This window comes from Salvia hispanica, chromosome 1, assembly GCF_029641045.1.
Source record: "Salvia hispanica isolate PSC_SH4W2 chromosome 1, Shi_PSC_v1, whole genome shotgun sequence".
Classification (NCBI taxonomy): Eukaryota; Viridiplantae; Streptophyta; class Magnoliopsida; order Lamiales; family Lamiaceae; genus Salvia; species Salvia hispanica.
The window spans coordinates 47,908,268-47,971,490 of record NC_142692.1 but is presented as its reverse complement, the minus strand read 5'-3'; the positions used below and the strand labels follow the sequence as shown (position 1 = coordinate 47,971,490).

The 63,223-nt window shown below is 37.4% G+C and overlaps 7 protein-coding genes and 2 long non-coding RNA genes across 12 annotated transcripts; 3 read left to right on the top strand and 6 right to left on the bottom strand.

Moving 5' to 3' along the window:
- Positions 1-2,591: 2,591 nt before the first annotated feature.
- On the top strand, positions 2,592-4,267 carry LOC148934016 (uncharacterized). Its single transcript, XM_089062131.1, has 2 exons — positions 2,592-3,514; positions 4,201-4,267. Exons 1-2 carry the CDS (start codon positions 2,592-2,594, stop codon positions 4,265-4,267), a joined length of 990 nt encoding a protein of 329 aa, XP_088918257.1.
- A 6,632-nt stretch (positions 4,268-10,899) lies between these two features.
- On the bottom strand, positions 10,900-15,772 carry LOC125220493 (zinc finger CCCH domain-containing protein 44-like). Its single transcript, XM_089062780.1, has 6 exons — positions 15,633-15,772; positions 14,507-14,607; positions 13,814-13,893; positions 13,142-13,335; positions 11,605-12,445; positions 10,900-11,375 (listed from the first exon to the last, which is right to left on the bottom strand). Exons 1-6 carry the CDS (start codon positions 15,684-15,686, stop codon positions 11,101-11,103), a joined length of 1,545 nt encoding a protein of 514 aa, XP_088918906.1. The 5' UTR covers positions 15,687-15,772; the 3' UTR covers positions 10,900-11,100.
- On the bottom strand, positions 15,403-23,505 carry LOC148934015 (zinc finger CCCH domain-containing protein 19-like). Its single transcript, XM_089062779.1, has 11 exons — positions 23,404-23,505; positions 23,215-23,318; positions 22,549-22,628; positions 21,761-21,954; positions 20,224-21,064; positions 19,091-19,206; positions 18,418-18,477; positions 17,886-17,936; positions 17,392-17,462; positions 16,554-16,765; positions 15,403-15,941 (listed from the first exon to the last, which is right to left on the bottom strand). The coding sequence occupies exons 1-11, from the start codon at positions 23,404-23,406 to the stop codon at positions 15,664-15,666; spliced, it is 2,010 nt and encodes a 669-aa protein (XP_088918905.1). The 5' UTR covers positions 23,407-23,505; the 3' UTR covers positions 15,403-15,663.
- Positions 23,506-24,580: 1,075 nt separating this feature from the next.
- On the top strand, positions 24,581-25,997 carry LOC125217845 (mitogen-activated protein kinase kinase kinase 17-like). The gene has a single exon (XM_048119403.2). It carries the CDS (start codon positions 24,697-24,699, stop codon positions 25,708-25,710), a length of 1,014 nt encoding a protein of 337 aa, XP_047975360.1. The 5' UTR covers positions 24,581-24,696; the 3' UTR covers positions 25,711-25,997.
- Positions 25,998-26,493: 496 nt separating this feature from the next.
- LOC125224160 (Beta-glucosidase, GBA2 type family protein) lies at positions 26,494-34,013 on the bottom strand. Of its 2 annotated transcripts, none has more exons than XM_048127519.2 (20): positions 33,934-34,013; positions 33,525-33,586; positions 32,954-33,064; positions 32,710-32,766; positions 32,554-32,624; positions 31,880-31,979; positions 30,744-30,814; positions 30,480-30,580; positions 30,298-30,401; positions 30,123-30,176; positions 29,917-29,972; positions 29,802-29,840; positions 29,542-29,686; positions 29,076-29,257; positions 28,915-28,982; positions 28,699-28,771; positions 28,552-28,613; positions 27,545-28,472; positions 27,149-27,439; positions 26,494-26,945 (listed from the first exon to the last, which is right to left on the bottom strand). In XM_048127519.2, the coding sequence occupies exons 2-20, from the start codon at positions 33,579-33,581 to the stop codon at positions 26,666-26,668; spliced, it is 2,850 nt and encodes a 949-aa protein (XP_047983476.1). In that variant the 5' UTR covers positions 33,582-33,586; positions 33,934-34,013; the 3' UTR covers positions 26,494-26,665. The 2 variants fall into 2 exon arrangements, with proteins under 2 accessions (XP_047983476.1, XP_047983477.1); XM_048127520.2 differs by lacking the exon at positions 33,934-34,013 and adding an exon at positions 33,786-33,909.
- Positions 34,014-36,530: 2,517 nt separating this feature from the next.
- LOC125217630 (cytochrome c) lies at positions 36,531-37,522 on the bottom strand. The gene is made up of 3 exons (XM_048119152.1): positions 37,366-37,522; positions 36,892-37,025; positions 36,531-36,769 (listed from the first exon to the last, which is right to left on the bottom strand). The coding sequence occupies exons 1-3, from the start codon at positions 37,475-37,477 to the stop codon at positions 36,677-36,679; spliced, it is 339 nt and encodes a 112-aa protein (XP_047975109.1). The 5' UTR covers positions 37,478-37,522; the 3' UTR covers positions 36,531-36,676.
- Positions 37,523-38,136: 614 nt separating this feature from the next.
- LOC125222737 (uncharacterized) lies at positions 38,137-41,714 on the bottom strand. Its single transcript, XM_048125511.2, has 2 exons — positions 41,555-41,714; positions 38,137-39,885 (listed from the first exon to the last, which is right to left on the bottom strand). The coding sequence occupies exon 2, from the start codon at positions 39,565-39,567 to the stop codon at positions 38,392-38,394; it is 1,176 nt and encodes a 391-aa protein (XP_047981468.1). The 5' UTR covers positions 39,568-39,885; positions 41,555-41,714; the 3' UTR covers positions 38,137-38,391.
- Positions 41,715-52,237: 10,523 nt separating this feature from the next.
- On the top strand, positions 52,238-57,747 carry LOC125219010 (uncharacterized). 3 transcript variants are annotated; one of them, XR_007176055.2, is made up of 5 exons: positions 52,238-52,515; positions 55,668-55,775; positions 55,853-55,923; positions 56,985-57,047; positions 57,505-57,747. It is a non-coding gene; the product is annotated as an uncharacterized LOC125219010 (long non-coding RNA). The 3 variants fall into 3 exon arrangements; XR_016134545.1 differs by having other exon boundaries at positions 55,570-55,775; XR_016134544.1 differs by having other exon boundaries at positions 52,730-55,775.
- On the bottom strand, positions 52,565-52,846 carry LOC148934014 (uncharacterized). The gene is made up of 2 exons (XR_016134546.1): positions 52,743-52,846; positions 52,565-52,658 (listed from the first exon to the last, which is right to left on the bottom strand). It is a non-coding gene; the product is annotated as an uncharacterized LOC148934014 (long non-coding RNA).
- Positions 57,748-63,223: the final 5,476 nt, after the last annotated feature.

Genomic DNA, 63,223 nt, shown 5'->3' with positions numbered 1-63,223 from the left:
TACAAGAAGGGAACAGTGAGGATGTGAGAGATCGATTCCCGGAAGAGCATTTGTGTGAAGTGATTTTCTCCGCAAGGAAGATCGACTGGGAAGAAGTAATGAGGCTTACTGGGCAGGACGCAACAACCAAGGGCAAGGAGAAAGTAGGACAGGAACCCTGGTATGCGGACTTGGCCAACTACCTAGTGACGGGAGAGCTACCAATGGTACCAAACGTGACAAAGGCTCAGAGGATGAAGATCAAGAGTGAAGCAAAGTATTATTTCTGGGACGACCCATACTTGTGGAAGGCAGGAACCGACCAAGTTATAAGGAGATGTGTTCCTGACTGGGAGCAACGGGATGTACTAACACACTGTCACTCCTTGGCATGTGGAGGACATTTCGGGCCAAGGAAGACTGCAAGAAAGGTGCTGGATAGCGGATTCTACTGGCCGACTCTGAACAGAGATGCATATGAGTTCTGCAAGGGCTGTGACCGTTGCCAACTGACCGGTGGGATCTCCGCAAGGGATGAAATGCCGCAAGTTCCAGTGATTGTTTGCAAAGTGTTCGACCTGGGGCATGGACTTCATGGGTCCTTTTCCTTCGTCTTATGGGAATTCCTACATCCTGGTGGCAGTTGACTATGTATCAAAGTGGATAGAAGCCAAGGCCACAAGCACTTGCGAATCTAAAGAAGTGGCCAAGTTCCTCAAGAGTCATATATTCAGCCGATTTGGGATACCAAGGGCAATCATCTCCGATCAAGGGACTCACTTCTGCAACCGAACGGTTGAAGCATTGATGAAGAAGTACGGGGTTCATCATCGCCTATCTAGTCCTTACCACCCTCAAGCCAACGGGCAAGCGGAGATCTCAAACAGAGAAATAAAGAGCATCTTAGAGAAGACAGTCAACCCCTCCAGAAAAGATTGGAGCACAAGGTTGGAGGATGCTCTATGGGCATATCGGACAGCCTACAAAACTCCTATCGGGATGTCCCCATATCGCATCGTCTTTGGGAAGATGTGCCACTTGCCAGTAGGAATTGAGCACCGAGCGTACTAGGCAGTTCAGCAGGTTAACGTGGATGCTAAGGCCTGTGAAGAGGAAAGGAAGTTGCAGCTACAAGAGCTGGAAGAGCTCAGATTGGAGTCGTTTGATTCAGCCATCTGGTACAAAGAGAAAACAAAGATGTGGCACGACAAAAATCTGAGAACCAAGAATCTCCAAGTGTGTCAGAAAGTACTACTCTTCTAGTCGAGATTGAAGCTAATGCCTGGGAAACTCAAGTAAAAATGGGCAGGACCTTACATTATCACAGCACTACGTGCCAATGGAACGGTCGAGATTTCAGGGAGTATGCCTAACTCTGAACCTTTTGTCGTTAATGAGCATAGATTAAAAATATATAGGGAAAATGTAGAGATGTGTGTAGTGGAAGAAATTCCACTACACTTTAATAGCGTCTAATTGACCAGTAGAAAAGGGGTTTTGGAGTTCCACCTGGTCAACGTAATATGATTCGTGCTTATTGACCAGGTAAAACTTCAAATACCCTTAGTAATGATGTAAATATTGTGAATATTTAGTAATTTAACTTAAGTTCAGTAGGAAAAAAATACCAAAAAGATTTTCGGATCTTAAATATTAATTTGGAGTCCGTATTGACCACGAAGATACCACTTGGGTGAAACTCTGAATTATATTTAAGAGCCATTTATTTGCTTTATTTCTATTTTTAGCTAGTTGAGAGGGAGGTATAGAGTGAAATTTGAATTTTGGTGCGTGTTGCAGCTTTGCAGGCGAGTGCAGAGACTAGGAGGGCGCGTGGAGCAGAGACATTACAGGGGACGTCCAATCAGCTGCGAGAACGCCCAACCGCCTCCCACCCGAAGCGTCGCAACCTGGCAACCGCTTACAACCGGTCAAAACCCTCAACTTCCCACCCCACTATAAATACCCCACCGCCTACTCCCCTTCACTTTACAAACCCTTACCTGCATTCTCTCACCCACAACCACCACCCCACTCCGAAAACTACCACCCCACTACGAAAACCACCGTGAATCACTACCGAAAAAAGAGAACCACCACCGATACAGACCATGGCGAAGAGTAAAGCAACCAAAAACCCAGCACCCAACACCGGCGAAGACCTCCCAGAAGCCCGAGCGACAGCCGAATCGCGGCCATCGAGTCCACAACGATCACAGCCAACGCCGACGACACAAATTCCGGCAATGGTTCCTTTAGATGCACTGGCAGCGTATCTAAGGCAACAAGACCCGAACAAAGATTGGACAGCGACCCTGGCCGGATTTAGCCTGACCGGAGGAATGCCGACGACACCAAACCCTACCCCAACTGCAACCACAGTAAACCCACCCACCACCACCCCAAAAACCTCAAATCCGACATCCGAAAAGACCTCCCCAACAGTAACTGCACAATCAGAATCCTCTCACCTTTCTCCCATACACCAACAAACAGAGCCGCTCGACGTTAACCCTCTTTCCGCCTATCAAGATCCCAACTGGGGAGAAACAGAGGAAAAGGAAAGCGGAGGGGGAGTAAGTGAAGGCGAGAAGGACGAAGCGGAGGAGATAATGGCCACTGAAGCCACAGCCGATGAAGCAGAGAATGAGGAGATAGACCTGAACGAAATGGCCAAGAAACAAGGGTTAATGACGGATGAGGAGTTCCAATCGGTTTTACACAAGGGAGATATGATCGTGGTAAATACTAAAGGGGTGGCTAAGGTACTGGACCTCGCATCCCAGGCAGTAGGGAGAGGGGAAACAACCATGGAAGCAGATGAATCAGAGGGGGTAGTCCACCAATCCGTGGAGAAAATGACAGAAGAACAACCGAGTAAGGCTGACAAACTTGAGGAGGAGAGGCAAGAACCAGAAACACATCATGAGGAAGCCTCAGTGGTGACTAAACCAAAGCCAGTAAAGAGGAGGCTAGTGTTGAAGAACGACCCCAAGGTAGAAAGGCAGAAACCCCAAAGAGTGTCACAAAGATGCTTAGGAAAGTGGAAGTCCAACAAGGCAGGAGCAAACACAGCAGCAGATGCAGTGGAGGTCTCTAGCGATGACGAGAAGACTACTCCTACAAAACCTGGGGAGAAGCCCTCGACAACTAGCCAGGAGGACACACAGAAGGCAACATGGACAGTTTCATCAACGCCGACTATCCAGAAGGGAGAAGCTGACAAGGTGGCTGAGGGTCTGGACCTCGCATCAGAGTCAGTAGGTCGGGAGGAGGCGGCAGGAAGTGATACTAGTACCCGTGCGGTGACCGAGCCTACCACCCAGGAGGACGTTTCAACACAAGCAGACGAAGAAGCAGAGGCAATGGAAATCGAAGAAGCCAAGTACATCCAAGAAAGAAAGAGAAAGGGGAAAGCCCCTGCCAAGAAGAAACAAGCCGTAAAGAAACAGCGCACTGTCAATGCCAACATAGTGATCAAAGAGCCGGAAAAGAGAGGGAGATTAAGCGACAACGACTACACTTCCAGCGAGGAGTCTGACTCGGAGAGTGATATCTCTCTAGAAGAGGAAGAATACCATGAGCAGCACTCCCCGACGGTGGAGGGTAGAGCTCACTGATGAGCTTATGGAGGACATGAAGCACTACGACACCAAAAAGCTTCAAGACGCATTTGACGACAAGGAAGATAGCAGCAAGCAGGTCAAATGCGGAAAGGTACCCCACATACCCTCTTTGGATAAGTTATCCGTTCGTGATTCCTTCCTGGCCAGTATGGAAGCATTGGGTTTTGAGTGGCTGTTAGAGAATAGGGACCCGGAGATATCTGTGAGATTAGCGAAGGAGTTCTTCACCACATTTAGGTTCCAAGTCATTACGGACCTAGACGAGATGTCAATTTCCTTTAGAATATTCGGTGGAGAACTGTCCATGAGTCTGATCGAGTGGACTGTGCGACTGGTTATGTGTAGCCTGGAGGAGGCTATAGGACCAGAATGGAGAAGCCGTGAGAGGGGGGTACCAAGGAGACACATAGACTTTGAGCTCTAGGAAGCCTGGGAGGAGCTAACCCACCCCGATGCTGGTCAATTCGCCTCCACTACATCCAGATCCACCCACTTCAACAATTCCATGCTCAGATTGGTGCAGCTCTACTTAGGCTATAACTTACTGGGACAGAGTAATTCAGCTGCCAGAACGTCCATGACTGAATTGTACAAGGTATGGTGCGCTAATCGTGGAAGGAGGCTGCATTTGGAATTTTGGACAGCCTACCAATGCCACCTGATAGCCACCCACCCAGCTAGGAACTTGTGCCTCTGCAACATACTGGGAGCCTTCGTGCGCAACAACATCATCATAACAGAGGCAGAAGACCTATCTCCGATGTACATGGTCGGTGCTTGATAAGGCTAATTCCATGCATCGGTAATGTGCGAAAAATGTTATAATTTGCTGGGTCTAACACGCTTCCTAAGCCAGGTGTGTGAAGAAAATCGCTAGATCAAGGAAGTAATGAAGGAGATGGTCTAGCGAGAGAAAGGAACGGAATGAGTAGGATTTCCAAGGAAAATTGGCGTGACAGAGGAGTTTACAGCTGAGGGCAACAAAGTCATTATCTATACCTTGCTGGGCCCACTCAAACGCCTATATATAGAGAAGAGCATGCAACGCAAAAAGGAGCCGGCTACATAGTTTTTCACTCTTCTTAGCTCACACACTTTACACGCACACTTGGGAATGGATCTGGGGTAATCGTGATCGGGAGGGTACTTTCTAGAAGAATTCGTGTTTGGCAACACCGTCCTAGTGAGGGCAAAGATACAATCACCTTTAATTTCAGTTGTTTTTGCTAGTTTTCACTGTTGAACTTCACTTTTGGGAGTCGACCTTGATGTTGGTGATGTTTAATTGTTTATCGTTCGTGGATTTGCGTTTAGCTGTTTAATTTCAAGTCATTTTGCATAGATCTCTCTGTTAGTTTATTCCTTCAATTGCTATGTCGATCTCTGTTTATTTTGATGTTGAGGTGTTTGATGTGGAATTTGGTGACAGATCTGTGGTTGTTTGAGTATTCGGAATTCTTACCTTTAAAATCTGACGTGATGGAGAGTTTCTTATGTTTGGAGTTCATGTCGGACGCTTGGATCCGGAGTGGATTTAGCGTCTGAGGTGGGATTTGGCGTGTGGAAAGACAGTAGTTCGATAGATTTGTTTTATTTCTTCTTGGTTTCTATTTTACTTCGTCTAGGGTATGCAGATCTGCTAAGTTCTTCGTTTATTATGCATAATTTTGATTTCAAGTCAGTAGCTCTGTTTTTTTTTGTTTGCTCATGCTTTTTTCTTAAGAAGTTTTACGCAAATTTGGTTGTAGAAGACGATGTCACTGTCAGTTAGTACGAGAGTTAGTTATTTCTGCCAACTTTTCAGTCGTACCTTGCTTTTTTAGACATGGTCCCCACCGTAGTTTTATTTCCTAGGTCTAGCTGTTAGTTTAAGAATTTTTAAAGGTTCCCAAGTCAAGTTAATTTTGATTTTCCTCAACCCAAGAAAATGCGTGGCAGCAGCCAACACCAAAAACACTCCCAAATCCTTGAACATGAGTATTACGCATCCTTCTCTGTGGGATCGATCCCTACTTCCCTATACTAGGTCTAGTAAAGTGGTTGAAGGTTTTTGAAAGTAAAAGTGCTCTGTGTGTCCGACGACCGGGATTTCTCGCGACCCACGAGTTCCTAGACCGAGTGATCTGGTGGACTTGCTGGATCTAGGGAACCTGCTATTTTCCTATTTGAACACACGTAGCACAAAAACAAAACCTTTCAGTGCTCCTGGCCTGTTCGATATACCCTTCTTCGTCCGAACAAACGTGGTATACTACCGAGAAGGAGCACCCCAGTTCTACCCGATGGGGGAAGCCCCTGGTGGAAGGGCACAACAGGGCCAAGAGGGGCAAGCTGGGCAAATCGACCAAGCGCAAAGGCTGGGCAAGAAAATCTGGAGAAGCCAGTTACTGAGCTAGCGGAGGAGAATAGACAATCACGGGCAGAGATGGCAAAGCTGACGACCCTAATGGAGAGCATCCTAAAGGAATTGGCGAAAGGAAAGGAAAGCACTGGAGCTGGAACAAGTGGACATGGAGGACAGAACGAGGAACCCACCGAACCTGAGGAAGAAGAAGGTGATGAAAAAGAGGAGGAAGATGACAACCAACCGGAATCCACTGAAGAGGAACCAAAGGAACCACCTGCACAGACACCTGCGCCAAGGAGGAGCAGGACGAACGTCTGACAGACCCCCCCCCCCCCCAAACTGACCAGTTAGTTTTCTTTTTAATTTTTTAAGTTTTCTTTTATTTCTGTTTTTTTTTACTTTTGTTAAATAGGTAGAATTATGTGTATTAAATGTGAGCAAACCCCATTCATAACACTTAGCCTATTCAATAGTCTAAGTGTGAGAAGTAAAGGGTTTGCTACTTCGGTGCATGTGTTCTGTCATAAGCATGTTAACTCACACTTAGCCTACTGCGTAGTCTAAGTGTGAGGAGTTTATATGTTTAGATATCATGTTTTGTAAATATTCTGCTCTGTTTTGTAAATCTATGTATATATCTGAAGCTCTCCCAATTAGCCTATTGCATAGTCTAAATGTGAGAAGTTTTTAGATATAGTATGTGTTTGTTATAAATGTGTGTCTGTCATACTAGCCATTCCCATTTTTCACTTCACAGCCCGTATCTGGGGCAGACACTTGTGAAGAGAGAGGGGGGAGCAAATGGCCAGTATGACATGTATATATGTGTTATTTGAGTCAGTGCATGTTAGTGTTTTTTAGGGTTTGTTTAGGTCTAGGAATTATGTGTTATGTGTTTTTTTTAATGAATGGGCTTAAAACTCAACTGCCTCGAACTGACGGTGAGGGGAATTGAGAGAGATAAGGCATGCCGGAAAACAGAAACCACCCCCTCCAGTAACCCCTAGTCAGTATAGATGATGCAAGTATGAAGGAAAAACCCATCCCTTAGGTCAGACACAAAAGCCCTCTTAAAAGGTGAGTTAGAAGCCCCAAAGTGGAGCTGCTTTCCACTAAACACTGAAAAAAAGAAGAGTGGCTACCACATGATGTCTAGGGCAAGGTGACCGCGTGTAGCAAACCCTGAAGGTAGTAGGAAACCCCCCTCCCCCCGAAAAAAAAACCCTACCCTTAGAACCCCATTTTCTAACCTGATCTATACCCCGAAATAACCCATCAACCACTGGAACTGTGTGTGTGCAAGGCATAAGGCAAGGAGGCAACTGCCCAGGAGGACATACAAAAGAAACCAGCTGAAGAAAAGAAAAGCAAAGAAAGAAGGAGAAAATCGATCTGAAAAAAAATTCCAGATCCAAAAATATAGAAGAAGGTATAAGGGTGGCAAAGCCACAGGAAAGAAAGCCGAAGAAAATGGTCGCAGATACTTGACCACAAAAAGAGAAAGGAGGAAGAAGGAATAAGGGTGGCGAAGCCACAAGGAAGCTACTGACCAGTTGGAAGCCAATGTCAGAAATTGTCCAGCCGAAGAAGAAGCCCTAGCCAGAAGACCGAATGCACACAGTTCTCCCTCATCAAATAAGTAGTTAGTTTTTGAACCTTAGAGCCTTAGGAACAACTACCCCAAACATTACAAACCAATAGCCCCGTTACAAGCCTTAAAGACCTTCAGGAGCTGCACGTGAGATCTGAGTCCGAAACATCTGTGGTTTAGCATTGAGAGAAAACAGTCCTAACATCCCCTGTGAGGAATGAGTGACTGAGTGAACCCAGTGTTTGGCCTAGGATTGGGTGATCCTGACAAGCAGATATAATGACTGGGGAGGAAAAGGGGGGCTGCGGAAGTTCAAGGCTGCCTAAGGCCGGATTGCACCTGATCTCGAGGGGAGGAGTGGTTGAAAATATAGCCCGTTCTATGTGTTTAAGTTAACTATATGTTTTACGTGTTTGTGTCGTTGTTTGTTTTATTTTCTTTTGCGTCAGAGTCTTGAGTCTAGTTAGGTAGAGTCGGTCAGGGGGAGTAACCAGGCTCGAATTCGACTTATTTCTTTTTGTTTGTCTTCACGCTTGAGGACAAGCATGTGGTAAGTGTGAGCAGTTTGATAAGTCGTATTCTAAGCCTTGGTTACTGGTCAGTATGTCGTGAAATGCATGCATTATCTGCAAAACAGTAGCTCAAGTGTGCAGGATTAAAGGATCCAAGTCAGTAGGAGACGATTCAGGTGACGCAAGTGAAAGGGGCGCTAGAAGGGTGCAATACTGACCAGGATGCATGCCAGAGAAAAGGCTCGAGATGGAGAAGTAGGATAGCTGGGATGATCAATAACAAGGGCAGAAAAGTCAAATCGTGAAGGAAGTCTATCCTAAAAGTAAGGGCAAGCCTCCCTATAAAAGAAGCCACTTGGAGAGAGAAAAGCGGTTCGGTTCGAAGTTCGGCTCTCATACACACTTAGTAGAATTCTCTCTAGAAGATCAGTCCTTCAGCATCATCCACTTTCTCGTTCCTCGCCAGAGCTATGGTCACTTGACGTCCAAAAGTCTACCGGAGTAGTCATCATCCCACCGTTCCAGCCAGTTCGTCGTAGTAGTATAGCAGTTTCACCGCCCGGAGTGGCAAAAACAATCGTTACTCGCTTTCTAGTTTAATCTTTACTTGCTTTCTCCGTTGGATCTGTGCAAACATTTATCTTTGTTGCCTTTTGAAGTACTTGGTGAAGATCCAAACGTTTTAGTTATGAAATTTCTATTCCGAATGTCTCTTTGGTTTGAGTTTGCTTCATTTTGCCTAGGAAAGTTAGATTTAGTTATCGTCTTTAACTTTTAAGTGCGTGCATGTATTTTTCTTTCGAGTAAGCTAGATTTGTGATTGTCGATCAAATTTTATAGTTATGTTTCAGTCTGAGTTTTCGTGCATGAGTCTTTTCGATCCACACTGTGATCACCACCTTGCATGTCAGTCAGTAGAGGTAAAACTGCAGTCCGCCGTCCAATTTTAAGTTTGAGTATTTTAATTTTATAGATCTTGAGTTTGAAGTCATGAATCTGAGTTTAGTTATGGTGTTTGTGTTCATATGATTTCTGTTAATGCTTGGTGAAGAAGAAAACGTCAAAATCAACTTTAGTTTGGACCACTTTATTTTTAAGTTACTTTTGCTTTTGTTCCCTACTTTTCAGTTGTACCTTCCAGACCTGTCAGAAAGCCAACCAGCCACCAGATATACTTTGTTGTCTAAATTTCCTCTTTTAGTAACTGTCTACTTTTCATATACCTCTGAGACACCTTGTCTCCTATTTTCACGAACACAACCACATGCCTGTTATTTTCACGCCTACTAGTCAGTAGAGTACCACCTTTATTTCTTGCCTAAGTAAAATCTCAACCCAAGCGTGGTAGCTAACCAAAAAAAACACCCAGGAATGTCACCACAGTATCCGAACGTGTCCATCCTTGTGGGATTCGACCCTTACCTCCATTATACTAATCAGTAAAAGTGGGTTGAGGAATATTTGTTTGATACCAGGTCCCGGTTATCATGCCAACGACTCAGCTGGGTCGGGAATCTCATCCTGATCAGTTGGATACACTTACAATTACATACGTTGACCGAGAAAAAACCTGTGCTTTCAGTATGCAACCAGTTTTTTTTTCTTTTTCGAAATGCATGCATATCGGTTGTATATTACATGCTATTTTGCTGTATTTTTGTTAATGATTTTGATGGATTTCGCTATCTTCCAATATATATACATTATTTTTATTGACATGTGTTCGTGAATCGTGATTGATCTTTTGTAGTATAGATCTAAAAGTGATTTAAATGATATGTGATTTGTGTGCAATTTTTAGTTTGTAAACTTATTTGGTTATACGAGTTTAGAACTTGAAATAATAATATTGTTTCTCATTCGGTATATGTGTTATTTTTTTTTCTTTGTTGATTTTATATTTTTTAATAAATATTTTATATTTTATATATTTATGATTTCAGATTTCATACAATGATATTTTTATGAATTTATAAAATCATTTTACAGTATAAAATAAGTTTAAATAAAAAAAAATGGGTCTTGCATCGCACGTGGGTGATACTAGTTTCCTATTAATGTCTCACAATTTTCATTTTACTTTTAATATTTTTGGTAAATGAGCTTCTTATTTTGTTAATTCATTTCACTAATATTTGATTATAAAATTAATATACGAAAATATAATTCAGATTTTGTTAATATTTTCACTTTTTTTTTTTTAGTGTTCTAAAATAAATTCGGCAGAAATTGAAAGTGACAAATTAAAAAATATTTTGATAAAAATTAATAATGCCACATCGTTTGCTTGTCTCTGTCTTCCCATTCGTGCTGATGGAATAATCTTCGCATATTAGCAATTAAGTATACGATAAATTTGAATTACAAAATATTTACAAATTAATTAATGTACTACCTTGAAGTATAAATTAAATATCTTCCATTCACACACACTGCACACAGCAGCACACATTCACACACACACAACACAAGCACACAGCACACATTCTTACACACACTGCACATAGCAGCACACATTCACACACAGACAACCCCCTACACATGCACACAACACACACACATTCTTACAGGCACAGTGCACATATTCAAATTTTTAAATTCAATTTCATATTAAATATTTCATTTTGCCAAACATAGGGATTTGGAATTGAATTCTAATTCAATTCCTTCCAATTCAATTCCATAGAATTCCAATTCCAATTCCATTTCAATTTTACACACAAATTAATGTATATTATCCAGAAACAAAAAAAAGTGTTATAGCAAAGCAAATAAGAAAATTAGCACCTTTTTAAAGGTAGTGTAATGATTTTTGTACTAAACAAAAAGGGAGAAAAAAGGACAGCATGAAAATAAAGTTTTCCATTCCAAAAACCAACATTAGACGATCATAGCATACCAAGTTTGAAGGGAGCTAATCATATGCTAAGAGACCGAAGACAAAAGGCGAAAGAGCGCTATTTTCTTTGCAAAGGCCTCGTACAACCAAAAAACTACACTATCTTCATCCTCACCTTCCTTCCACACCTAGAATTTCAATGAATACTATTCATCTGAGCTTTCGTCATCGCTTATCACCAAAACAGCCGTGCCTGAAGCCATGTGGCCGCTGCTTCTTGTTGCCGGCTCATGAGGCGTTGTCTCATGGGAGCACATACGCAATTCTTCTCCCTCCAGTTTATATTTTCTCGGCTCAGCAGTGGATTGCGACGCCTTTCTCCAGATTATGTCGTCTTCCTCAGGTTCGGAGTCAGACACTATGAATATTGACTGGTTTCTTGCTGGAGGAGATGCATTGCAATGACGAGGAGTCTTCTCTTCTGTAGCCAAAACAGAAATTTATTAGACCAGTTTCTACAATCCTGAACGACTACAGTTTAAGCAAGTAATTTTATAACAACATAATCATTTGGTAATTTTATCCACACCGAAATATATAACAGTGACATAATATGCAAACTAAATATTAAATAATATACTATAAAAGAAGACTTGTTTCTAGTAGGTATAGATTGAATCAATGAGAGTATTTCAAGAATCAAGACTAACCTCTAACTTGCATTAGTTGACAAGAATTCCTTGAATGTTTATGATAAGGATCAGACTTAACACGAATGAAGCATCCGACAACCTTTTCTTCAAACAATGTAGGCTGCTTCAGCAGTTCAAGTAGCAAGGTCCTCCTCAAGTAAACAAGTTTCACATTTTCGACGACAATGGATGCAAAACAACTCAGTGGCACATCATCAGCTAGCTCTTTTTCGGGCGATTTGTTCTCTGAGTTCAACTTTCTTTGTTTCTTACATACATCCGTAATGCCTGCATTATCATCCTCTAAATCATATCCCATCTCATCTTCTTCTGATTTATCACGGTTCTCAGCAAAATGGTCCCACAGCAGCTCATGCACTTTATTCTTAACTATTGTTTTCTTTCTGAAAAGAGACTCTAGACGAGCATCACACAATATCATCTTCCTTTTCACTGGATGAATTAAGTTACTTTCTTTTACGTACTCATTCACAATTGAAGTCACATCACTCCGGGACAATTGTTCATCGGTGCTTTTACCAATTGAACTGAGAAAGTCAATAAGGGCTCTTGAGCCCCAGCCAACAAAATCATTTTTACTTAATTTCATCGGTGTCTGCATCCCAAACTTCTTTCTCCCAGATCTGTATCTTTTTACATGCTCTGCACCATCATAATCAGATATTTCATGCTCTTCACAATTATTTTCTGAGCTATATTTGGGTATTTTTGTAGTTTTCACCCCATCTTTTGCAGCATAAAGATTCTGAGGCTCAAAGCCTTCTTCTTTCTTGATTATTTTATAATATTCACTAAATAAACCCTCAAACGTCTCTATATCTTCAAAGTCCACCATCTCCTGCAAACATACAAGGGAAAATTTCTATAAATGGGCAGTTCAGGAAAACTACTTCCATAAATGGGCCGTTTTTTTTTTTATATCTGATTCTTCACTCAATTCAGCTAAGATACGCATTCTAAGAATGTGTAATTATTACATTGTATTATGCGGCATTGATATATCTTAGATTGCACGCATAATAGGATACATTGTATTATGCGGCATAATTATTACATGTATTAAAACACTAGAGCTATACCCAGAAGAGATATTGTCCATGTAGTTGAAACAACAGTAAGTAATACTTAATTCTTTTAATATATACTTTAAGTAGTGTGAAAGAAAGAGCAAGCAAGGAAGAGCCGAAACATGCCCTGAGAGACCTGTTAACACAGGCCAGGATAAGATTATCAAAATATTGGAATATGATAATCTTTAGTCAAGACACTCAAGAGGCAGGATCATTAGAACAAAATACCACAGTTTACAAAAAACTTCAGTTAATTCTTGTAGATATTTTCTGATCTCTGAGGCATCAACTAGGTGGCTTCACATTTAAATGGAAGTCAGTTTAACATAATAAAAGACAATCTTCTTACGGTTCTGGAATGGTTTATAATGCTCATCACTAAAAAGTGGGCCTAGAAACAGTGTACACTAAATCCAACTACATTAGCATTAATGTAAACTTTATGGTAACCGTACAGTTCGTACCCCGTCAGAGTCACGATCCTTTCCTTCTTCAATAAGTAAAGCAAGTTTTAAGCAGGGCTGGCAAAATCCATATTGTCCTTTAACTGGGAAAATTTCTGCACGGCGAAGGCAGCGAGTGCGACTGCAAACAGCACTTGTGCAGGTATAACAGTGAAGGTTGGAACTCCTATCGCAAATGAGGCAAGTATGCCAAGCTGAAAAAAAGATTAAGTAATTCTTTTTCATACTGTGAAGGATATGATAATGCACTCTTTATATCACAAATATAAAGTTTGGACTTGTTAAAATAAATCCCAATTTGTACACATTCCCAACAATTGCAGCCGTGATCGCTAAGGACTCTTCAATTGGATGTCCTATTCAAGAAACTGAGATAATATCATCATCTATGGAGATCTATAGCAAGTATTTGGTGGTTTAATCATTTATACTACCATTCATATTTATGCACATTATTCATATTAAGCAATACAGTATACTACATCATTAATGCATATTCTACAACCAACAACTGTGCATATGTTCCTTAATTTATATCATTGCAAAGTTTAAGGTAGCTGTGTTTATCTTCTTTAGCTGAATTACTATTCTTATATGCATAGATCCTAGACATATCATGCCTTCAATCCTGATGAATGCGAGGTTGTAACGGATAACTGGTTGTTTGCTTACCACAAGTCCAGTGGGTTTCGCTTTCAAAACACGAATCATCCTTCTCCACACAATCAGGGTGATAAGATTTTACACATCCCCTGGAAAAAGAATAATCATCACATCCAGATGGTTATACATGGAAAGAAGTAAAATGTTCTCGAATTGACATCAGTATTCAGTCTGTTGGCATTTAAAGCACTTTATGCATATAGAAATTGAAATAGATTTATGAACAACAGGTTTAGAACATAATAGCATGCACATATACATAACCATATGCATATGAAATAACACCATGATCAAATTAGCTGAATCAAAATGGAAATTTACTTTCAAAAATAAATTTGTAAGCTAATGTATGCAGCAGAAAAACATGGAAAAATTCTTCAGCCTGTTTAAATCAAAAAGCAAGCGTTTCCAATTAGTTCATTCCTATTTCGCTAAGTAAGAATGGCATGTTAAAAAGAAAACAGTTAAGATGTGTCTTCATAAATTTGATACATTGCAGAAAAATGATTTATTGAAACCGGAAGTCCAAATTAGTCAACTGTTGAGCTAAAAATAAATTTATAAAAAATAGAAACGAAAGAAAGAACAACACAAACAGAAAAGGAGAAAGAAAGTGTAATCGAAAAGCAGGAAGCCGCAATTGAGATGAACACATGAAAAATGGAAGGTAAGGCAAGGAAAATGAGGAAGAGAAAAACGCACTGGAAATCACATATGATAAGATCACCACCATCTTTGCAAACGAAGCACCAGTCTTCAGCATTTTTTTCCTTGCCTATCACCATCTTCTTCTTGCCTTCAAGCTGAATCCAAATGTGAGAAGGGGTTTTGATCGTGCATGTGTGTTGCGTGTGTGATACATACAAATGAAGTATACGAATGTGAGAGATTTAGGGAGTCGAGGATAGATACCATTGATGCATCAGCAGAATTAAATTGCAGAACCCAATAAGGCAATAACAGCATGGAACAATTAAGACAATCACACTGGCAGCACACACACACACAACACACGCACACATTCTTACACACACACTGTACACACACACACACACAGCGGCACACATTCACACATACACAGCACACGCACACAGCACAAATTCACACACACACAGAAGCACACGTTCACACACACACACACACAACACACGCACACATCACACACACACACATCACACATTCTTACACACACACACTACACACTACAGCACACATTCACACACACACAACACACGCACACAACACACACACACATACACACAGCAGCACACATTCACACACACACAGCCCCCCACACACGCACACAACACACACACACATTCTTACACACAAAGTGCACATATTCAAATTTTTAAATTCAATTTCATATCAAATATTTCGTTTTTCCAAACAAAGGATTTGGAATTGAATTCTAATTCAATTCCTTCCAATTCAATTCCATAGAATTCCAATTCCAATTCCATTCAATTTTACACACAAATTAATGTATATTATCCAAAAACAAAAAGGTGTTATAGCAAAGCAAATAAGAAAAATTAGCACCTTTTTAAGGTAGTGTAATGATTTTTGTACTAAACAAAAAGGGAGAAAAAAGGACAGCATGAAAATCAAGTTTTCCATTCCAAAAATCGACATTAGACGATCATGAATACCAAGTTAGAAGGGAGCTAAATCCATCTCACTGTATTCACACAGAGTTGTTCATATGCTAAGAGACAGAAGACAGAAGACAAAAGACAAAAGACAAAAGGCGAAACAATTAGTCAGAGTGCTATTTTCTTTGCAAAGGCCTCGCACAACCAAAAAACTACACCATCTTCATTCTCACCTTCCTTCCACACCTAGAATTCCAATGCATACTATTCATCTGAGCTTTCATCATCGCTTAGCACCTCAATAACAGCCGTGCCTGCAGCCATGTGGCCGCTGCTTCTTGTTGACAGCTCATGAGGCGTTGTCTCATGGGAGCACATGCACAATTCTTCTCCCTCCAATTTATGTTTTCTCGGTTCAGCAGTGGGTTGCGCTGCCTTTCTCCAGATTATGTCGTCTTCCTCAGGTTCGGAGTCAGATTCTATGAATATTGACCGGTTTCTTGCTGGAGGAGATGCATTGCAATGACGAGGAGTCTTCTCTTCTGTAGCCAAAACAGAAATATATTAGACCAGTTTCTACAATCCTGAACGACTACAGTTTAAGCAAGTAATTTTATAACAACATAATCATTTGGCAATTTTCATTTGACACCTACAAGTTCAAAGTAACGATACGAAAGCATTCGTATTTAATACATTAGCAACATACAAACATTTTGCATCCAAACCAGTAATATCATATAAACTGTTAGTATTTAAAGATTTCAGAAACACCTCATATTGGAGAACAGTTTAAAGGCACAATATGCAATTACATGCACAAGTAGATATAAATTTTCAAATCTACTAAGGAGGAGTTTGGTTTGAGTGATATAAGATAATGCAACTTAATCGAATGTTTGGTTCGCATGATTTAGGCCCAAGACGAATGACTTCCCTGCACTCTAATTATCGAATTGAATGATTATTTATCACTCCAAGCTCGGATTTATCGCCTACTTTATGTTGCTAATCATAAGAATACAACTTTCTCTAATAAAGAGATACACAAGATTCTTGACAAATTAAAGAAATAACACGTTTTGACAATAGCGATGGATGCTCAACACTTCATAATTAAAACGTGTTCAAGGAGCTTCAGCATTCTGACATACCTGATTCTTTGTCATCCTGCATAGTAGCAGAGGAATTACATCGGAGGATTGGTTTAGGAGAGTCTTTATCAATGCTTAAGTCATTGACAATATCATCGGAAATGGGATGAAGCTCGAGTCGATCAGGAATCACTTTAGGAACATTTTCTATCATTTTTGATACTTCTGATGGAGTTTGTAGACTCCTTCTCTTCTTCAGGTACTCAAAAAGTGTAGCAAAGATAGAGTCAAGGCCAACAAACAGAGAATCCTAACAATTGTTTGTTCCTTCCAACAATGCATAACAAGAGTGGAGAGCAGAAAAGCATTATGCGTGCAGTAAAGTCGATTCATAGTAGAAACCAGAAAATAAATGGTATTTTTATCCGGCAGCATTCATACACATGTCTAAATTCCTATAAATATACAGAAACTGAAACATTATTTAGATTGAATTTTATATCACCCATCCACAACATAATGTGGTGTAACTGCAGGATAAGTTGGAAAAATTGGCCAGTTTTATCATTTATTTAAAACAGAAGTGAAGACGTCGATTTTTTGAGTTGGAAATCTGTTTAAGATAATAGCCATGTTGTGCATTATTGCTAACAATCATATCTTTGAATAGAAAGAAAACACAGGGCATTCAACTTGAATTAGTTACCATCGGACTATGTGGTTTAAACCGAGCAAGTTGAACTTTTCTTCAAATTTGTTATCGTTCTGAAATGAGGACCTAACAAGGCAAATATTTTCTGCTGGAAATTGGATATATGATTCTAACTATCCATATTGACAATCATATGCTATGTTCAAAAGCTTAAAACCTAGTTTCCCACATAGCATTAAAGGATATTCACGTCTCCATCCTTTCTCATTGGCACGATCAATGAGATTTTGCAACACGGGCAACTCTCTAGCTATCCGCTGCATTAAATTCAATTAAAACATTAGACATTGAATGAGGAGAAAGAATTTATAGTAACAAATCATTGAACAAAGGAAACCATACTTTCAGATGAAACAGGCACGAAGATATATCTGATGCAATAGAGCTACTAAAACGATCTAAAGACATACTCTACTGCAACAACCATTCAGCTATATATAACTATTAAAATTCTACAACAACATGATTCTTACACAGTGTTCAGTGAGAGTGAGTTACAATTCCCTTCCAAATTTATATTAGTTGAGTGGATGTTCCTTTGTAGTGCCCTCAATAACATTCATTAAAATTAGAAATATTTTATTCAGTTTACTACCAAGTTCGAAACGTTATGGTACGTAGCCAATAATATAAATCATAAGTGTAGAACTTATAGTCCAAGATAAAGACACCAGGCGTACATGCTTGGTTAGATCCTCATGAAGAATATTGGCTTTCTGTTGAAGATCCTCCTGTAAATAGAGATAATAAGGTCATGAGTTTAGAAATGTCCACTTCAACTTGTTTTGTAATAATAAGAAGTACAAGCAAATTAATGTTTCTTGTTCTGGTTCATAACACTAGTATTAACAGTTAACTGAGAGAAATCACAAATACACTATTCCATCACAGTTACAGAGCTATGAATTCTGTAGCAATAGCAGAACATCATCATGTTAAGTTAATTTTACATGTCAAAAACAACGAATACCTTTTAATGACCATAACAGCTACAGATACTTATCATAAAACATGCATTAGATAAAGTTTAGCAAATAGACAATGGACAAGCCAAAAACATGCTTATGGTGAGGCCAAAAGATAATCGGTTCAAACTTGAAGACTCTAAAATTTCCAAAGTATTGGATACTTCATAGTATGAAATTAGAACATTTAACACACTGTAAGTGCAACTGCAATAGATCTGCTCGCTGAAGTCATAGTAGTACTCACCACTGTAGGCCTTTCAAGCTGACCTGCTAATACTTTTCGTCTCAAGTCTTCACATTCTTCCTGAAACAAGTGGATGATGATCCTCAGTTTTTTTTTTTTTTTTCTAGTTAACTGAAAGATCTGAGATTATTGATTATTCTACAATGAGTTTTTAAAAGGAGCTTTGAGATATGGTGTTATACTTGGTTTGGAGAGAGAATGCCCTCTCAATAGGTTAATATGCTGCCAAACCAGTTCTCAACTGAAAATTTGTTTATATAGGATCTGTGGCTAGATTCGAATTTGAGCACAATAGCTACAAGACAAAGTCATGTGACTTAATAGACACAATGTAATAGTATCTAATACAACAACATCTATACATTAGGATTCTCAGAGGAAATCAAGTGGTTATAGGTTCTCTATCTGCTGATATCAATGTTGATATGGCCGTCACAATCTATTAATGACATGAAAAAGTAAACTTGACTATCCTAATTAATCGGTACCAATAAACATGCAGACGATGTTCCCCTGAACAGACAAATATTAGAAGCAGTGTCTGTAACTAATACTGGACTATTTTCCTGTTGAAGTTCATTTAGTAGCTCAAATTTGAGAATATAGAGTATAGACCACCATGTTCATAACTTTCTGTAGAAAAAGTGGACTAAGCAGCAACCTGATTACTTACCTCAGTGAAATCATCATCTGAAAGCTGACTCGTACTAATCTCTTCATGTGTGGCTGAAATTAGAAGGATGGACTCTGCCTTCATAATATTTTCACATATTGGAAGAATTTTCACGCCTGCGAATTTATAATAAAATAAGAAAGGGAAACCAAGTCTACTAGTTACACAGTGCAAAGTACAGTGATTATTGAAACTTAGGTCTTTAATCCATTTATGTCAATAAATGACGAATATATGAATGGGCGGAAAATATCAATTGTTTTCAGTTCTCAGCAGATGAATGGAGTATGAACAAATCCACATTGCATTAACCATCTGAGAACAAAAATGAGTTTCAAGTTTTAAAAATACGAGTACTACGCTTGTTGAGATGAATGGTGTTTGATATTGCATTATTCTTCACTAAGGAAACTATTAAAATTTTGGATGAGTTGCCTTCATATTAACAGAATTCTAAATGATGTATTTGTTATTTATTTATCTTATCTGGCAGTTGAAATACAGCACCTAAAATTATGATTTTATTACAGCACGTTTATACAAATAAGTCTAAAATTATTAACCTTTATGATAGTGAACCTAGCTGGCTAGCTCTAACATTGTCATCTCAAAAATGCGTACCAAATTTGAGGGCCAAAGATCCTTGATTGATTATTTTCTACAAGTCATCTGCATTGTTTTTACTTTCCTAATTATGCCATGTTTGGTAGGGGTGATAACTCATCTAGGGATGGAAATCCATGAACAAAAATGACATCTAGGGATGGAAATCCATGAACAAAAATGTCATTTTCTGTAGCCAAAACAGAAATTATGCCATTGTTTTGTTCATGGAAATCCATGAACAAAAATGACTGGTTTCTTGCTGGAGGAGATGCATTGCAATGACGAGGAGTCTTCTCTTCTGTAGCCAAAACAGAAATTTATTAGACCAGTTTCTACAATCCTGAACGACTACAGTTTAAGCAAGTAATTTTATAACAACATAATCATTTGGTAATTTTATCCACACCGAAATATATAACAGTGACATAATATGCAAACTAAATATTAAATAATATACTATAAAAGAAGACTTGTTTCTAGTAGGTATAGATTGAATCAATGAGAGTATTTCAAGAATCAAGACTAACCTCTAACTTGCATTAGTTGACAAGAATTCCTTGAATGTTTATGATAAGGATCAGACTTAACACGAATGAAGCATCCGACAACCTTTTCTTCAAACAATGTAGGCTGCTTCAGCAGTTCAAGTAGCAAGGTCCTCCTCAAGTAAACAAGTTTCACATTTTCGACGACAATGGATGCAAAACAACTCAGTGGCACATCATCAGCTAGCTCTTTTTCGGGCGATTTGTTCTCTGAGTTCAACTTTCTTTGTTTCTTACATACATCCGTAATGCCTGCATTATCATCCTCTAAATCATATCCCATCTCATCTTCTTCTGATTTATCACGGTTCTCAGCAAAATGGTCCCACAGCAGCTCATGCACTTTATTCTTAACTATTGTTTTCTTTCTGAAAAGAGACTCTAGACGAGCATCACACAATATCATCTTCCTTTTCACTGGATGAATTAAGTTACTTTCTTTTACGTACTCATTCACAATTGAAGTCACATCACTCCGGGACAATTGTTCATCGGTGCTTTTACCAATTGAACTGAGAAAGTCAATAAGGGCTCTTGAGCCCCAGCCAACAAAATCATTTTTACTTAATTTCATCGGTGTCTGCATCCCAAACTTCTTTCTCCCAGATCTGTATCTTTTTACATGCTCTGCACCATCATAATCAGATATTTCATGCTCTTCACAATTATTTTCTGAGCTATATTTGGGTATTTTTGTAGTTTTCACCCCATCTTTTGCAGCATAAAGATTCTGAGGCTCAAAGCCTTCTTCTTTCTTGATTATTTTATAATATTCACTAAATAAACCCTCAAACGTCTCTATATCTTCAAAGTCCACCATCTCCTGCAAACATACAAGGGAAAATTTCTATAAATGGGCAGTTCAGGAAAACTACTTCCATAAATGGGCCGTTTTTTTTTTTATATCTGATTCTTCACTCAATTCAGCTAAGATACGCATTCTAAGAATGTGTAATTATTACATTGTATTATGCGGCATTGATATATCTTAGATTGCACGCATAATAGGATACATTGTATTATGCGGCATAATTATTACATGTATTAAAACACTAGAGCTATACCCAGAAGAGATATTGTCCATGTAGTTGAAACAACAGTAAGTAATACTTAATTCTTTTAATATATACTTTAAGTAGTGTGAAAGAAAGAGCAAGCAAGGAAGAGCCGAAACATGCCCTGAGAGACCTGTTAACACAGGCCAGGATAAGATTATCAAAATATTGGAATATGATAATCTTTAGTCAAGACACTCAAGAGGCAGGATCATTAGAACAAAATACCACAGTTTACAAAAAACTTCAGTTAATTCTTGTAGATATTTTCTGATCTCTGAGGCATCAACTAGGTGGCTTCACATTTAAATGGAAGTCAGTTTAACATAATAAAAGACAATCTTCTTACGGTTCTGGAATGGTTTATAATGCTCATCACTAAAAAGTGGGCCTAGAAACAGTGTACACTAAATCCAACTACATTAGCATTAATGTAAACTTTATGGTAACCGTACAGTTCGTACCCCGTCAGAGTCACGATCCTTTCCTTCTTCAATAAGTAAAGCAAGTTTTAAGCAGGGCTGGCAAAATCCATACTTCCCTTTAACTGGGAAAATTTCTGCACGGCGAAGGCAGCGAGTGCGACTGCAAACAGCACTTGTGCAGGTATAACAGCGAAGGTTGGAACTCTTATCGCAAATGAGGCAAGTATGCCAAGCTGAAAAAAAGATTAAGTAATTCTTGTTCATACTGTGACGGATATGATAATGCACTCTTTTAAACTGTGTTACATGTAATGAGATAGATAACAACCATGCAACACGATCTTGTTAAAGAATAAAGATTGAAGACAAGAGTGTTGATATCACAGTATGAGTTCGCGGATATAAAGTTTGGACTTGTTAAAATAAATCCCAATTTATACCCATTCCCAACAATTGCAGCCGTGATCGCAAAGGACTCTTCAATTGAATGCCCTATTCAAGAAACTGAGATACGTATTATCATCATCTATGGAGATCTATAGCAACTTAGCAAGTATTTGGTGGTCTAATCATTTATATTATCATTCATTTTTTATACACACTATTCATATTAAGCAATGCAGTATACTACATCATTAATGCATATTCTACAACCAACAACTGTGCATATGTTCCGTGATTTATATGATTACAAAGTTTAAGGTAGCTGTGTTCATCTTCTTTAGCTGAATTACTATTCTTATATGCATAGATCCTAGACATATCATGCCTTCAGTCCTGATGAATGCGAGGTTGTAAGGGATGGATGAGACTGGTTGTTTGCTTACCACAAGTCCAGTGGGTTTCGCTTTCAAAATACGAATCATCCTTCTCCACGCATAAAGGGTGATAAGATTTTACACATCCCCTGGAAAAAGAATAATCATCATATCCAAATGGCTATACATGGCAAGAAGTAAAACGTTCTCGAATTGAAATCAGTATTCAGTCTGTTGGCATTTAAAGCACTTTATGCATATAGAAATTGAAATAGATTTATGAACAACAGGTTTAGAACATAATAGCATGCACATATACATAACCATATGCATATGAAATAACACCATGATCAAATTAGCTGAATCAAAAAGGAAATTTACTTCAAAAATAAATTTGTTGTAAGCAAATGTATGCAGCAGAAAAACATGGAAAAAATCTTCAGCCTGTTTAAACCAAAAAGCAATCTTTTCCAATTAGGTCGTTCCTATTTCGCTAAGCAAGTTCTATTTGTAAAGAATGATATGTTAAAAAGAAAGAAAAACAGTACTCTTCATAATTTTTAATATTGAAAGATGATTTATTGAAACCGGAAGTCCAAATTAGTCAACTATTGTGCTAAAAATAAAAAGAAAGAAAGAACAACACAAACAGAAAAGGAGAAAGAAGGTGTAATCGAAAAGCAGGAAGCCCCAATTGAGATGAACACATGAAAAATGAGGAAGAGAAAAACGCACTGGAAATCACATATGATAAGATCACCACCATCTTTGCAGACGAAGCACCAGTCTTCAGCAGCATTTTTTTCCTTGCTTATCACCATCTTCTTCTTGCCTTCAAGCTGAATCCAAATGTGAGAAGGGGTTTTGATCGTGCATGTGTGTTTTATACGAGTGTGAGAGATTTAGGGAGTCGAGGATAGATACCATTGATGCATCAGCAGAATTAGATTGCAGAACCCAATAAGGAAATAACAGCGTGGAACAATTAAGACAATCACACTGGCAGCACACACACACCTACTTTTTCTTTTCTTTTTTTATGCTACTCTATTTAATTTTGACTCAGTTCAAAATCAAAAATAATTTGGTCCTACAGATTTACAATGACCACTAATTTCTTTTTTTATTCTACTCTATTTAAAGCTTGGTTTTTTTTTGGAATATGTCATTAATATGTTAACATTTTGTTTTGAAATAGGAAATTTTGAACAGTTGATTATCTCTACACGGATTTTAAAAAAATATAAAAAAATTATTGAAAAATTATTGGAATATACTCTCTCTATTCTTTAAAATAAAAACTTTTGAAATAATACGAATTCTAATACAAATTGGAAAAGTAACAGAAAGATAAAAAAAGAAATGTATATTAGTGATGCGGATGCTCCTACCTTTTAGAGTGAAAGAAATTTTTTGAAATAAAAGGTTTCTATTTTCAGGGGACCTATTGAAAAGGAAAAGAGTTTTACCTATTGAAAAGGAAAAGAGTTTTTATTTTTAATGGACGAACGGAGCATGTCATATTTCTAATCATAGTAATAGTATGAATTTTTATAATAGTAAAATATAAGTAAATGAGTTAGTACGATCTATTTTTATTTTATAGTTTAAATAAAAAGAGATTTTTATTATGAAATAGATTAAAATGACAAAAATAAATTTTTATTATGAAACCGATGAAGCAATAATTTATTTATATTCGTAAAATGAATAGCTGAAAAGCAGTTATATTCACCAATCATTATGAAATAAAGAGAACGCACTCTACTAAAAGAATCCTTGGCAAAGCTGCTCAAATATGTGCACCGTGCACGTGCCTTTTGGGGCATGAAGAAGGTGGACGAAAGAGTTAACTATTTCATTAATCATTTTATAAATAAATACATAAATTGATTAATTCAAATAAAATTAAAATTGATGTGACTTTAATATAAAATTGTACTCCAATGACATGTCAAGTTAATTTATCTAGTAAAAAAAAGTGGTTTGTATTAATAAAGCCATTGATCTACGAATTCCTTCCGACATTATTGGATCACCAATGCGTGATCACACAGACATATAAATTGGTTAAAAACAATAATACGATCTCTCAATCCAACTTTGTGTTGCTGAGAGCGGTGTTCCATCCCGTGGATGCCGCTCTTGAATTTGAATTTGAATCTGAATTTGAATTTCCCGGTGGGCTAATCAATTAATTTACATACAACAATAGCTATGGAAGGCGGCGAACTGAGCTATCTCGAAGACATGCGAGGCAAATGGCAATGCTGCGAGTGGCTCAAAGGCCACGTCATCGGCTCCGGCTCCTTCGGCACCGTGAACCTCGCCATCGACACCTCCACCGGCTCCCTCTTCGTCGTCAAATCCGCCACCACCGACGCCGGCATCTCCTCCCTCAAGAACGAGGCCGACATCCTCCACGACCTCGACTCCCCCTACATCGTCAAGTGCATGGGCAAAGACGGCCACACCCTCTTCTTCGAGTACATGGGCGGCGGCAGCATCTCCGACATGATGCACAAATTCGGCGGCGCCCTCCAGGAAAAGCTCATCCGCCTCTACACCCGCCAGATCCTCCTCGGCCTCGACTTCCTCCACCGCTCCGGCATCGTCCACTCCGACATCAAGTGCAACAACGTCCTCGTCTCCGCCTCCGGCACCGTCAAGCTCACCGACTTCGGCTGCGCCCAGCGCACCCCTCCCTGCCGGGGCATCGGGGGCACTCCTCTCTGGATGGCCCCCGAGCTCCTCCAGGGCCACAATCTCGACTTCGCGTCCGACATCTGGTCCCTCGGATGCACCGTCATCGAGATGGCCACTGGCAGGCCGCCCTGGGACGGTCCCTCTGACAATCCCATGGCGGCCATGCTCAGGATCTCGCAGGGACACGAGCTCCCTCGTTTCCCTGCCAACTTCTCCCCTGAGGGACTGGATTTCCTGTCCAGGTGCCTGGACAGGGATCCGAGGAAGCGGTGGTCCAGCGAGATGCTGCTCGACCACCCCTTCCTCAGGATGGGGGACGTCGCGCTGTCCCCCACTAGCGTCCTGGACGTTGCTGCGGGTTATGATTCCGATTGTTGTCACACTACTGACGATGATGAGGACGACGATGGCAACGATGACGGGTTTGCGAGGGTAGTTCCCTTCTCGATGGAGCCGAGAAATGGATGGAAAGATGATCAGTCTGAGGCATCATCGGATGGGTGGATCACTGTGAGGACAAGCTAGAAATTACTACTAAATAGAGAGTGATGAATACAATACAAGGTTTTGCCTTTGTATAGAAGAAGAAGAAGAAGATGTTATGACTACTAATTAGACAGTGGTTTGTTTAGGTTCTTGTGTAGCTTTGGGTTGCCTCTCAACTATGTGCAAAGAAAGCCATGTGAAAAAAGATGTTTTCTAGAGGGTGTATAGTAAAACCGCACGCATGTAATGCGGCTGGATCATTCATAATTTGTAAATTTTGAAGATATATATGTTACATATATACATCATGGGTTGAGATCTTGTAATGTTCATCCCCAAAGTGAGAACTTAAAAATGTTGCTTGCTTTTCTATATGTAAGATGATATTTTTATATATATATAAGAATATTTCTTTACTGTTTTTTAGAAATGCTTATGTTTTTAATTTTCACTACAATTAAATTGCACAAAGAAAAATAGTTGATCCCATGAGTCATTTGATTATACATAAAGTTAACAGTCAACATTAATCTGAAGATTAATAAATCAAATATTGTTGACTAGATTAATGAGTTAAAAATCATCTAGTTATACAATTAATGATGCCGGTCTAAGGAAAAAAATAAGTCATAGCTGAGACTCATTTTGGGATCATTATCTGTTTGGTAGGATCATGGACAGTTACCAATGCTAATTACACTTTATTGAATGTGGGACCTACTTACTATTTATAGTAAATGTGAAATAGGAGTCTTATTGTAGGACGTAGGACGGAGGGAGTAGTAGTATATAGGTTTGGCACATACAAAAACAGAATAGGAATAATACAAACACAAAGCTTTCCTCGTTACTGTGTTCAGATTTTCCCAACGAATTGATTAAAACATTCATGGCTCTGTATCTGTAAATTACTCACTTTATAATTGCATAGTGAAAATTATCGAAAAGAATAATGGTTTATAAGTGATAAAGGAGCTTTCAGAAGTGGCATTTTTCAGGCCAACATCCTTTTGCACGTGTAATCAAAGACGACCTGGAAAAGGCTCCTGGAATCAGGTTCCTCGGACTGCTTGAGCAGACGAGCCACTCTGGTGAATCCATCATGTTGCTTCACCACAGCTTCTTCATTGATCTCTTCCTTCAATTCCGGCAATGGCAACTTATTCTGTCGCGTTAGTGCCCATTGCATCGCCCAGATTGTTAGAGGCCGCATGTAACCAAGAGATCTGTACCGCCCTTCAAAGTCCCAACCCTCGGGCGTCTGGAATGCATATCTATCAAAAGGATAAACTGTTAAATCGATGCTTACTCAGGGTAGATAGAATTCAGTGTACTTACTTTATACATTCAGTGCAGTTGCTTTATACTAGGTCGGATGTAGTTCTCAAAATAAAAAAGTTTTACAGAATCGCGCATGCACACAAACGCACACATAAATAGATATCTTAGTTTCTTGGTTAAGGACAACTCAACGTACCCTTTACCCTCGTCCGCCCAGGCTACTTCATGGACACCCACCGCAGTTTTGAATGCCGTTTCTACCATATTTTCGTGGATCATGCCTGCTGCAACAGCATATGTAACCCCACTCCATATTTCTCTCGACTGCAATGTACACATATCAGCTTCTCCATTTGGCAGCATCCCGTTTGCTGCCCCTACCTGTCCATTTTTCACCTTCAATACATTGAAGTTGTATACTGTCTCAAGAGCTTTTTTTGCCTTTACTTCATCAACAATGGGTAAAAGACCACATGCTCGAGCATACCTAAAAAACGTGTAAAAAAATGTGATGGAAATGAAAAGGTAACAGATTCTGTTCCTACAAGTGAATCACAAAATATGAGGAAGCCTTTAAACAAAATTTACATACCATTGTCCAGCCAATTGATCAGCCTGGATGGATGAGCTTGTACTGCTGCCGCTGTTATCATAATTAAAATAAGATCCGTTCCACAACTTTTCATACACCTTCTTTGCTTTCTCAAACCGAAACCAAAAGTAGTCTTCAGAACCCTTGTCCCCAACCACATGTGCAATTGCTGAAGCAGCCTGCAAAGCTGCCACCCATAGACCCCCACAGTATGCACTCACACCAGTTACAGACCATGTATCGTATGTTTGATCTGGAAACCCTTCATTTTCTATCATGCCATCTCCGTCCTTGTCAAACTGTTCCATGTAAGCCAGTGCAACATAGACTGATGGCCACACTGCTCGAGCAAACTCTTTATTGCCTGTGGCAACCACATCTCGGTAAACTTGGAGCACAAACTTCGGATTCAAGTCTTTCCACCTATCTGTATTGTGAAGGTTGTAAAAGTTTAATTCAAACCATGGATCTCTCATTCCAATATCATGAGGAACGGCACCAAGAACTTTTCTCTGGACACATGTTCCGTCCTGTAAAAGTATCATCCTACTAGGATCATGCATCATCACTGCGGCAGCAAAGTCTCTTTGTATGCTGAGTTCAAGTTTGGGAAACAACATGGTTAATGCAAATGATGCATAAAAGTGGACATCATATGTGTTACACATGTGATATTCAATCCCTTCGAGGTAGAGGAACTGGCCCACATTTTCCTCTCCTTTCTGGAGCAAGTTTGTTCCGAGAGCAGAACTCATTGATGCAGAAGTATGAACATCCTGCAGTATTGATGTCATCCTTTCAAGGATGTCTATTGCTGTGTCATTTCCCTCAGTGGTATTGACTATACGATTGCTATTTGAGCCTAATCTGTCAAGTGAAAACTTTCTTTCACCAACAGTACGTATACTATGTATTGGTGGAGTTCCATCTGAAGAGGAGAAAGAAAGAGAAAATATCAAGACTTAAAGTCTATCACCCTCACAACACATACTCCATTACCCAATCACCTGTCCAAATTGTTCCCCCTGAGTTAAGATAGTACAGTTCATTGAAAAGTGTGGGCGGGTACCTGCAATAGACCATTGAAAAAAAATGTCACCTTTCAAACTGTACTAACAAGTAGGAGTAACAATCAATGAAACAATAAAGCCTACCATTCAGGAAGTCTCTTGTCTTCGAGAATAGGTCTTTGCCACGCTTCAATTTCTGACTCCCAACGAAAACGTTCTATGGTTTGTTGATACAACAGACAAGTGAGAAAAAATTAGAAAATAAATATATAAACACATTTAATCTGATTCTTTTGACGTTTTTGCCCTTAAAAAATTTCTTAGACTGAAGGATCATAAATGAAGTTGCTGAGAGTTTACCAACAATAGCATCATGAGCAATGCTTGATGCCATGTTACCATGGGTGCCATAGAATTCAGTATAACGCCTGATAACAAAGTTGATGTGCTCAGTCAAAGTTGAAAAGCAGCATATATAAATAGGAGTATAAATCAACTTAAACGAGCATTTGTTTCCATGCCTGTGATAGGTTCTTCCTGCCTGAAAGTTTATTTCTGGGCAAGCCCATGCCACAGAAAATGTAACACTTTGTACAGTTCCTGCAGGAATTGTCAAAGAAGCTGCGACGGCTGCCCCAATAAGTGAACCAGGTTCAGAAGGTGTTGACATGTCTTCGGAATTTAGGTGGTCAAACGATCCACGCTAATTAGACAGGACCAGGTTAGTCTGGAAAGAATGATGATACTGAAAACTTTGATGCTCATAATTATTTATAATCAACAAAAATACCAATGTATCTAGTCTTTTAGCTCTATATCAAGGTTTTGTCTTCTCACCCTATGGCATGCGAAGTAAATTAAGAGTCTAAGACTACTTTAAGAGATGTATTAGTCACTAACACATGATTGACTACACCAGTGTATATAAGGAAACCATTGATACTGTTGATGCATGGTTCAAAAACTGTGAAAATTCTGCAATCCTACCTCTTTGATTTCACACCACATGTCCCTTGCTGTAATACCTTGTGAGTTTCCGGATATCACAAAACACGGGCAATCAGATACATGAACTCCATTTGTTGCTTCAGCTGCAATTGCAAAATTCAGTGAGGGCCGACCATTCGCAGTCCTACACCATTTTAAGAGGAATCATATAACCTCAAAGACATACAACAGATACACTGAATACATAGATCAAGTCAATTTGTATTCACTAATTAGAACTTAGAAACATAGGCACTTACATATGGTGCAAGATAACTCCACTAACATTATCCTCTGTCCTGGAGAAACAAAACTATCTAGATCAGATTGAGGACAGATTTAACAATATCAAATGGACGTAAGTTGCATCTTTACCTAAATCTTGAATTAAAATGGTGACCAGAGAGGCCTGAGTCCCCCCCAACAGAATTCTAGTACAGAAGAATAAGAACTGTCAGATGTTCTCAACTTCTCATCCATGCAACTCGACGAGTGAATAAGAGGATGCGGCATATTTTAGCCTCTGCAATATTAATTATTCAAAAAATAAGGAGAGAAACAACATAAGAAAGAGAACTTACTGCCCAGCTGAAAAGTAAGGTCACATTCGCTTCAGTTTTTCCCAAATTAGATAACTGACATAAACAAGGAGAAGCTCTTAGTATCAGGGCTACCCAATCTCACATTTTTTACAAATCTTTACTAGAAGGAGTCATAGTTGTAGGCACTACGTAAGTCAAGAGAAGATTATCATACCGTGTAAGTAAAAACTGCTACAGGAAAGCTGCTATCCTTATAGTTGTGAGGGATAAATGGCGAAAGTTGGCGACATACAATTTTTAGATCTGGGTCAGGTTCACCTTCATTGGAAAGAAGAATCTGTGAGTTTTAAAAGCAATAATTTATGAATTATAACTATGAGATCTCTAAAGTATTACCATTGTATACAGTCCAAGCCCTTGGATATAATGCATGGTATGTTGAGTTTTTCCCATCAAGATTCCAGTCCCAAGACCCTATCCCAGAAGCTGAAGTTTCCCTATTTGTCCACATTTTTTACAGCAGAATATGAAATTTTTTCTAACAATTTTATTGTTTATAAGATGATATTACCACTATCTCATACGATCCTAAAAGAATTTTTTTAAAAGCATATTCTCTATAAACAAGATATTAGGATGCTAGAATAACTATGTACTCACTTCAATTTTTCTGGGTTCTTCGGGCACAGTACACTAGAAAACCTCTCACCATTTGGTCTTGAAACAAATACCTGGACAGAGAAAATGCTAAAATTAAACCATCTTTTATAAGCAACTATAGGGCGTGTGTGTTAATAATTTAACTTTAGCTGAAATCTAGGTTGTTGAGCTATATCTATATGCATCTAAAACTATAAAAGAGATACCCTTTCGAGGATCATACACGTAGGCCATCTTCTTTTTATAGCATTTTTATTTGACATGTTTGTCATAGGAGTACCAGCATTTTCTTGATGCTCTGATAGTATATGGTAGTTAAGTAGATAGTACTTTCTTTAAATATTTCACCTATACCAATTTAGTGCAAGTACAACACCTTAAGTTGGAGGAACATAGACACTGAGAAGAAAATGCACATACATAGTATTGAAGCTGAGGTGATTCTCTTTATGTTGACAGAAAAAGGCCACTGACCGAAACATTTCCATCAGTTTGTTTTTTAAATACCATACGTTGTCAAAATTAGACTGTCAATTTGTACTGTTCAAAATTATCTATTGGCTGGAATTATTTTCATATGAAGATTACTTTTAACTAAATCTAAAGTGCAAAGGAAGGGGGATTAAGTATTCCTTCTTTTCATATGGAGTATATCCAATGGCAGTATACAAAAATAATACTAACCACCACTGTCCTTCTCCAGCATCCGTAACCTTTTTCATTTTCTTGGGGATTTTCATGTCCGGGTTAAATAATCACTTTCCTAGTATAAATATCAACCATCTCAAGATCTGTTTTATACCTAATAATAAATTATTAAGATGATTGAAAAGTAACAGACAAAAGGTTTGCAGTTCATGTTTCAACTTTTTGACATCAGTAAATTATAGCAAACACTATTAATTTCGTAGACTGGTAATGAATGAAACTATGATAGTTTTGCATATTTCAATCTTGATTGTAATACAGCCCATTAATAACATCTGTAATTGCAGGGATATCGCTCAGATTAATGATTAGATAATATATTAGCTCTACTGTCATAAAAAAATGTAATGAATCTTCTAAACGTAAATTTAATGTAACATCAACTGTGTTAAACAAGTGTATAATCCTAATATAAGTAAAACACTTACAGAAAACTGGTTTTCCAAGACAGGTTCATCTTCACAGACCCGAGGAAACAGCTGCCAACGCTGAAACTCGCCCTTGTAGCTTCTTCCAATGCTTCCAGCACTGAAAATTGTGTCAATTCATAGAAAATTAGACAACTCAGGTAAGTAGGCAGCAACAACTCAACAAAATAGTGTGATGGACCTATCTATTCTGCTTACTAGAAACAGTCTCCACTACAGGAGATTGGGTCCTATCTTTCAACAAGTGTGTAACTATGTAAAGGAGTACTGCGTTCTTCTTGTCGATAATAAATCAGAGAAGAAGCTGCCTTGAAAAAGCAGACTGAGAATGTTTCTTAATGTTTAGGAAGTTATCTGACAAATCGAAAAGGTTGGCATGACGTAAAGCCTGTAAGACAATTCTTACACCCAAGACTTCAAACCAATTCAAACTTCAAACATGGTAGATGGTACTTCATAGTTAGAACCCTAAAGGAATTGGGATGGGACAGAAGGCCACAATAAAATAAAAGTAGACACACATTGCACTTCAAAACATTGAAAACAGACTCATAGTTAAAGTATCATGTCATTGCCATCTTTATTACCAAAAAATATCACTGATCAGAAACGAGTCAGGAATTTATCTACAATGTTTATAATATAAAGAAATAAGAAAGAATGATAGGTATTACCCTATACCACCTAGCGGAACTCCATGGCAAGATGATGTCGGGCGCTTTGTAAAAGGATCAAGAAATACCTCCTGCAAGAACAGTTAGAAAATACAACATTCTTCATAACCAACATTGAACCATTTCAAGTTCATTTCAGTTATGGGGAAACTTTACGCTGTCTCTGGATTTTTCCTCACGAAGGTGCCTCCATAGCCTATAACCTATAGGAGCCTACAGAAAATAAAAGGAAATATTACCTAAAATATACAAAGGAACTAATTTCACACATAAAGAGAGCAATCAAGCATATGCTTCCACAACTATGCACAGAAAATGAGATGCATGAAAAAAAAATAAGTTCACAATAGTACCAATATGACTGATGTTGGAAAATTATGATGTAAGTTCAAAAAAGTACCATACTGATTTTCTCTTTTAAGGTAAGGTCAAACTCGGCAAGGACAGAATCTTTAGTGTTCAGTTTCCTTTTCAAAGTCAGAGATGGAGGTGTCCCAGGATCAACATTGACCTGGAAAGATAAAACAAACTGAGAATGAATCTCAACAGTAGGAAACAAAAATGAACTCGAATCAGATAAAAAAAAAATTAACAATCATAAGAGTCCAAGCTGCAAAAGACCTATATGGTGAGCTAAGGCTGCACAACCAGAACAATTGGTATATACAGTTCTTGGATATGTTTGTGCAGACATCCAACTAAGAGGTATAGTGAGACTACATCAAATGAGCATGAGCATGGATATAACAATTGTTGTTATCAAAAAGAAGAGTGGAAAAATTAACTTAGGGTATAAATTTCCATGAGATCAAGGAATGTAACACTTAAGCATTAAATTTCCATGAGATTAAGGCAATGCTACTTCTATTCTTCAACTACTACAGCAATACGATATGGGGAATTCAATGTTTGCATATTAAAACTGTGAAGGAACTCAACACCCAAAATCAAATAGTGGATCAGGGACGTACCTTATCATCACGCGAAACTGGCTCTCCTTCTCCAACAGCAGCACCATTTTCTGGCATATTTCCTGCAAGTATGAGAGGAAACAGTGAACTTTTACTTCAAATGCAGTAGATAACATGGCAAATTACCATAACGCAGGTATTGACTGCATAAATTCATCTCTTTTGATCAGTCTCTAATTAAAACCACAACAAAATATCCTAAAGCATCCTTATTTTTTTTTCGAAATTGAAGCAAACGCTGAATCAACATAACATACTCACAATGAGAACAACAACACTACAATTACGACAACTACGGGTCGAGAATCAAACGGAAATGATTGCAGAAGCAGAACAACAGATTCAGATTCAGATTCAGATTGACGAATGCTTAATGCGATGAACATAACATGAGAAACGCATGACTAACCAGATTGATTGGGGAAGGTGCAGATGCTATTTTGCAGGCAAACGGATTGTTTGTTGTGTTGTTGTTAGTGAGTTTCGACAGTTATAAAGTCAACATTTCTTTTAGAATTTTTATTTTATTTGAGCAATTTTTTTATAATTTCGAAAAATAGCACTAGTAAAATTTGATAAATTGTTAATTGCCAAATGGCACACCAACATTGACTAATTTGTAATTTTAATTCAATTTATAAAACGTTTCAATGAAATTATCTTAAAATTAGTACTAACAAATAACACATTCTTAATCTACTTTTTGTCATAACATATCAAACTATATATAGATACTCTTGCACCAAAATTTGGATCAAACATATTAGCCATGATTTTAGAGTTTTGGATATTAATAGAGAGTTCATAATTTGCTCCACAATTTAGGAATATTAATTAGAAGCTCGTACATATTAAGTTAAAGTTTGTGCATTCCTTAGCAATCAATCATCCCATTGTTTTGACTGGGCCATGATAGTGACTTTAACAATCACTCATTAATTAACAATTACCCAACTAATAAATTATATTGATCTCATGAATTTATGTTTGTTGGATGGTTTGTAAATTGTCCACAACAAAATATTCGTTAGATCCATCAATGTAATTTGCAAGAGATATTAAATATATTTGACTTTAATATTCTAATATATAAATTTGTAATAGTATTAAATAGGAAGTGAAAATGTATACATAATAATGCCGTCATGCCGACCTTGGGATGCCATTGGTGCATTCTAAATGGAAGTATCGAAATGCCAACATTTTCCACGTCACTATTCATAAAGTTTATGCTTATAATAATAAACACTCGACTCCGGCGGAATATTAAATTATCATAACAAATCAATGAATAGTAGTAAGAATCTTCCAGATTAAATAACTGAGTATATACACTACAAGTCATATTCTAATCCTTATAGCACTCTAATCCAAAATCAAGATCAAAGCTTCATCCTTAGATTTTAAAATGAGTGGATGAGATCAAATCTTACGAATCTCAATAAAAAATAGACAAAATATCAACAAAAGGGTAATATCGTCATTATGTTATTATATGATAATTTTCGTGAATGTTTTTTTATATCAACATATTGTATTACAAATATCAACAATATGATATAAAAATATCAACACTAGTACAAGAAAATATCAATACATATTTATTGAGATTTTTACATGGTTTTATTGAGATTTTTTGATGTATTTGTTGATAAAAATCTGGTTATCAACATTTACGAAAACTAAAATAAAAATATCAAATTTCATCATCCGAACGTCGTCGGAACATATGCAATTGAGATCTCATTGGAATCCTTATAAAATTATCTTTAATTTGATATATTTTTTGCGCAAAAATAATTTAACGAGGGAGTTACGTAAATTTAAAGTTTTAAGATGATTTTAATGAGAGAGAATTCACGTTAATACCCTCTAATTTTATTTATTAATTTTCTTAACTAAAAATATAATCCATGTGACATTGTTTCAACCACTAGATCTTTTATCTTTTAATCTAATGACTAAGATTTAGTTTTAGTTTGGGATTGCTAATTAGTTAGCAATTAATCACTCCCCTATATAGAATATTGTTTCTATCTCTATATAGTTTAGGGATATTGAAACACATTTATTTTATAAATGCGATTATCATAATTAATAAGTCGATTAGCTGATAAAACAAAAATTTATTGTCAAATAAATATTTTATAGTATTCATTAGTTAGAAAACAATCGAAAAAACTGCAAAACCTACCAATACCTCTTTCAAAAAACGTGAATTAGCGGAATATTCAGTTGGTAAAGAGAAACACTCATGTGCTCTCACCTATTTTGAGCGCATAATTAACTTGCAAACTGTCCTAATTATAATATAATCATTCTCATTAATATGTAAATAATGGAAGTAAAAGTAGTCGACATGATCTTGCGCACCACTCCACAATCCGTTTCCCTTTTCAATGGGCTTTTGGTCTATTAACTAAAAAATAACATCTTGTAATTTGCACATTTTTGTATTGGAAAAAAAAAATTATAACCAGATATTTTTGGATAAATACTTAATTTTATTTAAGGTGCTTTTACACTATTTTTGAACATTTTTATCCATAGAGTCTTTTTTAATTTTGGAATATTGGTCTCTAAAACCATAAACTTGTCCAAAATTTGGTATATCCATGGTTTAGAATATCACAAACTTTACACTTTGTTTGGTATTTATCATACCTGACGCAATTAAATCAATGTCGTTTTCTGCGTGACTTTTTAGATTAAAATAATATAAAACGTATCACAGTTGCTCACGTAAAATAAGATTTTGATGAAAATATCTTATTTCGGTCAGTTTGTAAAAATACTAAACTAATTTTAAAATTCATGGGAAATACCAAATTTTAGGCAAAGTTGATGGTTTTAGATACCAATATCCTTTTAATTTTACTAGATAATTTAGTCATTATGTTTTACTCCCTTCGTGCCAAGGAAGGGATCAGTCATTATGTTATACTCCTATTTTCACATTTTCTTTATCTTCTTATTGAAATGCAGTAACCCATATCCTAACGTGAGAGATAGAAACCAACCCCTGCAATTCATGGGCAACAAACTGTTTAGCCTGATGCTCTTATTTACTGAATTATGTAACTACTTTCCTCTAAAAAAAGGATGAAAAACTGATGAATCTCTAGGCTATCAAAAAACCATAATCATATCTCTCAAGCAGTAGCCTCCTTAAGATATGCAATCAGATCGACACGCTCTTGAGGTTTCTTGAGTCCCGGGAAAACCATCTTCGTTCCAGGAATGTACTGCATTAATCATCCAGATTAGCAATGATCAAAGAAATGAACACATACACACTAGTTCATGTAACAAGTAGTATAAGATTAGAAAAGGAATCGCAGACGCGAAAATATATGAAGAATATTACCTTCTTGGGATTGAGTAAGTAATCATACAGAGTGTTTTCTCCCCAGGTGACGGCCATGTTCTTGTTAGCAGCAGAGTAAGAATAACCAGGGGTGGTGCCAGATTGTCTCCCAAACAGCCCATTCAAGTTAGGACCTACCAGTTTATTTGTGATCAACAAGAAAAAATAACCATTATCAAGTTTAATTCCATTATTAACTGATATTTGCAGATCAACTTTCAACGATCACACGCACAAAGTCGGTTAAAACTCTTAAAATCTTGTCCCACATCTCCTCTATATATATAAGTCTGGATAAATAAGGGGTGAGTGACCCATTTCTAATAATGTCAAAATTGAATCATATTAACAATCACAGGATAATCCAAATGGATGAAATGCAGATCATATTCCGCATACAAAATCATCATGTGGAAAGGGGAATAAATTTATATCAAATGACGTCATGTCATAACACAACAAATATGATGAAACCTTGTTTGTGTCCGGCGCCTTTCTCGGCGGTGTGGCACTGCGCGCACTTAGTTTTGAAGATCTTCTCGCCAGATTTGGCGTCGCCAGCCGGTGCTTCGCTGAATGTCGCCATTCACCAAAATCCCAATACTACTTTTTTTTCTTTTCTTTACTCTAATATAGTAATTAATATTTATATTAAATGGCAAAACGACCAGTTAATGTGGAACGTGGCTTTAGGCGGCGCCCACGCCACTTCTTAACTGATTCCACTTCTATTTCTGACCACATCTTATTCGACTTCTTAACTGATTCCACTTCTATTTCTGACCAGATCTTACTATTTTTACCTTTCAATGTCTATTATTCTATTAATAAAAGGTTGGAGTTTGAATTTTTATTCAAATTTAGTGTATACGGAGTAGTTTACTTAGGGACAAATATAAATAAGTAGCTACTATTACTAATATGTGTTTGATGGCTGTTAAATAATACTATAATGTACTCCTAGTATAAAACTCTGTGTGGTGAAATATTTTGTAGATATTAGATTTTCATATATATTATCAAATTTCCGATTTAGATTTTGATATTTTTATGCAATTTTGAATTATTCAGATCAAATCTCATAGTTCAGATTTTTGGAAAATTCGGGTCTGATTAATTATTCATAACATTTCGGATTTTCAGATTAGGCAAAATCCGTTTGCAATTACAACACCATCAGATGTATAACCAACTCCAGGAGATGAACTAATTTGAACACCAATACAAAAGAAAGAAACAAAAACATGAGAAGAAACATTCCTGTCGTTAGTAAAGCTGTGAAATTGTCATTACCAACCAAACTTGAAGAGATACAGATTAACAGCGCCACCAAGAAAAATAAGGTGGACAAAAAACAAAAAAGCAAACAACTATCTCAAAACCAGAAAGCAGCAAAATTAGCAATCATTATTAAACAGCTAAATCCTTTACAGACAGTACTGAGTTCTGAGTTGAGCGCAAAAATGTTTGGCACCCGGGCCTGGCCTCTCAGCAGCTAATTTAACCTTGTGCAGGAACCACCATAGACCACCCGACAAGTCTAGGCGACCCAGGTGGACTTGAATGCTGGCTAGGATTGAAGAGGCTTAGTTCCACAAAAGCTGCTCCAGAGGTTCCATCTTTCTCCGTAGCACGGAAAGAAATCGATCCACGTTTTCCTGAGGCAGATGAATTTCTACTTACAAGGCTTCCTTCAACTGGGCTCTGATAAGCAATTAATGAGCTTGTATCATTACACTCATTACCAGCCACCCTCCTCCTAGCTTCTGTATCTATTTGCAGACTCCTCAAAGATAAAGAATCTGATACAGGAAGGTATACAAGCATGCACATACCCACCCCTGCACAACATAAAAGGGAAAGAAAAGACAGGAATGCTATGGCATCAAACAAAGATGTTCCTGGATCAGCTAGGACCGACAAACCAAGCAGAACAACTCTTAATGGGAAAAAACTAGAGATAAAAAAGATCAACGTGTACACTCTCTTTTGCAAACCCTTATTGATCACCAAATGAAGAATTCTCCTACCAAGCCAAAACAAGTAGATAGTCACGATGGTAGCAAAAACACCAAGAAAGATGGTACTGAATAGAGGGTAAGTGCAGAAAGCAGTATCGTGATTTGCATCAGACGAAGCTGCTCTGATGAAATAAGAACGCAGTTTCGGATTATGGTCCTCCTTATACTTCGGTCCAATTAAGATAACTACTAGCTGAAGAATGAACAATGGGATGCAATAAACAAGAACAAAACCAGCCGTTTTCACATTCCACTTGTGACCTAACGTTCCAGACCTTTGTAGAGATGCACGGAGAAGAAAAATGAGTGTAAGAAACAGGCATGGTTCTGCGAATCCCAGGTTCGAAATGATGTAGCCTTTGCAGACTTTTTCCTGCCATTCCAAAGTGAGACCATCCAATACTCTTCCGTGGTGCCTCAACAAATTCAACCGTATAATTTCACCAACACCCCACCAAACTGCAAAGAAGATGTATGTGATTCTGATTATCCAAGGACCACTAAAATAACTAAGCTGACTGAAACCTTGCCCGAGGATCCGACTGCGGAAGTAAAATGAATATATGATACAGAACAACCCCAGAACAACCAATACAGCAACAAGACAAATCGTCACCACACCAAGTGCATCAGCGACTAATCTCGACTGGGGCATTACCCAAACCACAGATTCCACGCATGCTCTCCGCCAGCATGGACACAATAAAATCTTCTATTCAGTAAGGTATTCCACAGGACCAGCAAACAAGCCAAAAATACCTGAAAGAAATAGTTGAACACTCCAATTGACTCCAAAAAGATCATATACGTCCAGATTGGAGATTCATTAAATGCTCCTCAAGCGAAGAACAGAATATAGCAACAAAAGTTGCTTAATGACCTCGGGCCAAAAAGAACTTCCAGCTTCTTCAGCTACTCAGTTTAAATCCACAAGTCCAAAAGGTAATCTTTAAAGATCAAGCAGTCTGACTATCTGCAGCATGAGCAGGAAATACACAATCACTTACCCACTAGAGATTATACAATAATAGTATAACATTATAACAATTGCTACTATTTTATAAAAAAAAGGTGATAACAATAATGAGAATGACGCCAAAGTTAATCGAACAAAAAGAAGCCACGAACTGGAAAGCAACTACAAGAAAATACAAGCAAAGAGGGAAAAGAACACCAGTTGTCAATTGTAACAGTGAGATTAAGCAGCATAAGGTGTCAGGTGTCTCAGAGTAACCAATTCTGTAAAGAAAAACTTAATCACAATTGCAGCAGCATGGCTACCTAAAACAGGTTAGCATATCTTTTGACCAAGACAACATATGAAATTCCAATACACAGTAACACAAATAGCAACACCTTATATGCTGAACTAACATCTGTAAAAATAAATATGAGACTAATCAGTCATGTAATCAGACAATTGAGGACATATATTGCAACTTATTCAATCACTAGGTTGTCACATGCCGTAGAAACATCAACATACAAATCCTAGCCCTTTGTTACAAGTGAATTTGACAAAATTCTGCAACCAGATTTTCTTGCAACTTGCAAGTTCAGATAGGTATACTCTAGGTGGAAGATTGACAGAGCATGGAAACCTTTATATAGAGCCATCCATATAAAACAGTAATCCATCACTTCAGCTATAAACACAATAGAGATACACCATACAGAGCAACTCTTCCATCCAAGATGGGTTGTTTAATGGATTGCATAGGAAACTGGGGGTTTTTTTTACTGAGGGGAACTCTTGTCAATAGTTAGACTCGGGAACTGTGTCTCTCAATACGAATAAGTTTACTTTCCAATTTCTACCCATACTTTTTTGTTAAAATACCTTTCACTAAACCGCATAGATGTTTCAATGACAAAGACTACATTAATTTGACCACTTCCATTGAATCTTATATTAATATGTTTAAGATAAATTTCTGCTGCAAAATAATAAGCGCAAAACAACAGATGGTCCAGAAACTTCACAAAGGAATTCCACATTCCTCATTGTTATCGACAAGTCATGAGGCCAAATCTGAGTTCAGTATCAGGTGAAATTATCCATTAAGCATCAGCTGATGCTTTAACAATTTAAACCAGGCACAGAGATCTGAACTTCCTAAATCAGAGATAAAATCCAACAATATGGTCAAAATAAATTATAAAATTCACTTAAAAAGCCCTTATTTATCCTGCAGGTGCAATTCCAAGCACATCTACCTCAAACTTTCGTCTGACTATAACTCTATAAGGCAACGTGCATGTACAATCTAATAAATTCCTAGTATTAAAAAGAAATAAAAGGAACTCAGTCTCTCAATTGTTAAGTACCAGCTACTTTAAACAACGGATTTACCAACCAACAAACTCCAAGCCAAAAATTTGATCTGAATTAACAACATATCTACAAAACAGCGCCTAAGAGATCAAAGACCACACCATGCAGAGAAAAAGAAAAGGAAAACAACAATTAAGACGTTAATTACAGATATGAAAACGCAGGCACGAAAGCAGCCGCACATTCGCATGAAAAATTGCTAAACCTAGAAATAACCACTTCAATTCGAGAAAAAGAAGAAATTATCTAAAAAACGGACGAGAAAGCAACATAGAAAAGGGAAACAGAGGAGGTGCAGGAAGCTTACGACTTGTGAATCAACGATCCAGTAAAGTACGACGTTGAATCTGAAATTCCGCAGAAATGCGAGAAAACCCCTAGTGAGAGAAAACAAAATGCAAGGAAGAGAAGGAGAAGAGAGAGAAGAAAACAATGTAAGGTAGGGGAGAGTAGTCTTTCAAGAGAGAGAGTGGGACTTTTGTTGCTGACAGGCTGTCGCCAGCCAATAAATCCAAAAATCAGGAGACAGCAATTAAATAATAAGATATATACGTATAATAATAAAAATTAATAATCGTATACGGTGCAGCTGTAATATGATTTCCAGTTTTCTTGTGGCAAATTAATTTTGCTGTATTGAATATCATAGTACTACTACTGTAGCATATCATTTATTTTAACAATCAATTCTGCTAATATTATACTCCTATTTGGTGGCATCTTATGCAGCAAATTTGAAGGGCAGGCTGTACACAGCAGACGTGTGACATGTAATATTTTCCTTTCTTAAAGTTAAACATTCTTGCATTTTTATAAATATATGTATCTGGTCAATATTTTGTGCACTTGCTAAAAAAACCTAGATTAAGAGCAATTTTGTGGCCACAATTCAATAAATAAGGTAATGGTAGTAGTTTAAGAGTACAGTATAATGAAAAAAAAATCATGTAGTGAATCAATAATCTAGACAAATTCCCGTTTAGCATTGTTTATGATTTTAGACTCATTAAGTATATCAAAAGAACAAACTATACACTACACTACAAAATAAAATTACTCGAACAATGATAGATTTATTTAAGTTACTTTGACTATGTTATCATTAGACTTTTGTAGTAGATCCACGATGGATATCCTCCATCTTGAATATGAGCATTCAATATGAGCATTCGACGTCTTGACAACACAAATTGTTGATTAATATAATATTAATAGTTAGATTGTAATTTACAGCTAGGTTAAGGTATATTAATTGGAGTTAATCCTTTTATACAATCTATTATGTGGAATTGACAGTATTGGAAAAAGAATTGGGTTGGGTTAACAACCAAATCCACTTTGAAATCTTCGACCGGGTTACACACGCTACATTTCCATCGACACCCTTCATTTCTTCTTCGATTCGGCTACTAATACGACAAAATTGCTAGTGGGGAACACAACGTCTAAACAATATTGATAATTCATGTGGAGCGACCCGGTGGCATAAGCGAGAGGCCCATTAGGTATTCCTACTAAAGGATCGCCAAGCATCGAACCTGCTTTCTCGACTAGCAAATGACAGAGATTGTGTCATTGTGTAGATACAACACAATGGTTTGCACATCGGTGGGTGGCTGCAAGTTGAGTTAAGTTACCGAACTTTTTGTTCCACTCTGAAATTGTTTGATAATTAACTCACCGATTTGATGAATTATGCCACACACGACTATGTAGTTTGGTGTTTTGTGTGATTGTGCGGGCTAGTTGCCAAGATGATTTTGCTTTGCATTTATGTTTTATTTGGGAGCATATCTAAATCATTCATAACTTACGTTAAATTTAGGGCAATTTTACTTATGTACAATAATAAATCCCAACTAACAAGGTTTTGTACAATAAAGTCTTGTTCATAGCTTTCTTGGGACAATATCATCTCTGGTGTACCAAGACACATACTAGCTATTCTTGTATATCGAGTACCACTACCCAAGATACCAAGAAGATAGGGCTGCGACAAACTAACACCTTCTCATAAGTCAAGGTAGTGTATAACTAGTATCACAAATTCAATGTTACATGTATATATTTATAAATAAATAATCATTCAGGCTCATACTGATTTAACCATCATATAAATTGGTATTATACCATACACGGTGTCATCTATCATCCAACATAGGACATGGCCTTGATAAATTCGTACTCCATATTGCATAGAGTGATTTATTTAGTTTCATGGCTAATTTTCCATACTTTTATTTTATAATTTATCAATTGGCTGTTTTTATGAGTTTGTTGAATTTTAAACAGATGGTTTTCATTTAGTTTTGAGTACTCGTCTCTCGAACTTTGAAAGAGTTTCACATGCATAGTTTTCACGTCCCAATTAAAGTCATGTAGATCAACTATGGTCGTTTTATGAAAAGTGACAAATGTTGCGAGAGACCGGCACGAAAAGAAGCTGAAATTCAATTATGGTCGGTCAAGGCAACCATCGATGTCCGCAAAAACTTCAAAATGTTTAAAGCCTCCTTCTTGTCGATTCTGAGTTCAAATTCCTCTATGTCAAAAGTTGAAATGCTGTCTGGTCCGATGAAAATTTTTTCTTGACCATCGGAAAAATGAAGAGATGGAGGATTGCTCATCGGTTTTTTAGGCAACTTTGTTCGAGTATAATGTGGTGTCCTGTTAGATATCCATCACCTTAACCTGATTGAATAAGCTTCTTTTTTATATCGACAGAGTTGAAAAGGTCAATATTATTACAAGCTCTTCCACAAGTTTTTAATACCTCTCAATTAAGAGTTTCTCCCCACATCCACTACCCTAAGTGGAGTAGCAATAAAGCTAAATAAGAAATCACAAAAATTATGGAACTAGTATTAGTGGATTGTGTGATCCATTTCTTAAAATAGAAACTTTATATTTGTAAGAAACAAACCAAAAGGGAAAGAGTTTCTATTTTTAGGAATGGAGGGGGTACTGCATAATGTCTGTTTATCCAATATGTTAATACTTCTTTATATTACAGAGTGTTTATCCAATAGTGTTTATCCAACATGTTGATGATTTTTCTATTGTTGTGTATATCCATCATTTTGATGATTCCATCGAATGAGATAGTAAAAAAATTGAATAAAACGTTTACAAAAGATCCTCATCTATTGCATAATACTCCCTCCGTCCCAGATAATTCGTCCACTTCTTTTTTCGCACTCGTTTTGCAAAAAAAAATAATAAATAGGTAAAGTTGAGAGAAAGTAAAATAAGAGAAAGAAGAATGTAGTTAAGACTATTCTCGACATTATTCTCTCTTTTACTTTACTTTCTCTCCAATTTAACTATTTATTATTATTTTTGCAAAACGAGTGCGAAAAAGGAAGTGGGACGAATTATCTGGGACGGAGGGAGTATTTATTCAACATGTTAATGAATTCCCTTTTTTCTCTATTGCACACTGTTTATCCAACATGTTAATGATTCCACCGAGGGGTAGTACAAAAACTGAATAAAACGTTTACAAAAGATCTTCATATGTTTCTGTAGAACAGTAAAATATAGAGACATAGTATAGAAAGTAGTAGTTGTATTTTATTATTCAATATTAATACCATATATATATATATATATATATATATTATATATAGGGGTGTACTAGTATAACAACTAATTTTAAAGTTACAACGTACATCCAACCACGTGCTGCCACATGGCACGAAAAATGCAATACGCATTTGTAGAAGCTATAAATGAATTTCGGCAGATTGCATTTTTGTTATATGCAGATTGCATTTTTTATTGTTAAGTTTTACATTTTAGATATTGACTGTTTAAATTGCATTTTATATATAGACGGATTGCATTTTTATATGTGAAAATGCAAAACTTAACAATAAAAAATGCAATTTATGTGAAAATGCAAAACTCAACACTATAAAATGCAATTTACATACAACAAAAATGCAATCTGCGAAAATGCATGTACAACTAGATTGCATTTTTGTGTTTAAAATATTGCATGTTTTGTGCCACAAGGCAGCACCAGATTGGATGTACGTTGTGACTCTAAATAAGGGGGCACCCTAGTGCTCCCCTATATATATATATATATATATTACGAGAAACTAAGCTAGGCTATGTTACATCACCGATGTGGGACAAAATACATATAAGATATTAACACTCCCCCTCAAGCTAGATCATATATATTGATCATGTCCAACTTGGTACAAAGTTCTGAAAAACGTTTTACAAACAACGGTTTTGTGAAGATATCAGCAATCTGGTTGGCCGATGAAGTGAAAGGAATAGTAATTTTCTTATTCAAAACACACTCTCAAATGAAATGACAATCAACTTCAATATGTTTAGTCCTCTCATGAAAAACCGAATTATTAGCAATATAGATTGCAGCTTAGTAATCACAATACATAGGTAAAGGTTCTTTGAAAGTGAATCTCAGTTCTCCAAGTAGATTCTTGACTCCGATCATCTCAGTAGCAGTATGAGCCATAGCTCTATACTCGGCCTCAGCAGACGATCTCGCAACAGTATCTTGTTTCTTAATTCGCCAAGTTACCAGATTTCCTCACAAGTAGGTGCAATATCCAGAAGTAGACTTTCTATCCGACTTAGAACCGGCATAATCAGCATCTTCAATATTTAGATGACCATTCTTTTTAAATAACAATCCTGTACCGGGAGATTTCTTGACATATTGAAGAATTCGAATAGCTACATCCCAGTGAACTTGCTTAGGCTTATCTTGAAACTGACTGACCAAGCCAAGATCAAAGGAAATATCCGGTCTTGTTACTGTCAAGTAGATAAGCTTTCCAATAAGACGTCTATACTTAGCTTTATCCTCCAAGAATTCTCCACCGTCATCCCAAACACTTGGATCAACCTCCATAGGAGTATCAACAGGCTTTGTTCCAAGTAGTCCAGTTTCTTTCAATAAATCTGTAACATACTTTTGCTGAGATAGAGACACTCTAGAATTACCGTGTGCAAGTTCAATTCCCAAGAAATACTTAGGACGCCCCAGATCCTTGATAACAAAATGTTGGTGCAAATATTTCTTAGTTTCCTCAATTCCACGAACATCACTTCCAGACATGAGTATATCATCAACATACACAATGAGAATGACAATGCCCGATGCTTGTTGTCGCACAAAGACCGAATGATCAGACTTGCATTGCTTTAAATCAATAGTTCTAAGAACACTGCTGAACTTATCAAATCACACTTTGGGACTTTGTTTAAAGCCATAAATTGCATATTTGAGACAACAAACCTTAGTAGCATCCTCCCCCTAAGCAACATAACCAGGAGGTTGCTTCATAAAGACCGTCAGAATCAAATCACCATATAAGAAAGCATTCTTCACATCAAGCTGATACATGGGCCACGAAAAATTAACAGCCAAAGAGAACAGAATTCAGATTGAGTTCATACTAGCAGTGGGCGAGAACGTCTCAAAGTAGTCAATATCATAAGTTTGTGTGTACCATTTTGCCATAAGCCGAGCTTTGTATCGAATTTTATGGTAAACACCCAATGGCAAGAAACAATATCTACCGAATTAAGGTCATGTACAATATCCAAGTACCACGACTCAAGAGAGCTCGCATCTCCTCATCCATAGCGGCTCGCCATAAGGGGTGTCTGAGTGCCTCTTGGTAAAAAGGTTGGAATCACTGTAGACAAAAGACAAAGAGAAAAGGCACGAAAAGGAACAGTCAAGCGAGTAAAGGAAACATGATTAGACACAGGGTGTTTGGTGGTACAAGTACGTTTACCTTTGCGAATAGCTATGGGTAACTCATCAGGAGGAGTTGGATCTTCGGAAGCTAGAGGCGAAGATGACTGTGGCAGTGGACATGAGACATGTGAGAGATCTTAAGAAGCTGGAGGGGTTGTTGCAGGTCGATGACGTCGTGTATAGACCTGTAAAGGAGGAGCAGAAGACATAGGAGAAACAAAAGTTTGGGCAGGTAAAGGAGTAGGATTTAACTGGCTGGTTGGTTTAGTTTGAGGATGAGTAACATAAGCTTGAAAATCAAAGAAGGTGACATTTGCAGAGATATAATGACGTTTGGTAAGAGGGTCAAAACAGCGGTATCCCTTTTTGGTTCGAGAGTAACCAAGGAAAACACACTTAATAGATCGAGGGAACAACTTATCCAACCTAGGAGTAAGATCATGAACAAAATAAGTACACCCAAAAATGCGAGGAGGAATATGATAAAGAGGTTTATCAGGATGAAGACACGAAAAATGAATATCCCATGCAACACACTACATGGCGTCCTGTTAATAAGAAAGCATGTAGTAAGAACAACATCAGACCATAGATACTTAGGCACATGCATGTGAGACATAAGAGTACGTGCAACGTCTAAAACATGACGATGCTTGTGCTCGGCTACCCCATTTTGTTGAGAAGTGTGAAAGCAGGAGGTTTGATGAATTATACCATGAGATTTACAAAAAGATGAGATAGATTGTTGTGTGAACTCAAGAGCATTATCATTACGGAGAATACACAAATTAACATAGTATTGTGTCTTTATTTCATGATAAAAGGATTTGAGAACAGTAGGGACTTCACTTATTTGTTTAAGCAAATACAACTATGTCATACGAGAATAATCATCAACAAGGATTAGAAAATACTTGAAACCCCTCTAGACTCAATCCTACTTGGACCCCAAACATCACAATGAACTAAATAAAAAATAGAAGGGCTACGAGTATCGACCCGAGAAGGAAAGGAATTGCGATGGTGCTTGCCCAACTCACTGGCTCATAATTAAAATCAACAGACGCAATTGGAACTAAACTATGAAGATTGGAAGAAGACGGATGACCAAGACGACAATGTGATACGCTCGGATTTTACACTGTTTTAAGGCCATTATTTGGTCCATTTTTTATGTCAAAGTCACTCTACATGTCCATTATTTGCATATTTTGTCTATTTTGGTATTTTGACGTGTTTTGTGAGAAATGTGCATAATTGAGCCGAAAAGGGGAGCAAAACGCAAAGTCTGGAAATTTGGAGTCAGACGGCGACCGGCGACCGCTGCGAAGTTGTACGGCGACTACCGGCGCCCGGCGGGCAAAGCAATGCAGCGGTCAGCCTCGGAAAATTACACTTGGAAGAGAAGTCCCGCCCGGTGACCACCGGAAGTCATGCGGCGGACCGCCGCCGGAGGAACAAACTCTCTGGACTTCAATGCGGCGACCGCCGGCCAAGGTGCGGCGGCCCGCCGGAGAAAGGCGGCGAATCCGAGATGCCCTAGATTTGCTCCAAGATTTACCATATTTTGAAGATCTTTTCCTTCTACAACAAGGAATGGCTTTCCCCTATAAGTAAGACCTCAAGTTTCATCAAATTAGAGAGCTTCTACTTGCAAAATAATTCACAAAGATCAAAAGATAGAGTACTTCACTTGTGCAAGGAGTTGGAGAAGGATTTCAAGAACATCAAGAACGACAAGGATTCAACCTACGAGTTTTATTTGCTTTAGTTTTATGTTCAAATTGTTTTCCCTTCAATCTATGTGTTTAGCTTATTTCATTATGTGTAACTAAACTCATAGGATTCTAGGGATGTGTTAGTAAAGACCTTGGTTATACAATTCTTTTTTCTATTTAATATCCGTTTTGTTTTTACTTTGTTTCTTCCCTAAGTAGCTTTGATGCAGCATGATTGAGTAACACAATTTTGTATGATTTAATATAGCTTATTTCATAACTGTGAGAGAGTTCTAACGAGTTAGATTCACTTAGTAGACGCTACAGTTAGCTTCCTTTAAAACGGCATTGTTAATTGAGAGTGAGGACTTTTCAAGGGTCTTAGGAGTTTATGGAGTTACGTGTTAGGATTGACAACCCTAATTTTGTAATCAACGTTTGCATTGCATGAGCATAAGCTAGGCGACTCGTCCTATCAAAGTAATAACTGTGCTAGGGTATTGTAGTTTGGAATTTGTATAACCATAACTGTGAACGCACATCCCTGGGATTCCCTTATCTCTATCGATTGTCTCTATGTTTTATTCGCATCTAGTTGTTATTTACTTTCAAATATTTTCTGTTTTCAAAAGTTTTCAAAACCTTCTGTTCTTCCAGGTAGTAATTGAGTTCTAGTAGAGAACAGACACTTTGTGTTTGCGTTCTCCGTGTTCGATATCCCGGTACTGACCTTTAGCTATACTATATATACTCTATATACTTGCAGGTTTATTTAGTGCTAATAAAAAGTGCATCACAATGCCACTGATATGGAGACACGGTAGTAGAGAGAGCACTAGGAGAGGCAGGTGAAACATGATCCAAATAGTAAAGACCGCCACACTCACGTCCTCCACCAATCGTCCTCTTCGTCTACAGATCTTGAAAGATACAATATGAAGGATAAAAAGTGACATAACTATTGTGAGTTTTTGTTAGCTGACCAATAGTGCATATTCTTTTCAGACGGGGGGAGTAAGTATTTTATTTGTAAATATAATTGAATTTCATCGTGTTTTAGAGTATTCATTCAAAAAATAGTATTTCATAATGAAAATAAATTGTTGGTTAATTATGAAAATAAATTGTCGGTAAACTAAAATCCGAGAATTTGGAAAGACTCACAATTAATTTTTGAGATCCTATAACGATGAGTAAATTAATAGTACTACAGTAGTACATATATTCAATAAGGTAATACATGAACAAAATAGATCTTTATTTCCTTATCAGCAAATATTCTTTTATTTTTAATTTTTCTCTCTCTTCCTCCCCATATTCAGAACATTAATGAAGAGTCGTTTCTTTGTATATCGATTAGTATTATGAAGTTTTAAGTAGAACGCATAGATAGGAATATAAACAAAAACGAAAAAAAAGGAAAGATAATTGCAATTGGAAAGATTGACAACTAAAAAGGAAGATAAAATACAAAAATAAAAAATTATGAAGATTACAAATGACATGGAAATAAGATGCTATCAAAACTCTATTACTTATTTCATGCAATATACTCCATAATTGAAGCAAATAACTTATCCAATAATTTAGGATATAATTATCTTTTCTAAATTAAGTATTTACAGCTTTAGGAAATTAATTTTTCCATATAAACATTCTAAATCATATTTATACAAGGAGTACTCACAAAACTCCCACCATCACTTTCTCGTCTCAATTCAATTAAGCTTACTGGAAAATTTGGGGCAAACAAAACATTATCAAGAGTGATGTGAGTAGTGGGTTTGACAACACCAGTGTCAGTTACTGGGGAATAGTTGCCATTAGCAAGACGAACAAATGGAAGATATGATGGAGAAAAAGATGTCAAAAGGGATTTTGTACCAGTACTATGGGTAGAGGAACCCGAATCCAACATTCAAGACTTACCAGGAGACACAGCAAATGCAACTACAGAGGTAGAAGCATCAATAGTAGATAAAGAACTTGGCGCAGTAAACTTAGTAGTGTTAGCCCAATCTGGTTTTCCAAACTTCTTCCAACATTTATCAAACTCATGATTCGAACGACCACAATGATCACATAGTCGATCATGAAAGCCTCGTCCTCGACCTCGGCCACGTCCCTATCCACGACCACGTTCAGCATATGAACCTCGACCGCGAGCAGACATAGCTGAATTATCAAAAGAGGTGGATTCCGTACGCCCATTGGAGGCATGAAGAACGCGAGACAACGCATTAGACAACGTTGGAATGGTATCACTAGCCATCAAGCTATCTCGAAGTGGCTGGAGATCAGCATTAAGACCTGACAAAAATTTTGCTACCATGAATTCCTCCCATTGTTTTGCTCTTGTTGTGGCATCATAGGAGAGATGATAATAAACTAAAATCTCATCAACAAGGCCTTTCAGGGTAGAGGAGTAATCATTAACTGATTGAGTATCCTGAGTATGAGAGAAAAGTTTCTCATACAATTCAAATACCCGAGAGACGTTTTTTTCATTAAAGAACATCTCTCCCGTAGAGCATCCTACATTGCTTTGGCTCTATCCAAGCACATGATATTTTGACTGATAGCTGATTTAAGGCTATTAAGAAGCCAAGTCATGACGGAGCAGTCATCAGCACACCAAGTGTCGTAGTTGGCATCTGTAGTAGCAGGCGGGGCAGTTTGAACATGGCTTTTCTTCTTCTGTGATCCCAAAAAATAGGAGAAAAGCACGGGACCAAAGCATATAGTTGGAACCATTCAACTTAATGGTGGTTCCGATAGGTGGTCCAAAATCAGACATGATAAAACGAGAGTAAATCCTATGCAGAGTAGCAGGCAAAAGTGCAGGCAAATAAGTAGTAGGAGCACAGGCAGCGGGCAAGAGCGCATGCAAATAATTGCGCAGAGCAATGTTGCAGGAGTATAACAGCCGACAGATAATACCGCAGAGCAACGGAGTAGGAAGAACAGCAGTAGGCAGAGAAAAAAACCCTAATTTTCGAAACCCTAATTTTTTTTTCCAGACTAACCTAATTACGGATTCGAATCCGCTCTGGTACTATATAGATCAGTAAAATATAGAGACATAGTATAGAAAGTAGTTGTAACGCCCGCCTTTTTCCTTTCTTTTTGGGGTAATTTTTTTTTTATCGTCCTTGTTTTGTTTCAACAATCAATGGGTATGTTTTATCGAAGGATCGACGAATGTTTTGAATCGTGTTGTTGGAATCTCGAGGAATGCTATGGATTATGTCGTAGAGAAATTAGAAGTTATTTTCGCGAGTACTTGGAATAACACCAAAGTACTAAAAATGAAATACTATGAATTAATTAATTTTCTTCGTTGACAAGGTAAAAGAGAAAGAAACTCAATGTTTAGGCCTATCACTTTTGTGTATCTTGTTATAGCCATTTTATTTCGTTTAGTTAGGACCAATTTTGAGAAGCCCAAAAAAATCAATTATTTATTCCAATTCCACGGTCAAATATTTGGTCAAATATATTTCTCCCAACCCCATTACTAAACGGTTTCTCCATATCTCCACTCCCTAAAATCTCTCTAACAAACCAAATTTCCACATAATTGTATATATATATCTCTTCCCACAATCTCAGCCAGTTTCCAACGCCATCCCGGTTCAGTTCCTCTTCGTTTCTGCAAAGGTAATCTTTTCCTCAACCCTATGAGTATGAAAACCTCCATGTATTAATCCCATGGCCAATTTTCTTGTGATATCACACCTTGAACCGAGACACTGAGTTTTTCAATATCCTCTGCTTCTGCAAGTTTTGCTTCTCCGGAAGGTATAGTCCTCTAAATTCTGATTTTCTTCGTGTCTTTTTCCATGGCATATTCTCACAAATTCAATAGTACACTCATGAATTTAGTAGAGCACGGCTGAAATCTTTTTGAGTAACACATTAATAGTAAAGCTTCAATCTTTATTCTGAAAAGTATTTTGTGAACCTAATCAACTCCGGATTCTTTAAATCAAACCCAAAACTGAATGAATTTAAGGGGTGGGACTTACCTGGTGCTGCTCGGCGACGGGGAGATTGAACGGCAGCGGCGGCAGTTAGTGAACGGAGACAGCAGATGGTGAGATAGAGTTGAGAGTGTGCGCTGATTTAGGATCTGTAATTTCTGTTTTGAGTGGGAAATTGCGAATTGGTGTTTGTGTTTGTAGAATTTGAGAGAGAGACAGATGCGTTTGTCATGGCTGGAAGTTTGCAGTACTTAATTTCCTTTTCTTTTAATTATTTTGCAATGTGATAGGGAGGAGTATGCAGTGAGGTAGAAGGAGACGAGAATTTGAGGGAGAGAGTTTGGTGTCTCCTAATTCGGATTTTGTGAGGAGATGGGAGTTTTTTTTTAATAAAATTGTGTGTTCTTTTTAAGATAAAAATGGAGAGAGAGATGTTAGGGAGACGTGAGTGTTTGGGAGTATATAAGTTAAACTCTTTTAATTACTTGTTTCCTCTGTTCAAGTTTTGCTGTGGGACTAGGAGTATTTTTGTTTAAACCTCTTGAGTTTTAATAATTAGGTTGGGACTTGGGACATTAATTGTTCAGAAGTGGACTAGTTTATTTATGTGAGTGGGTCGACAGTTTGGCAAGATTATTTTTGGTGTATGCATCAAAGCAGTTAAGGGCACATAAGTTGAACTACCTGACGCATGACTTAGAATTGGCAGTATTAGTACATTGTTTTCAAAATTTAAAGACATCATCTTTGTGGAGTTCGGTGTGAGATATATATACAGACTATAAAAGCCTCAAGTACTTCTTTGAATAAAAGGATTTGAACATGCGCCAACGTAGATAGCTCAAGTTGGTAAAGGATTAGGATTGTAGTATAAATTACCACCCAAGAAAGGCGAATGCAGTGGGTGATGCCCTAAGTAGAAAGTTTTGACCTCAATTGGTCACTTTTCTCACGAATGAAGAAAACTTGATACGAGAGTTCAGTAAAATGTGATTGGAGGTAGCGAGAGCATCCAAGATAGTGGAAGGAAGGATCGCCACCTTGGTGATGGAACCCGACCTAAGGGTTAGAACTGTGGAATCTTAAAGATGCGATACTTTACTAGAGAAAATCCGTGCGGAAGTGAGGACGAGAGAACAAGAAAATTTTCACGAGGAGGCGGATAATGACCTCACATTCAAGGGAAGGTTGTGTGTGCCTAGAGACGAAGGACTTAGAAATGAAATCATGAGGGAAGTGCATGAAACACCGTATACTGCGCATCCGGGGAGTACCAAGATATATCAAGATATGAAGAGATAGTTTTGATGGAATGACATGAAAAAGCATGTAGCGGCATTTGTGGAGAGGTGTCTAGCATGTCAATAAGTGAAAGCTCTGCATCAACGACCCTATGGGAGAGTACAACCACTTTAGATTCCGGAATGGAAATGGGAGCACATTGCAATGGACTTCGTGACAGGATTACCGAGATCTCAACGAGGAAACACGGTTATTTGGGTGATTATTGATCGTCTCACCAAATCTGCCCACTTTGTGCCGGTTCGTGATACTTATGGAGCTAATAAGTTGTCCAAGATGTATGTACGAGAGATCTTACGCTTACATGGAGTACCGGTGACTATTACATGTGATCGTGATTCGAAGTTTACATCTAGATTTTGGATGAGCCTGCAGCGAGAGTTAGACACCAAGTTGAATTTCAGTACTGCGTTCCACCCGCAGACTAATGGACAATCAGAGAGGACAATACAGACTTTGGAGGATATGTTGAGAGCCGTAGTGCTAGATCGAGAAGTAGGTTGAGAGGAAGTGCTGCCACTAATAGAGTTCGCTTAAAACAATAGTTACCAGGAGACTAATAACATGGCTCCATATGAGGCGTTGTATGGGGAAATATGTAATTCCCACTTTACTGAGATGAAGTGGGTGAGAGAAGAGTTCGGGGACCAGACTCTTTGGAAGAAATGATGGAGATTGTTCGACAAATTCGCGAGAGAATCATGGAAGCTCAGGATCGACAGAAATCATACGCTGATGTTAAAAAAAATGATCTGCAATTTGAAACTGGAAATGAAGTTTTTCTGAAGGTAGCTTCGTTTAAAGGAATAACACGGTTCGGTGTCAAAGGTAAGTTGAGACCATGATTTATTGAACCTTATGAGATTCTTGTTAGAGTAGGTCCCGTAGCGTATAAATTGGCTCTACCACCAAGCTTTGGGAATGTGCACGATGTTTTCCATGTGTCACAATTAAGGAAGTGTGTGTTCGACCTAACCACATAATTCATCAAGAGGAGATGATGATTTTGAAACCAAATTTGAGTTATGAAGTGAAACTTGAAGCTATCCTAGATTGGAAGGTACAAGAATTGGGAAAGTAAGTCTTTTGCTTCTATGAAGGTTCTGTGGAATATCATGGTGTTAAGGAGTTTCAATAAGAGTTGGAAGATAAAATGAAAGAGAAAAACCCAGAATTGTTTGAATGACATAAGTAAATTTCGGGACGAAATTTTTCGTGAAGGTAGGAAGAATGTAACACCCACATTTTTTTTACACCCTTTTTATGTTAAATTTATTTTGGACACGTGTGAGCGTAAGACGTTGAATTTTTTTTAAAACCGCTCTTGTTTTGTTTGGAATGCCAATGGAAGTGGAATTTTGGGAGTATTCGGTTGTTGTTGTGTCAAATCGTGATAGGTAAGAAATCGATGTTTGTGATGGGTATCGTTGATGAAAAAAAAATAGAAATTTTGTTTTCAAGTATTTGGAACAAAATCAAATAATTGGGCCTATTTTTTTATTTAGCACAATTATCCCTAGTAAATGAATTTATTTGAGAAGCCCAAATTCTTCATTAATTCAAATTTCAGCCAAAATAACTACCACTCTTCGACTCTCCGGCGGTTTCCGCAATTCTCTCCACTCTCTGATTTTTCTCCAACAAATGCAAATCTTGATAAATACGCAGACATATATTCTTCCTCCCTTCAGCCCCCAAATTCTCATACCAAGCAGTGAGTTCAAGTTTTCATCCGCCATTGTTTTCCAGCAAAGCCAAATTCTTCTTTACCAAAAGGTAATATCTCCACATTTCATTATATACGAAAAATCTCTATAGTTTTGATTCCATAACATAAATTCTCGACATCACAGTGTGAACGAGAAACCAAGAGTGTGTGATATTTCAATACCTTCTCTTCTGCAAATGTTGCTACTTCCGGAAGGTATACCCACAATCTCTGCTTTCAATTCTATGACATGCTTTCACATAATCATAGTAGTTCATGAAATCAGACTTAGACTCTTGTAGAATTTCTGAAAATTCCTTGCCTGCCCAATAAATTTTTTGAATCGAACAAATAAGAAAAATAAATGTAAAAGTTTAGTCTTGGGAAAAAGGGGAGAGGGACTTAGTGGTTGTGAGAAACGGCGCTGCCGACGGAGGAGCTGACTGCCTAGAGTGGCGGCGGACAGCGTCGATTGGTCTTCGACGGAGGGCGTTAGGCGTCGCCAATTTTTGGAACGAGAGTGATGGGGTCATTCTGTGTTATCTCTGATTTGTGTGAGAAAGAGAGGGAGAGAGATGAGCATGGTGTTTGAGAGATGATTTGGTGAATTTAGAACAGAATAAATAGAGTACAGAGAGAGAAAACATGAATTACAGTAGAGAGGGAGAGGAAGTATTCGACGGTTTAGAGAAGGAGTATATAATTATTTTCATTCCATCCCTTTATTAAAATGGGTTGAGTTGGGAATATACTAGATTACTAGTAATACATTGACATGTGGGATAGGGAGTATACGTGGTGGATTGGGAGTATTTATATACAAATCTATTAATTGTTACTATTCTTGTTCATTTGTGTTGAGAAGTGTATATACGTGTGGTGACAGGGGTGTGGTGACAGGGAGTATTTTGGGCTGCTGTTCTTTCCTTTCTTTAGTTTACGTGTTGGGGAAATTTAATATTTTTATTGGGCCATGATTTGTTTTGGGCTAATTGGAATTTAAGTTGAGAAACTACTTTATTTTAAATTCATGAGTGTCTCTTGTATGTGAAACTGATGCCGACGGGAGGGAGTATATTTTTGTTAGATGTTGTTTTGGTTAATTGATGAGCCAGAGTTCTTAATTTCGAGTTGATCGTGGAATGAGTTGGAGATATGTGGTTTTTCTAGGATAAGAAAAAAAAATATAATTTGTGTACACGCTAGGGATCATGCATTGTCTTTAATTAAGTTATTTAGCAAAGCCTGATTTTTGCATATCATGTTATTTCGAAAAGGGTGAAATTTTGCACGTTGTTGAGGTTGGGACCGGAAGTTTGAGGAGGAGCTAAGCTTTTGAGGTGGGCTTTCGTTTTAAATAAGGACTATATCCTAAATATTTTGTTATGTGAAAGGAGGTGAAAAATGTTTGTCTTGCCATGTTTTGTATTTGAATGAACCTATCTGAAGTGGCTATGCCATGTATGTTAACGAATTCGGGTCCCAGTAGGGCCGCAAACCCTGCTCGGACTGGTGTACACCCAGTAGATCGTGCGCTATCTCATTGGAGTTGGCCGGTCTAGTGACTTGGTTCGTGGCCACGATCCTTGTCATGTAGTTCAGATATGGTGATGGTGGATGTGGATGGAAAATGGTTGCGCAACCGAACTTTACGGAAAATATGTTTTTAGTGTACTTGGGTTCATTTAAATAAAACCCCAAGATCACTCGTTTATGGCTTGACAAACTGTATTTTGGCATGTGTCCACTGAGTGCATCAAGTACTCAGCCCTGCATATTGTTTTTCTTAATGTGCAGATTGAGCGGCGATGGACGTGGAGGATGTTGAGCAGAGTTGTTGGAAAATTATATCTTGTTTGGTTGTTGGATTTGTCGAGTCTTCATACTCGGCATTTTTCCATGTCTTGACGCTTCCGCTAAAATTCTAAATTTCCTTTGGACTGTTTTATCATTGGGTCTTATTATTCGAAGTTAGTTTTGTGGAGAAAGTATTCGAGTTTGTTTTAAGTTTCTTAGTTAATCTTTTGTTTTGGTCGTGTATATTTCGTTGTTCCCCTTTTCTTTCCCGCTTCTTTAACCCTCCCCTAGTCGCGATCAACCGTATTTGGTATCCTTAGAAAATGCAGGCGTGACATTTTCTCTGTGAAAGAATGAGGAATAATTTGAGCGCACACACGTAGGATGCATGCATTTTAAATTAAGTAATTTTGTAAAGTCTAATTTTAGCATATCATATTATTTCAAAGGGTGAACTTTGCACGTTATTTGTGGTTGGAGCAGAAAGTGATTGAGGAGCTAAGTGAACGAGGTGGGCTTTCTTTTTTAAATAAGGGCAATGCCCTAAGTATATTTCTATGTGAAAATGAATATTTGTCATGCCGTGTTTTGTTTTATCTATGGAACCTATCTGCTCTGGCTTTTGCCATCTATGGATAATCGAATTCGGGTTTGACTAGGGAGTGAGTCCCTACTCAGGCTAGTGTACACCAATGGGGATCGTGAGCCGTCTTTTGATTCGGCCGGTCTAGTGACTTGGAATGTGGCCACATTCCTTGTCATCAATGGATCAGATATGGTAGACATCTATGGGAAAATGACTGATCAGTCGAATTTTACAATGGAAATGATTTTAGTGTCTCGGTCATTTTTTTTAAGTTAAACCCCGAGAACACTCAATGGTGGCATGATAAGTACTTTTTATAAAAATGTTTTCGGCATGAGTCCACTGAGTGCATCAAGTACTCAGCCCTGCATTTCTTTTAAAAAATGTGCAGGTTGAGCTGTGACGAGCGTGGTGGGTGTTGAGCATAAAAGTGAAGAAGATAAGAAATAAAAGATCTCGAATATATTATGTCTTCATACATAGTATTATTCTTCCTTCGAATGCTTTCGCTGAATGTTGTTTCTTTTATTCCAAGTATTGTTGAGATAATATTCGTTTCGAATTGTTGAATTGATACTCTGATTTTATTCGAGCTATTCCATTTATGTTGAGCTATGGTCGAGTTTTGTTGTTTTCTCCTTTCTTCCCCGCTTCTTTAACCTACCCCTAGTCGCTATTCACCGTGTTTTCTATCCTTAGAAAATGCGAGCGTTACAGTAGTAGTTGTATTTTATTATTCAATATTAATACTCCATCCGTCCCACTTAAGATGACACATTTCATTTTTGGGAAACTTTCTCTCTCCAATTAATACAGCAAACCACATTTTCCCACCCCTATTAAAATATTCATCTTTCTTTCTCTCTCTATTTTAATACTTTCACCCACCATTTTTCTCTCCAATTAAACACATTAACCAATTACTCCTAAAATCCTGTGCCGGCTAAGGAGTGTGTCATCTTAGCCGGGACGGAGAGAGTAACATATATAGTACAAGAAACTAAGCTAGGCTATGTTACATCACCGATATGGGACAAAATACATATAAGATATTAACAGTTTCTATTGCAGTGTTAATCCAACATGTTTTTCTATTGCAGTGTTATCCAACATGTCGATGATTCCTTGCTTTCTATTGCATAGTGTTTATCCAACATGTGATTCTACTGAATGGGGTAGTAAAAAAAATGAATAAAGCGTTATAAAATATCCTCATCTTTTTTATATTCCCTCTGTCCCAAGATAAGCGAAACACTTCTTTTGGGCATGAGATTTAAGGAGTTGCTATTTAAAGAGTTAAAAGTAGAGAGAATAAAGTATGAGAGAGAGAAAAACAGAGAAATAAAAAAAAATAAAGTTAGTGGATAATAAAGTAAGATAAATGATTTTTTGCTTAAAAAGGAAATGATTCGCTTATACTGGGACATCCCAAAAAGGAATATGAATCACTTATCTTGGAACGGAGGGAGTATTACAGAGTTTATCCAACATGTTGATGATTCCATCGAGTGGGATAGTAAAAAAATTGAATAAAGTGTTTACAAAAGATCTTCGGTTAGTGAAGTAACCAAATAAGAGTTCGGGCCGGTACCAGTTATGTTTTTTACCCTTTCCATTGGTCGTTTAACCGATGGTCGTTTAACCGATGGGTTGGTTCAGTTCTACTATGATTGCACAAAATTTTTGCATAGTGTTTATCCAAATCTCTGATGATTCCACTTTAAAGTAGTGAAAAAACTGAATAAAACATTTACAAAAGATCCATCTACCTCGGCAAATAGCATCGTCTCTTTTATTTTACTACTTTAAGTTTGAACATCACTTCTTCATACATGTTGATTCACAGGGACCTGTTGTGTGTTGGCGGTCAATGTGGAAAGACAATAAGTTGGGCTACGCGAACGCCGATGACGCACACAAGCGCGATGAGAGATGGAAGCTAGTTATTCACTCAAGGAAGATCAATAAGTTTTGTTCATCAAATATCATGTCTTCATATATTTTTAGTTGATGTGTTTATAGAAGTAATTGATTTACTAATTCAAGTAATTTGATAATCGATTTGATGAGGTCAATTTGAAGTTGATCATATGAATAATTTGTTCGAATCCTAAAGATAGACGTATTTTTGTATAAAGAAAATGTACTTAAACTTACCACCTTTTATACTTTTTCATTTTTTAAATATTTATTTAATGGTTATTGAGAAATATATTTTATATATTTCAGAAAAATATGAAAATAGAGAGTGGGTTTGTAAATTTGTACTAAGATTTTAGTTCTTATTTGATGAATTTTGTTGAAATCAATAGAGATGTGACTTATCTTCTTGTATTTATGCTTATCGAATTGATTTTGATTACAAGGGTTGCGAGAGAGTTTACTGGAATGACATGAATGACATAAAAAGTAAGTTATAAAATAATACTAATTTTACAATCTGGGGACCGTCCACCGTAATTAGACTACTCTTATTATAGAAAGTTCTAAACAAATTATAATCCTACATATCATTCTAAATGTGGACCCCATAATTCACTAACATTACTTCCACAATCTTTTCCCCATTCTCTTTTACTTTTCAATTGCACATTAAAACACGTGTCATTTACAACTTTGTTTATTTTTTCTGGACTGAGGTAGTATGAGAGATTAAATGATTGTTTGATCATTTTTATTGAAAATTTTATATTTCAACACGTTTATGATGAGCAGATAGCCAATAACTCTAATAAATAAGACTTGTTGACAACTTTTAAAATAAACTGTCTGGCGTAATACTATTTTTAATATTATTTTACTTTTTCGTATATATAATGTTGTAAAAAATGATTGGATATAAAAATAAATCGTCGGACATAATACAATCCAAAGGAAAAACGAAGATGTAATACAAAAAATGGAAATGCCAAATTGAATTAATAAAATAATAGAACCGTAGCATTCAACCGACTACAGGAAGACCTCTTTGTCAAGAGGAGATACACTCTGATAGTGCTTTTGGTGTAGACATGTCGTCCCCAAAGATAAAATGTTGCAGCCATGGGCGGATCCACCTTATTAGAAGGTGAGCAAATGCCCCTCCTCAATTCTTCTTTACCTTTATAGATTTGTTATAAATTTTCAAATATATGTATAGAATTGCACTTAATACCCCTGCTCAGATATATAAAAATTTCCTATATATAATTTTGCCCCTTCTAAAATAAACACCTGGCTGCGCCCCTAGTTGCATCACAATGTGTATGCTATGTAGGGACTTGGTGTCTTTGTGAAGTGTGACCATGCAATTCATGCAGAGGGTCGAACCATGACTCAAAGCAAAGGTGGCCGAGCTGGCCCAAGTGGAGAAACACAAATGATGACTCATTGGATTCCTCAACAAACTAGCCGTTAGAGTGAATCGGTTATAACCGCTCCAGCTGCAAAGTGAGCGTGAGAGTTGTCATTGTAGTCTCATATATAAGTGTGGATCACACAAGTTGTAGCAGCAGTTACTCATCAACATACATATTGATTCACATCCTCTCTTTAGATTGATAATTAGCTCACGCTTTGTAGAAGTTGAGAGCATTTAAATAGCGAGGGAAGGTTTTGTAATCTTGATACATAAAGCTCCATTTTTCTTCTCCATGGACATAGGTGGTTTGCCACCGAATCACGTAATCTCTCGTGTGCTTTAATTCTTTGTAGTTGTGTGTGTTCAATCGGTGATCAAAACTCAACAGCCTTTGTGTAGAATGAATGAATACAACTCTTTATTTATAGGTCATTTAGAAGGAGCCTACGAGAATCAATGTCGCCATCATGATTGATGGATAACGGTTGGGAGTTACAAACATCTCTCATAGAGTTTGACGGACTAAATGAATCTGGACATCATGTCTCGATATATCTGGATTTGTATTGGTCATACAGGAGATAGATAAGACACGTCTCCTCATGCCCCACAGGGGAAGGAAGGGAGACATTGATGGGGTTGGCGCCGGAAGAATAAATAAATCATATAATTAGATCTATTTAGGAGATTATTTAGACAAATTATATTCGCGTAATTATCACATGATACATGCTCATAACTTGAATTAAAATATGGTTTTGATTAATTGAAACCTAAAACATACTTTTCTACGGAGATAATTTGATACCTTCTTGATTCTCCAAAGAATCGCAGATAGCTCACTACTTCTCCACGTGATGATATTCAATACTAGACTATGAATCTTCTGACTGGTCCCGGAACTATATTTCGATATCAGGTGGGCTGATCTTATCGAAATATATAGGACTTGAATAAAGAATACAAAACTCCCACACAAAGTAGGAGATGGAAAAATCAGTGCCTCACACACACACACACACACAGAGGGAAATTTCGTATATTGTATCATTTGTCTCTCTTTTATCCTCCTATTTATATTAATTTACATATTGGGCCTGGTCAAGGATCTATGGAGGTTTGGATGAAGCCACATCCAATTGGCTCTTATCTAATTAAATTGAACCCAATTTAACTCAAGCTCAGATTGGAATATTATTATCAGCCACTAAAGTATTAATATTGAATTACCCATCTAAATCTGAAAGTAAAAGTAATTTGAGTTTCCATTTTTAGAAAGTTATTTCTCGCGCTAAAAATATAAATATCCATTAATTAATTAATGTATGCTATAGACTTAATTAATTAATATATTATTAAATCCAAGAGTAGACTTATCAAGAAAGGCTTATTTATTATTCATGGAATAATGAAATTCCAACTAGCTAGGTTCCGAATAATAAAACCTTGTTTCGAGCTCCTCTTGAGAACATTATCAAACTAGACTCACTAGGCGTGCGTTCCAATATAATAGCAATCCTAGCACCGCTAGATATTAATCACTACTACCCAAGATATCAGGGCTACTGGGTTGCGAAAAAGCCGCACCATTTGATAAGTCAAAGTAATATATAATCAATAACGTATGCTCAATGCTAAATATATTGATTAAGAAATGATTTTTAATCAAGACCTCGCCTTTTAGCAGATAGCATAAAGACATGTCTTGCTATTAGATCCATTCAGTGCTATACCAGACAATGTCATCTTATTTCAGTAAGTCTTAGAAATATACGGATTGACTTTGCAACCTT

Coding starts and splice junctions, on each gene's coding strand:
- LOC148934016 (XM_089062131.1), top strand. CDS start 2,592: ATGGCCACTGAAGCCACAGCCGATGAAGCAGAGAATGAGGAGATAGAC. Junction 3,515..4,200: donor GACTACACTTCCAGCGAGGA/GTCTGACTCGGA, acceptor GAATTGTACAAG/GTATGGTGCGCTAATCGTGG.
- LOC125220493 (XM_089062780.1), bottom strand. CDS start 15,686: ATGATGAAAGCTCAGATGAATAGTATGCATTGGAATTCTAGGTGTGGA. Junction 13,894..14,506: donor CTTATCATATGTGATTTCCA/GTGCGTTTTTCT, acceptor TTCTTTTTCCAG/GGGATGTGTAAAATCTTATC. Junction 12,446..13,141: donor AGGATCGTGACTCTGACGGG/GTACGAACTGTA, acceptor GTATGTTTGCAG/GAGATGGTGGACTTTGAAGA.
- LOC148934015 (XM_089062779.1), bottom strand. Junction 21,065..21,760: donor AGGATCGTGACTCTGACGGG/GTACGAACTGTA, acceptor GTATGTTTGCAG/GAGATGGTGGACTTTGAAGA. Junction 17,463..17,885: donor ATGAGGATCTAACCAAGCAT/GTACGCCTGGTG, acceptor AATTTAATGCAG/CGGATAGCTAGAGAGTTGCC.
- LOC125217845 (XM_048119403.2), top strand. CDS start 24,697: ATGGAAGGCGGCGAACTGAGCTATCTCGAAGACATGCGAGGCAAATGG.
- LOC125224160 (XM_048127519.2), bottom strand. CDS start 33,581: ATGCCAGAAAATGGTGCTGCTGTTGGAGAAGGAGAGCCAGTTTCGCGT. Junction 32,625..32,709: donor AGGAAAAATCCAGAGACAGC/GTAAAGTTTCCC, acceptor CTGTTCTTGCAG/GAGGTATTTCTTGATCCTTT. Junction 28,614..28,698: donor GACAAGAGACTTCCTGAATG/GTAGGCTTTATT, acceptor GGTCTATTGCAG/GTACCCGCCCACACTTTTCA.
- LOC125217630 (XM_048119152.1), bottom strand. CDS start 37,477: ATGGCGACATTCAGCGAAGCACCGGCTGGCGACGCCAAATCTGGCGAG. Junction 37,026..37,365: donor AGGCGCCGGACACAAACAAG/GTTTCATCATAT, acceptor ATAAACTGGTAG/GTCCTAACTTGAATGGGCTG. Junction 36,770..36,891: donor ACTTACTCAATCCCAAGAAG/GTAATATTCTTC, acceptor TGATTAATGCAG/TACATTCCTGGAACGAAGAT.
- LOC125222737 (XM_048125511.2), bottom strand. CDS start 39,567: ATGCCCCAGTCGAGATTAGTCGCTGATGCACTTGGTGTGGTGACGATT.